This window comes from Pristiophorus japonicus, chromosome 6, assembly GCF_044704955.1.
Source record: "Pristiophorus japonicus isolate sPriJap1 chromosome 6, sPriJap1.hap1, whole genome shotgun sequence".
NCBI lineage: Eukaryota > Metazoa > Chordata > Chondrichthyes > Pristiophoridae > Pristiophorus > Pristiophorus japonicus.
This window is the reverse complement of record NC_091982.1, coordinates 230,828,763-230,900,851: the sequence shown is the minus strand read 5'-3', so window position 1 is coordinate 230,900,851 and position 72,089 is coordinate 230,828,763. Positions and strand designations below refer to the sequence as shown.

Genomic DNA, 72,089 nt, shown 5'->3' with positions numbered 1-72,089 from the left:
TTGTGCATCTAGTGTGTGCCTATCAGACCTAGGAGTGTCACATTTGAAAAGCATCGCACCTCAAACTATCACCCTTGAATGTAAAAGTCACACTTGAGTCTGAGTCTGATCAACAACAACAGCATCTTCTATTTATATAGCGCCTTTAACGTGGTGCAACATCCCAAGGCGCTTCATAGGAGTATTATGAGATTAAAAATTTGACACCGAGCCACATAAGTAGAAATTAGCACAGATGACCAAAAGCTTGGTCAGAAAGGTAGGTTTTAAGGAGCGTCTTGAAGGAGGAAAGATAGGTAGAGAAGTGGAGAGGTTTAGGGAGGGAGTTCCAGAGCTTGGGGCCCAGGAAACAGAAGGCACGGCCACCAATAGTTGAGCGATTATCGTCAGGGATGCTCAAGAGGGATGAATTAGAGGATTGGATCAAATAGGACATTCCTAAAATGACAGCGATTCACAATGAACAGATATGGACGCTGCCAATGAACCAGTAGCTTTGGAAAAAAATGAGAAGGAAATCCATTCATTTCCTGCTTGTTTCCTGTGACCTGGAGTTTGGATTTTATAAGCCGTTGCACTATCCTCTGCAGCAGCAATTAGCCTTTAACTGACCCCTAGGTGCATCTATTTGCAACAATAAGACTTTGGGGTGGATTTTCAATGTGTCGCCCAGGGGTAAAACTCGCATTGAGGAGTGATTGTCTCCCATAGAAACTGCCCGGTTTCCATTTCCAATGGTTTTAATGAACATCCGGGGGTTTCTATGACAGCTGCCATTCCATCAGTATTACACCTGGGCAGCAAGCTGAAAACGTGAGCGTTTGGTGTGCTGAAAGAGATGGGCCCAGGTAAATACAAGTCCACTCGGCAACAGAACAATACATTGTGTATTCCACAGTAAAAGTCTTTGTCATTGTTTGCACTCCAAATCACCATGAAGACCATTTGTGGAGACCTGCTAGCTGTATCTGAGCTTTGCCTTATGATTACGTGGTAGTTCAAAAGTGAAATTAAAATCATAAATCACAGTATTTATTACTTTTATTAACAATAATCGTTGCATGTTTAATTTATACCATATGAGAGATTGGCCACACTGTTTAATTACTGGTGAGGTGACATTGCACAATGCAATACTAGAGCCCCTGCCTTTAATGTATTTGTATGAAATTTGTTTGTACACTAATTTAATAGAATCATAGGCTGCGATATCGCCAACCGCGGTGAGTCCGGGGCGGCGGGGGTCTTTAGCGCGGTTTCGATCTGCTCTTGGCTCCAAGTGATTTTACGTTGATGGGGCTTGTTAAGCCCGCCCAGCGAGCTTAACAAGCCAATTAAAAGGAAGTGGGTCTGATAACATAATTTGATGACATGTCATCAGTCGGTTTCCTTAAAGGGACCACGCGCAAAATGATTTTGATAGTTGTGCTGTCAGTGTTCTGCAGCATTGAGGTGCTACAAACACTGACAAACACTGCACAATGGTACACGGCTGTACCCAGACTCTCCCATCACTCCCTCCATGTGTTTAATTAGCCTGGCTTCACATTGCAGAGGAGGGCACAAGCAGGGATGTGGTCAGGAGGACCAGGCTGCAGTGGCGCAAACCTTTCAATGATCTCAGTAGATTATGAAACATGACTGCAAAGCCACACTCAACCTCCATCCTGCTGTGCCACTCATCACATCCCCATCACTCTGCCTTCCCTACCCTACTCCTGTACATCCTCACTCACACCAACTTACCTTGCATCTCCACCCATCCCTCTCTCTCTATCTATATTATCAGTTCCCCATCTCACTAGCCACCCCTCATACTCATCCTCATCCTTGTCCAATCATATCAACTAACAACACACAAAGATCGGCACTTGTGTGTTTTATGCAATGTTTATGTAAAGTTTCTGTTAATGTCTTGTCAAACATTGAAATCTTTATTTTCAACACTTTACCTTTTTGAACAGATTTGTGTGCACCTTTGGAAGTGGCTTAGTGAGTTGTAGTGAATGGTGAGATATGATGGTACCTCCCGCAATGGTGGTGAGTGTGAAAGGAATGGGTTGGACATTACAGGGATGCTTTATGGTGTTGGTGTGGGGAGGTGCCGACACAAAATTGTGCCCTGTACACCCAAGTCCAAGTCCAATATATCAAGAAAAGCACTGGTCCCAGTACCGGCCCCTGGGGAACACCACTGTATACCTTCTCCAGTCCAAAAAACAACATTCACCACTACTCTGTCTCCTGTCATTTCGTCAATTCCTTACCCATGCTGCCACTGTCCCTTTTATTCCATGGCCTTCAACTTTGCTGGCAAGCCTATTATGTGGCACTTTATCATATGCTTTTTGGACGTCCATGTACACCACGTCAACCACATTGACTTGATCGACCCTCTCTGTTACTTCATCAAAAAACTCGATCAAGTCAGTTGAACATGATTTGCCTTTAAAAAAATCTCTGCTGGCTTTCCGTAATTAATCCACACTTGTCCAAGTGACTGTTAATTTTGTCCCTGATTATCGTTTTTAAAAGCTTCCCCACTACCGAGGTTAAACTGACCGGCCTGTAGTTGCTGGGTTTATCCTTACACCCTTTTTTGAATAAGAATGTAACATTTGCATTTCTCCAGTCCTCTGGCACCAGCCCTGTATCCAAAGAGGATATAAAGATTATGGCCAGTACCTTCGCGATTTCCATCTTAAATTCCCTCAGCATCCGAGGATGCATCCCATCTGATCCTGGTGACTTATCTACTTTAAGTACAGCCGGCCTTTCTAATATGGCACTAATAGCGGCACTAATCCATTCAAAATAAATTGGTCAGCACTCTTATCAAAATACGGGATAGAGATACTAGGTATAAGCACTTAAAACATTCATGCACTAATATTGCAACTTCAGCCCAGAACAGTCTATGGGCTGGATTATCCATTCCTTCGCACGTCGGGTTTTGCCCTGGGAGCGGTGTGAAAGACAGCGGTGAGGTTTCCAGCGCCCTACCGCAATCCTCCGGAAGAGCAGCGCCCGGTGTGCAACACCCCTGGTTGCGACACCAGCGCGAGTTTCGAGTCTTGCCCGACCGGTCCGCCCGGAGACGCGCCCGCAATAACCACATGGGAAATCAGAGCAGTCCCACACGCTCTTTCCGCTGCCTGCGCTTGATTTCTGCATGCTCTCGGCGATGAGACTTGAGGTGCTCAGTGCCCTCCCGGATGTACTTTCTCCACTTAGGGCGGTCTTTGGCCAAGGTCTCCCAGGTGTTGGGGGGATGTCGTACTTTATCAGGGAGGCTTTGAGGGTGTCCCTGTAACGTTTCCGCTGCCCGCCTTTGGCTCATTTGCCGTGAAGGAGCTCCGAGTAGAGCACTTGCTTTGGGAGTCTCGTGTCTGGCATGTGAACTATATGGCCTGCCAGCGGAGCTGATCGAGTGTGGTCAGTGTTTCAATGCTGGGGATGTTGGCCTGGTCGAGGACGCTAACGTTGGTGCGCCTGTCCTCCCAGAGGATTTGTCGGATCTTGCAGAGACTTCGTTGGTGATATATCTCCAGCGACTTGAGTTGTCTACTGTACATGGTCCATGCCTCTGAGCCAAGCAGGAGGGCGGGTATTACTACAGCTCTGTAGACCATGAGCTTGGTGATAGGTTTGAGGGCCTGGTCTTCGAATACTCTTTTCCTCAGGCTGCCAAAGGCTGCACTGGTGCACTGGCAGCGGTGTTGAATCTCCGCATCAATGTCTGCTGTTGTTGATAAGAGGCTCTTGAGGTATGTGAAATGGTCCACATTGTTGAGGGCCTTGCCGTGGATCTTGATGACTGGGGGGCACTGCTGTGCGCGAGGACGGGATGGTGGAGGACCTTTGACTTATGTATGTTTAGCGTAAGGCCTATGCTTTCGTATGCCTCAGTAAATACGTCGATTATATTCTGGAGTCCAGCCTCAGAATGTGCGCAGACCCAGGCATTGTCCCAAGGCACTTACCAGAAGCATTATCAAACAAAATTTGGCACCGAGCCAAGGAAGGAGATATTAGGATAGATGACCAAATGCTTGGTCAAAGAGGTTTTAAGGAGCTTCTTAAATGATAAATGAGAGATAGAGAGGCGTAGAGATTTAGGGAAGGAATTCCAGAGCTTGGGGTCGAGGCAGCTGAAGTCGCAGGGATGTGCAGAAGTGGAGGACGCAGAGATCCCAGGGGGTTGTGGGGCTGGAGGAGGTTACAGAGATAGGGAGGGCCAAGGCCATGGCAGGATTTGAACACAAGAATGAGAATTTTAAAATTCAGACTGATTGTGAGGCATCTTTTATTTTTATTTAACTTTTCGGAGGAGGAGCGGCAGTTCGAGCAGCGCGAGTCCGGGGCGCATGGTGAGGCCTATAAGAGGCCCAACATCGGAGGAGGAGCGGCAGTTCGAGCAGCGCGAGTCCGGGGTGCATGGTGAGGCCTATAAGAGGCCCAACGTCGGAGGAGGAGCGGCAGTTCGAGCAGCGCGATTCCGGGGTGCGTGGTGAGGCCTATAAGAGGCGTGGCTTGTGCAGCTCCAGCCAGAAGAAAAAGCAAAAAAGAAGTAGGAAGAAATCAAAAGGTGACGTCACAGTCAAAGGAGTAAGTAATTGGCTGGTGATTGGTGAGTAGCTTTTCTTTTTCTTTTTTATATCAGTAAGTAACCTGTTAACATTGTCAATTTAAGTTAATCTAAGGGTTAAGTCATGTCAGGAGAGCTCAATCACATGCTCCTCCTGTACTATGTGGGAACTCAGGGACACTTCCGGTGTCCCTGACGACTACGTGTGCGGGAAGTGTATCCGCTTCCAGCTCCTGACGGACTGCGTTGCGGATTTGGAGCTGAGGGTGGATTCACTCTGGAGCATCCACGATTTTGAGAATGACGTGAGTAGCACGTGTAGCGAGTTGGTCTTACCGCAGGTGAAGCGTCCACAGCCAGCTAGGGAATGGAAGACCAGCAGGAAGAGCAGTGCAAGGAAGGTAGTGCAGGGGTCCCCTGCTGTCATCCCCCTGCAAAACAGATACACCGCTTTGAGTACTGTTGAGGGGGATGACTCATCAGGGGAGGGCAGCAGCAGCCAAGTTCATGGCACCGTGGCTGGCTCTGTTGCACAGGAGGGCAGGAAATAGAGTGGGAGAGTGATAGTGATAGGGGATTCAATTCTAAGGGGAATTGATAAGCGTTTCTGCGGCCGCAACCGAGACTCCAGGATGGTATGTTGCCTCCCTGGTGCAAGGGTCAAGGATGTCTCGGAGCGGGTGCAGGACATTCTGAAAAGGGAGGGAGAACAGCAGTTGTCGTGGTGCACATTGGTACCAACGACATAGGTAAAAAATGGGATGCGGTCCGACGAGACGAATTTAAGGAGCTAGGAGCTAAATTAAAAAGTAGGACCTCAAAAGTAGTAATCTCGGGATTGCTACCAGTGCCACGTACTAGTCAGAGTAGGAATAGCAGGATAGCACAGATGAATATGTGGCTTGAGCAGTGGTGCAGCAGGGAGGGATTCAAATTCCTGGGGCATTGGAACCGATTCTGGGGGAGGTGGGACCAGTAAAAAGCGGACGGTCTGCACCTGGGCAGGACCGGAACCAATGTCCTCGGGGGAGTGTTTGCTACTGCTGTTGGGGAGGAGTTAAACTAATATGGCAGGGGGATGGGAACCAATGCAGGGAGACAGAGGGAAACAAAATGGAGACAGAAGCAAAAGACAGAAAGGAGATGAGTAAAAGTGGAGGGCAGAGAAACGCAAGGCAAAAAACAAAAAGGGCCAATGTACAGCAAAATTCTAAAGGGTCAAAGTGTAATAAAAAGGCAAGCATGACATCTCAGTGCCTCAATGCGAGGAGTATTCGGAACCCAGGAGAGAGCTCTGAGCTAGTTAGAGTGGGTGAGAGCGCAGATGAACAGGACCTCAAGAAAGAATGCAAAAGGCAGGAGGCAACAGAACAGAGTAGCGCTGGGGTAAGTGTAAACCACAAGGTGATAGGAAGGGACAATATGTATGAATATAAAGGGGCTGCAGGAGGGGTCAAAACTAAAAATCATGGTTTAAAAACTAGTATTAAAACACTCTACCTAAATGCACGCAGCATTCGAAATAAAGTAAATGAGTTGATGGCACAAATCATTACAAATGGGTATGATTTGGTGGCCATTACAGAAACGTGGTTGCAGGGTGGTCAAGACTGGGAATTAAACAAACAGGGGTATCTGACAATTCGGAAGGATAGACAAGGGGGGAAAGGAGGTGGGGTAGCTCTGTTTATAAAGGATGATATCAGGGCAGTTGTGAGAGACGATATTGGCTCTAATGATCAAAATGTTGAATCATTGTGGGTGGAGATTAGAGATAGTAAGGGGAAAAAGTCACTGGTGGGCGTAGTTTATCGGCCCCCAAATAATAACTTCACGGTGGGGCGGACAATAATCAAGGGAATAATAGAGGCATGTGAAAAAGGAACGTCAGTAATCATGGGGGATTTTAACCTACATATCGATTGGTCAAATCAAATCGCACGGGATAGCCTGGAGGAGGAATGCACAGAATGCATACGGGATTGTTTCTTAGAACAGTATGTTATAGAACCTACAAGGGAGCAAGCTATCTTCGATCTGCTCCTGTGTAATGAGACAGGAATAATAAATGATCTCCGAGTAAAAGATCCTCTCGGAATGAGTGATCACAGTATGGTTGAATTTGTAATACAGATTGAGGGTGAGGAAGTTGTGTCAGAAACGAGCGTACTATGCTCAAACAAAGGGGACTACAGTGGGATGAGGGCAGAGTTAGCTAAAGTAGACTGGGAACACAGACTAAACGGTGGCACAATTGAGGAACAGTGGAGAACTTTTAAGAAGCTCTTTCATAGTGCTCAACAAAAATATATTCCAGTGAAAAAGAAGGGCGGTAAGAGAAGGGATAACCAGCCGTGGATAACCAAGGAAATAAAGGAGAGTATCAAATTAAAAATCAATGCGTATAAGGTGGCCAAGGTTAGTGGGAAACTAGAATATTGGGAAAATTTTAAACGACAGCAAAGAATGACCAAGAAAGCAATAAAGAAAGGAAAGATAGATTACCAAAGTAAACTTGCGCAAAACATAAAAACAGATAGTAAAAGCTTTTACCGATATATAAAACGGAAGAGAGTGATTAAGTAAATGTTGGTCCCTTAGAAGATGAGAAGGGGGATTTAATAATGGGAAATGTGGAAATGGCTGAGACCTTAAACAATTATTTTGCTTCGGTCTTCACAGTGGAAGACACAAAAACCATGCCAAAAATTGCTGGTCACGGGAATGTGGTAAGGCAGGACCTTGAGACAATCACTATCACTTGGGAGGTAGTTCTGGACAGGCTAATGGGACTCAAGATAGACAAGTCCCCTGGTCCTGATGAAATGTATCCCAGGGTATTAAAAGAGATGGCGGAAGTTGTAGCTGATGCAGTCGTTATAATCTACCAAAATTCTTTGGACTCTGGGGAGGTACCAGCGGATTGGAAAGCAGCTAATGTAACGCCTCTGTTTAAAAAAGGGGGCAGACAAAAGGCAGATAACTAAAGGCTGGTTAGTTTAACATCTGTAGTGGGGAAAATGCTTGAAGCTATCATTAAGGAAGAAATAGCGGGACATCTAGATAGGAATAGTGCAATCAAGCAGACGCAACATGGATTCATGAAGGGGAAATCATGTTTAACTAATTTACTGGAATTCTTTGAGGATATAACGAGCATGGTAGATAGAGGTGTACCGATGGATGTGGTGTATTTAGATTTCCAAAAGGCATTCGATAAGTTGCCACACAAAAGGTTACTGCAGACAATAAAGGTACGCAGAGGAAGAGGAAATGTATTAGCATGGATAGAGAATTGGCTGGCTAACAGAAAGCAGAGAATCGGGATAAATGGCTCCTTTTCGGGTTGGCAATCGATGGTTAGTAGTGTGCCACAGGGATCGGTGCTGGGACCACAACTGTTTACAATACACTTCGATGACCTGGAAGAGGGGACAGAGTGTAGTGTAACAACATTTGCAGATGACACAAAGATTAGTGGAAAAGCGGATTGTGTAGAGGACACAGGGAGGCTGCAAAGAGATTTAGATAGGTTAAGCGAATGGGCTAAGGTTTGGCAGATGGAATACAATGTCGGAAAATGTGAGGTCATCCACCTTGGGAAAAAACACAGTAAAAGGGAATATTATTTGAATGGGGAGAAATTACAACATGCTACGGTGTAGAGGGACCTGGGGGTCCTTGTGCATGAAACTCTTTTGAGTCCTTGTGCATGAATCCCAAAAAGTTAGTTTGCAGGTGCAGCAGGTAATCAGGAAGGCGAATCGAATGTTGGCCTTCATTGCGAGAGGGATGGAGTACAAAAGCAAGGAGGTCCTGCTGCAACTGTATAGGGTATTGGTGAGGTCGCACCTGGAGTACTGCGTGCAGTTTTGGTCACCTTACTTAAGGAAGGATATTCTAGCCTTGGAGGGGGTACAGAGACGATTCACTAGGCTGATTCCGGAGATGAGGGGGTTACCTTATGATGATAGATTGAGTAGACTGGGTCTTTACTCGTTGGAGTTCAGAAGGATGAGGGGTGATCTTATAGAAACATTTAAAATAATGAAAGGGATGGACAAGATCGAGGCAAAGAGGTTATTTCAACTGGTCGGGGAGACTAGAACTAGGGGACACAGCCTCAAAATACGAGGGAGCCAATTTAAAACCGAGTTGAGAAGGAATTTCTTCTCCCAGAGGGTTGTGAATCTGCGGAATTCTCTGCCCAAGGAAGCAGTTGAGGCTAGCTCATAGAATGTATTCAAATCACAGATAGATAGATTTTTAACCAATAAGGGAATTAAGGGTTATGGCGAGCGGGCGGGTAAGTGGAGCTGAGTCCACGGCCAGATCAGCCATGATCTTTTTGAATGGCGGAGCAGGCTCGAGGGGCTAGATGGCCTACTCCTGTTCCAAATTCTTATGTTTTTATGTTCTGATGTTCATTATTTAATAAGCTTTCCTTAATCTGCGATCATCTCTATTCATCACAATTCATTCCAAGAGAATGTTAGTGTTTCAAATCATCAGAATGAATCGATTTTTTATTTTATACACTGAGAGTACCGACAATATGCTATGGAGCGCATTTTGAACAGGATTTAAAAAAAATGTTTTTCTGCTTGTCAAAAAATGGATAGAAACATAGAAACATAGGAAATAGGTGCAGGAGTAGGCCATTCGGCAATACGAGCCTGCACCACCATTCAATAAGATCATGGCTGATCATCACCTCAGTACCCCTTTCCTGCTTTCTCTCCATACCCCTTGATCCCTTTAACCGTAAGGGCCACATCTGAATATATCTATCGAACTGGCTTCAACAACTCTCTGCAGTAGAGAATTCCACAGGTTCACAACTCTCTGAGTGAAGAAGTTTCTCCTCATTTCGGTCCTAAACAGCTTACCCCTTATTCTTAGACTGTGTCTCCTGGTTCTGGACTTCCCCATCATCAAGAACATTCTTCCTGCATCTAACCTGTCCAGTCCCGTCAGTATTTTACATATTTCTAAACTCCAGTGAATACAGGCCCAGTCGATTCAGTCTCTCCTCATATGTCAGTCCTGCCATCCCGGGAATCAGTCTGGTGAACCTTCGCTGCACTCCTTCAATAGCAAGAACGTCCTTCCTCAGATTAGGAGACCAAAACTGAACACAATATTCCAGGTGCGGTCTCACCAAGGCCCTGTACAACTGCAGTAAGACCTCCCTGCTCCTATACTCAAATCCCCTAGCTATGAAGGCCAAAATGCCAATTGCCTTCTTCACCGCTTGCTGTACCTGTATGCCAACTTTCAACGACTGATGTACCATGGCACCTAGGTCTCGTTGCACCTCCCCTTTTCCTAATCTGCTGCCATTCAGATAATATTCTGCATTTGTGTTTGTGCCCCCAAAGTGGATAACTCACATTTATCCACATTATACTGCATCTGCCATGCATTTGCCCACTCACCTAACCTGTCCAATTCACCCTGCTACCTCTTAGCATTCTCCTCGCAGCTCACACCACCATCCAGCTTAGTGTCATCTGCAAACTTGGAGATATTACACACAATTCCTTCAGCTAAATCATTGATGTATATTGAAAATAGCTGGGGTCCCAGCACTGAGCCCTATGGCACTCCATTAGTCACTGCCTGCCATTCAGAAAAGGACCCGTTTATCGCGACTCTCTGCTTCCTGTCTGTCAACCAGTTCTCTATCCATGTCAATACATTACCCCCAGTACTATGTGCTTTAATTTTGCACACCAGTCTCTTGTGTGGGACCTTGTCAAAAGCCTTTTGAAAGTCCAAATACAACACATCCACTGGTTCTCCCTTGTCCACTCTACTAGTTACATGCTCAAAAAATTCTCGAAGATTTGTCAAGCATAATTTCCCTTTCATAAATCCATGCTGACTTGGACAGATCCTGCCACTGCTTTCCAAATTTGCTGTTATTTCATCTTTAATATGTGATTCCAACATTTTCCCCACCACTGCACTGATGTCAAGCTAAATGGCCTATAATTCCCTGTTTTTTCTCTCCCTCCTTTCTTAAAAAGTGGGGTTACATTAGCTACCCTCCAGTCATTAGGAACTGGTCCAGAGTCGATAGACTGCTGGAAAATGATCACCAATGCATCCACTATTTCGAGGGCCACTTCCTTAAGTACTCTGGGATGCAGACTATCAGGACCTGGGGATTTATCGGCCTTCAATCCCATCAATTTCCCAAACAAAATTTCCTGAGTAAAAAGGATTTCCTTCAGTTCAGCCTTCTCCCTAGACCCTCTGTCCCCTAGTACTTCTGGAAGGTTATTTGTGTCTTCCTTCGTGAAGACAGAACTAAAGTATTTGTTCAGTTGGTCTGCCATTTCTTTGTTCCCCATTATAAATTCGCCTGATTCTGACTGCAAGGGACCTAAGTTTGTCTTCACTAATCTTTTTCTCTTCACATATCTATAGAAACTTTTGCAGTCAGTTTTTATGTTTCCTGCAAGCTTCCTCTCATATTCTATTTTCCCCCTCCTGTTTGGACAAATAAATTGCTGGGAGGTATTGGGCTAGAATTTCATGTAAAACTAACGGTGAGGCTACCGGCGCTCACCGGTATCTATGTGCAAATCAGACAGCAGCTTCACAAGAGCGCAAAGCTGCAGGTAAGCGTGAAACTTGGGAAGTTACTATTGGCGATGCGCCGTTTCACCGTCAGCTGCACGAAAATAGCTTCTCGCCCTCTGGCTCCCCTTTCAAATGTATTGAATGGCGTGAAGTTCCTGTATGAACTAAATTTGCTACAGAAAGTTAGGAGTTATCCAATCCAGTCTGAGGGCCGGATTTTCTGATCATTTGCGCTCGGAGTTTCTCCCAGGGAGTGACGTGAAAGGCAGCGCTGAGGTCTCCAGCGCCACACTGCGATCCTCCGGTCGGGATTTGCGGCGGCGCGGAGCAGCATCATCGGGAAGAGCTGTGCCAGGTGTGCAATAGGCTGGATGGAAACCTCCACAATGCCAACAAGGTGTGAATTGCCTTGCATTCATCCTTTGTTGCGGACTCTGAATCATCTGGGACACCTGAGGCCTGCTGGCAATTGCAGACTCGTGGTTTCTGCCCTGTACATTTCTGCTCGCTAACACAGTTCCAATTAATTTATGAACATTGCTTGCACTTGTGTGCTGAGAGATTTGTTTGGTGTTATCACTGGTGGACATAAACGCCTGTGCTATCGCAATGGCCTTGCTCCTGAACCAGTGTACACAGCTCCTCATACGACTTATTTGTGGGTTTCACCGGAGCCAGAAGATTCTTCATGAGGCTGTAGGTCGGTGCCCCGCAGACCGTGAGGAGGACCGCTCTCCTTTTTGTAGCGCTTCCTTCTCCGTCCAGCTCGTTGGCTACAAAGTACTGGTCTAGCCATTTGACATAGGCTTCCCAGTCCTCACGAGCCGAGAACTTCTCCAGCATGCCCACAGTTTGCTGCATCTTTGCGTTGGATTCGTATACTCGTTGCCAGTTATTGTGTTCCTAACACAGTGACGTTAAAGTAACAGTGACCTCAGTCTTTTTTAAGACACTCCAGAGTGAGGAACAGGCCTTAGGAGCAGGCTTATATACAGTGCTCCCAAGGGATGCTGGGATCCCTTGGGACTTCAGGGGATGAGCTCCCTAGAGCCGGAACATGGGAGTGCATGCTTTACAGATACACAACACTATCCTTTTGTGTTTCATGCACAAGTACCCCCAGGTCCCGCTGTACTGCGGCACTTTGCAAGCTTTCTTCATTTAAATAATTACTTGCTCTTTGATTTTTTTTGCCATATCTATTTTTTATGCTCTACCTATTTACATTTTGCCACTTTCTGAACAAGAGGAGTTCGTCTTTCGGCCATAATAACGTATGTTCAATGGAAATTTGTGAAAGTAAACAGATTTCCTCAGAAGTTTATCACGGAACAGTATAGTGGGTTAAAGCTGTACTCTCTTGGGGCTATAAATTGCACAGTGCCCTGTTTGGAGCAATAACTTTCACGGGAGTACGAAAGTATCGCCGGGCGGTACACATTTGATTCTGCCAGGAACTTCTGTTTTCGCGCTCCAGGAGTGGAGAATTAAATCAAGTTCTACCACTTCCCTGTGAGCGCTAAACAGAGTGACAGGTAGCGGCAGAGCACTGAGCAATGTCCCGTGCAGCACCGATAGTTTTACAGGCTCCTTTCCCCCCATAAAGGGAAGGGCCAATGCTGTGGTCATTGAAGCCTAAGGCTGTGTCTGTTCATCGACACCACCTGCGATACGCACATAGCAGCCCCAAGCTGGGCTGAGCAATCGTGGGTTCCAAAGATATCAAAATGCAACACACTAGGGACAGAATTACATTTCGGCCTACCTGATCACCACATTTCGGCCTACCTGAGGAGCAGGGAGGTCTTACTGCAGTTGTACAGGGCCTTGGTCACACCTGAATTCTAGTCTCCTAGTCTGAGGAAGGACATTCTTTCTATTGAGGGAGTGCAGCGAAGGTTCATCAGACTGATTCCTGGGATGGCAGGACTGACATATGAAGAAAGACTGGATCGACTAGGCTTATATTCACTGGAATTTAGAAGAATGAGAGGGGATCTCATAGAAACATATAAGATTCTGACGGGACTGGACAGGTTAGATGCGGGAAGAATGTTCCCGATGTTGGGGAAGTCCAGAACCAGGGGACACAATCTTAGGATAAGGGGCAGGCCATTTAGGACTGAGATGAGGAGAAACTCCTTCACTCAGAGAATTGTTAACCTGTGGAATTCCTTGCCACAGAGAGTTGTTGATGCCAATTCATTGGATATATTTAAGAGGGAGCTAGATATGGCCCTTACGGCTAAGGGGTTCAAGGAGTATGGAGAGAAAGCAGGAAAAGGGTACTAAAGGAATGATCAGCCATGATCTTATTGAATGGTGGTGCAGGCTCGAAGGGCCGAATGGCCTACTCCTGCACCTATTTTCTATGTTTCTATGTTTCTATGCCTTTAATTAGCATGCCCCAAGCGGCTGACCGAGATGACAACACCTCCTGCAGTTGCCATTACTAACGCCCGGCGATGCTGCAGAGAGCGGGAGCAAATTTTACATCCGGGATGACAACGGGGCGCTGTGCGCCAGATGACATCACGATCTCCGTGGCGCAAGACATCGAGGCAATAAGTTTTAGTGACAGTGCAAACCCACCAGGGACATTCGCGGGTGTCGGTGATTTTGCCGTGCCCAGTCGGTAAACCTGTAGTGCCGCAATACCGCCCCCCAGAGGTGCTAACTGGAGGCTCAAAGGAGGCCAATTTCTCCCCCTTGGTAACTTATGTCATATGCAGCAAACTTATGCTAGGACAGTTGAGAAGAAATTGAACTGTGTAAATTGCTGAGAAAAGAAAGAAAAAACCTTGCTTGTTTAACTGCTTGTTAACATTTGTTCCTGTTGGCATTATGTTGGTTGTTTCTTTTTTGCATGGAAACAGTAATTGTGTTCCTCAACTTAGAAACAGTTTGAAGTAAGTAACCATCTTCTCTTGTCAGATCTGACTTTTAATTTTAAGCAGAAAAAGCTGCAGAAGTCTCGAGGGCTACATTATCCAATGCAAGGCGATCAATATATTATCAATTGCAATCCAACCCCTGTAATCATATAGTGACCCTCACAGTCAGTCATGACTGTGCACTCAAATCTCATCTGGTTCTTAGGAGCTGCAGCTTTTTATAAAATACTTAAGATGCTGGACATCTGATTTTCTGAAGCATATCAGATGCCTCTTCTCATATTAACGGGCACTTGGCACGCAATGTGTCCCAATGTGTCTGACAAGCCCAAAGGGGGTGAGAAGACCCTGTGCAAGATGTGCACTAGATCCCAACTTTGATGCAGGTGGTAGCCCCATAAGATGGCTGGAACCCCCAAGTGCTTGTTTGGAATGGAAGTGGCCAAGGTCACAATATCAGGTGCAAAGATTTAATAAGAAGCAAATATTTGGGCATTCTTGTCTGCATAGACTCCTTTGCCTCTTGCCTCTTGTCCTATGTCTGGTGCCTCTACCCCCATGTCAGACAGTTGCCCAGCACACAGCAGGCAGGCAGCAACTTTTTACTGGCTACTGCTGTCTGGATTGCATTCTTGGTGATCATTAGTGACACGTATGGATTGCCAGGAAATTCTGGAATTGAAATGACCTCCCGCTATCCAGGTGTACAGGTGCAGCAAGGCTGGTGCTGCCAGCACTGAGAGTGGGGAGCGTTATCAGCTCCATAATGTTACGAGACTCCCTAAGCAAATGCTTTATGCGGAGCTCCTTCATGGTAAACGAGCCAAAGGTGGGCAGCGGAAACATTACAAGGACACCCTCAAAGTCTCCCTGGTAAAGTGTGACATCACCACTGACACCTGGGAGACCCTGGCCGAAGACCGCCCAAGGTGGAGACAGTGTATCCGGGAGGGCGTTGAGCTCTTCAAGTCTCAACGCAAAGAGCGTGAAGAGGTCAAGCGCAGGCAGCAGAAGGAGCACGCGGCAAACCAGCCCCACCCAACCCTTCCCTCGATGAATGTCTGTCCCACCTGTAACAGGGTCTGTGGCTCTTGCATTGGACTGTGCAACCATCAGAGAACTCGCTTTGGGAGTGGAAGCAAGTCTTCCTCGATTCCGAGGGACTCTCTATGATTATGCATGTCAGATAATTTCATCGCTTACCACACCTCAACTAGCAACTCAACTGGAATCACAAGTGCCCCAACCTGTTCAATGTGTCAAATATGGTTTTGCTGCCCAAATAATGAGAAGTGCACTTGGATTGTGAATAAAGTATCCACACACTCCAAAGAAGTTTTAGGATATAAGGATTTATTCTACTTTAACTGCTTAGCAGCCATTCGATTGAGCAGCATAAACACATTTGTTACGTCCAACAGCTTCAAGTTCTTCTTTTGATTGCAAGTAATAGTCTATATCAGCTCCAACTGGGAATTTAATGGGTCACATACCAGCATTGTTTCCTGTGTGTACTTTCTGACCACAGGGACCAAGTGAGGAAAGATATAGTAGAAGAGCAGGGAGTGAAGATAGTTGAACGTTGCCAGCTGCATTTTGATTTCCTCATCGAACGGTTGTCCTGATTCCGGTTCAGAAATACCGCCGATGAAACAATTCATTTGTATGTAGTTCGGGACCTAGAATGTCAGGACCCTCATTGAAATACCTGTGAACTCATCCCTTTTTAGTGTGGAAGCAGATCATCCTCGATAGGAGAGACCGCCTAATACGACTATAACTGTTTGAGAAATGTGAAAATGAGTACATGCCAATTGGCCGTTTTCTGCCTGGTAAAATTCACGAGGCAAATATCTGACAGGAAGACATCTAGGTGTGATTGACAAGTCATAGGCACAAACAGAAACTGGGGAATTTTAAACATTATTCTAAAGGAAAAGAATAGAGGCTTGAGGGTTAAGTAATTATTCTTCAAAGTACTTAGCCCGGAGTTAACTTCTCCCTCAATAGGGAAACCATATCAAACACTTTATGCATTCATTCTAGTTTCAAAGTCCAGCTGTATAGCTCAAAGCTAGGTCAAAGTCAGGCAGTACATGAAGAGAATTATCCCTTCACCGTGCCAGTTATAGGAGAATACTGCACATATATTCACAAGATATAAAACACAATTAAATGTCAGAGCTGCATTGTATAGATAGTTTTGTAGCCTTACCAGTCTTACTCCACCATCAATATCCTAGGAGTCACCATTGACCAGAAACTTAACTGGACCAGCCACATAAATACTGTGGCAACAAGAGCGGTTCAGAGGCTGGGTATTCTGCGGCAAGTGTCTCACCTCCTGACTCCCCAAAGCCTTTCCAACATCTACAAGGCACAAGTCAGGAGTGTGATGGAATACGTTCCACTTGCCTGGATGAATTCAGCTCCAACAACACTCAAGAAGCTCGACACCATCCAGGACAAAGCAGCCACTTGATTGGCTCTGTTGTGTATGCAAGCACTCTCTTAGTGACTCTACAAGGCAGGATATGCACTTGAACTATACAGACTGTAGTCCTTTATTACAGCTCCTAGAGTGAGGACACCAAGAGGTGACCCTTTTATACTTGATTACCTGCAGTGTACAGGTGACCCTTAGGTCTCCAGCAGCAGCACCCTCTGGTGTACAGGTATGGTATATACAGGGTGAAGGTACATTCAGGTCTAGTGTTATAGTACATCAGTACATCATTGGCATGCATATATAATAACACTCCCCCCCCAAGCCTTTCCCAAGTCTTTATTGCCATGACATGGGGAGGTGATCAGTAGTGGGCTGTGGGAGGTTGTGGTGAGGGTTGTGTGGGTGCTGAGTGTAATCCCTGTGCTTGTGGCTGCCCTCATCCATTTGCCCCCCTTCACACACAGACCATGTGGGTGTCACTGTTGGAGGGTTCCTCAGTGGTGGAGCCAGTGCAATGGGTAAGGTACATACACTGTAGAATGGGTAAGTGGTGGCATTTGGTAGTGGGCAGGGCCACAGGGCTGTGTGGGCTCCTTGTTCTCCATTTGTGGTGGAAGTCTGGTCATCCCAGGGTCCGCTGGGAAAGCTGGAGGGTACTGGTCTCTCGCTCTCGGTGCTGGCCCTGGTGACCAGGGGGGGGTAGGACCGATCTGGGGCAGGTTGCCAGTTGTGGTGGCTGTGCTGCCCATTGACCGCTGTCCCTGCAGTGGGCCTGCTCGCACTGGGTGTGTGTGAGCCCTTCCTGGGGCATCACATTGGTCCCGAAAGCGCAGGCTACATGGCCAGGTAGCCCACTGGGCCTGGGTGTCTCCCACAGAGGGTTTTCTCAGGCATTGTCATTATACCTGTAGAACCCAATGTCATTTATCATCCTACCTTTAGCATACATGACATATTGGCTCCGATCTCTACTTGTCGACTCGACATTGTTATCTCTCTTTACACTTTTACATTTTGCACTTACAACGCTTTCTTGTGTATCGGTATCTCTGTACAGGGTTACAGTTATCACATTAGCATTTCTGGCATCACTTTTCAACAGTACAAATTCGTTACTTACATCACTTTTAGAAGCATTCGTTACATTTCTCCCATTAGTTTTGCTGGTATCACCATTTAACATTACATTTGTATACCTGTATTCATTTACTGCACTGTTATCTTTAATGTCACTGGCATCGCTGTGCCTAGAGTGAAACTATCCCTTTAATTGTCTTGGGTTGCTGGTCTCCTTTAAGAGGGCCTTGCAATCATTACCCCAATCCGGTTCGCCGCACGGTAACACGTGTTGCTCCCTCAACACTGCCCCTTGTGGTTTGATCGCGGCCATCTTGATTCCAGGTTCTTCGCCTCGTGGTGCGGCTGCCATCTTCTCTCTCTCCGTGAGGTAGGCTGCGGTGATCCTTTTCTCCTCAGGTTCTGCCACGGATGCTGGGAATCTACCTTCTGCACCGATCTTCTTCCCCCGGAGTCCTGCCACGGCCCGGAAGGTGAGGTCTGGTCGTTCGGGTTGGATCATCTCGCTGAGGTGTTGTGTCGTCGCCACGCAGTCGAGCTGGACAGTAGGATTTCTAGGTGCTGCGATGGGTCCAAGTTTGGGGCCACATGGGATATCGATCGCTGGGGCCCGGAGGCCATCGTCGCTCCGACCGATTTGGACTTGCTTCATCCATCTTCTTCCCAGCAGCATTGGACCATCACCGGCAACGATCCACAGGGGGAGCTTGTACATCGCGCTGCCATGGGACACCTGGAAGTCCACGCTGCCAACGACTGGGATGGTGCCTTTTGTGTAGGTGAGCAGCTTTGCCTGGATTGGGGAGAGTTTTGGTCGTTTGGTGGGATTGTCCCAGAGTTTCTCAAAGGCCGTCTGATTCATCAACGATTGGCTCGCCCCTGTGTCGATCTCCATCGAGACTGGAACCCTGTTGATTTCTACTTCCATCTTCCACGGGGAACTCTTGGTGGAGCAGGTATACATTCCGTACACCTCATCCAGGGGCTGAGCAGCTTTGTCTTCGTCAGTGTTGGAGCCCAGGTGATCGGCCGATCCTTCAGCGACGCAGTGAGTAAAATTTCTTCTACACATTCTAAGAAGGTGACCTTTCGCGTTGCAGCCTTTGCAGGTATAGTCTTTGTATCGGCACTGGTGGGCCCTGTGGTTTCCTCCACAATGCCAGCACGGGGCTAGCCGGTTTGCCCCATGTGGCGGACTCAGGATTGTGGGACTCGGGCAGCATTCTTGCCTCTGAAAGTCGCCATTCTGTTCACTGTACTTGTCGGGTTAGAGTCCTGGGTGTGGGGCATCATTCGTTTGGAATCGCAAACCGAAATCATGAAAGCCTTCTGCAGGGTGACCGTAGTGTCCGCAGAGAGCAGTTTATGGAGGAGGCCCTCGTGGCCGATTCCAATACCAAAGATGTCCCTTAGTGCTTCGGTGAGGTGGTCGCCAAAATCACACGGTGCAGCCAACCTTCTTAGATCTGCAGCATATTTAGCAATTTCTTGGCCTTCGGGCCGCCAGTGAGTGTAAAACCAGTGCCTGGCTGTGAGGATGCTCTCTTTGGGCTTAAGTTATTCTTGTATTAAAGTTACGAGCTCCACACAGGTCTTGGTTGTCATCTTCGCTGGGGCTAGCAGGTCCCTGACGAGGCCATGGATAGTGGGCCCACAACTGCTGAGCAGGATGGCCCTGCGCTTGTTCACCAGCGAGGTCGGTAAGTCCCCAGCCAGGTCGTTGGCGATGAAAAAGTGTTCTAGCCTTTCCACAAAGGCATCCCAATCTTCCCCATCAGCGAATTGTTGGAAGTTGCTTAGATTAGACATGTTGTGCGTGGAAATTCGTAATCTCATCGCCAGTTGTTGTGTATGCAAGCACTCTCTTAATGATTCCACAAGGCAGGGCATGGCACTTGAACTGTATTGACTATAGTCCTTTATTGCAGCTCCTAGAGTGAGGACACTTAGGGAAATAAATTCCACACCGAGTCCGAGAACAGTGAGGGAAACGTCACAGTTTATTCGTACAGAGCGCTCTGGGAGAAGTGGGGAAACTCCGCAGCTTCGCCACACCTTCTCTCCGAGCGAAGTTTCCAAGTTACAATTATACCTTTGGGGGAGGTCCCGCTCCCTTACACCATTGTCCAATTATCTAACATTTTTGTAACGTCTTACCCTATATGGTAATGCTATGACAATCTATCTTTACATTGTGGTAAGTCAAAGGTTAACTAGCATACGCACACACAAGTGAGGTTATTTTCCTCACATCAGCAGAAAAACAAGGAACTATCTTGCTATTATTAGTACAAGCGATATACATCTGTTTGCCTTTCCAACCGCCCATTGTCTTACTTCCCCTAACTCCATGACTCAGGGTCACCGGACTTTGGAGACTACACATGCCTTCTGCTTAAGTATACATTTCTTACTTGACCACTCTCCCTGTCCCATAATTCATCAGAGAAAGACAGGGGAGCTGGCTATACATTATAAAAGTTACAAAGGTTATAGGTTAAGGAATTTCTCTCCAACAGTCCCTCCTTTTGATCTTTTCCCATCTCATGCGGATAAGAACAATCCAATCCTATATTCGGACTGTCTCGTCGTCTTGTGCCAGGATTCTTGGGCGAGCCTGGAGTTGGTGGTACTGCTGAAAATGGAGGAGCAGCTTCTGATATGTTGCGGGTGGAAGTTGGGTTGTTGTATCGTTGATGCGGGTCCTGGCAGCTATGGGTATCGCGGTACACAACTTGGACATACATATCTTAATCATCATTACCGCGAGGTACAAGGCCAGGCATATGCCCACAATCAAAATCAGCCCCTGTACAATACTTTGTCCCAACTTAGACATCCATCCCCCCAGCCAGCCAACTGCACCATCCGGGGTGGTTAGTTTCCTCACTTCTCTCCTTATCTGGTCGGCTAGGTTGGTTATATTCTCCAAATTATTGGGTATATAAGTGCAACATTCGGCCCCAATCAATGCGCAAGTGCCTCCGTTCTGGGCCAATACGTAATCTAGGGCCATTCGGTTCTGAAGTACGGTAGAACGTATGGCTACTATTTCAGCTGTTATGCTCTCCATCGCCTCGGCAGTGTCGTTAGCTATTTGTTCCAGAACCCTCTCTACGTTTCTTAGTTCATCCATGGTGCGCCCTATCCCGTATGGGAACATCACAACTCCAAAGAGTCTTTCTACCGGGGTAATCGCTCGTCTTCGTTGACCTGGTTACGCACCTCTGCCAGGGTACGTACCTGTCTGACAAAGGGGACCACATATCCCAAATAACAGGACCCTGTCCATCACCTGGGTAACCAGGGATATGCCCTATGCCCTCACACAAAATACGTGCCGTTATACGCTGCCATTTCATATATTGTGTCAGGGTCCCAAGACTGGGCCCACGGACCTCCACCTGTTTTATTCGGAAGGCGTGAGAGGATAGTGACCCGTGCGCCTGTTGTGATATTGAGGTTGTGTGGGCAATCGCTGTACCCTATGACACGTCCCCTTCCGCTGGTGTCGTTTCGGGTTAAACATATAGTCCAGGTTGGTCTCCCGATCCCCGAGATATTGGTCAGGACTAGGTATGGGAGTTTCCTTTTATGGTCATAGGGTGGTTGGTACCATCCCTGGAATGTTTGACTAATGGGGTACCCAGCACTCTCCCACTCGGTGACATCCCCGTGGTTGTCCACACGGTAGCGGTATGATGGTCCTCCTCCCATCCGTGATCCCTTTCTTGACCCGCCTTTCATCCTTCGTTCTTGCATTGGCCCCCCTCCTCCCGTGCCATTCTGGCTCAGAAGCCACTTGACAGTCTCAGTTAGGGTCAGGGGAATGGGGCGCAAAGGAATTCCCCCTTTTGGAATGTATAGGGATATGTGAGCACACCCAGCAACGAGAAAAGTTCCCATTTCGCGCATAAACATATGACATATACAGAAAGGTGTTTACATGGAGTTCTCGCTTCCGTCTCACTTCTCACGCGCTGCACTTGACGTACACCAAGGCTATTATACAGACTGCGGCACACAGTTTCATCTTACCACTCTATATTAACAAATAGTCAAAGGCAAAATGGCCGTATATGTTGCTTGTAGTGTCTCTATTGGCCTGTGGGCGAATCAAAGAATAGTGGATACTACAGGCATTAGTTTTTCGGCTCGAAAACCTTAAGCTGGGTCCAGTGTTTCCACTGCCCCCGTCCTCTCATGTCGACGCAGGCACATGTATCTCCGCAAATCATAACCTCATACGGTCCTATCCATTTTGGTGCAAAGCCAGGCTTCCCAGGGATGACCTTTACCATTACGCAGGTCCCTGCCTGGGGCACATCTGGGAGGGCGGTGGATTCTAATTTCTTGTCCTGTCAGAGCTGCTTATCCCTGACCTGCGATCTCATCTCCTTAAGACTGTTGCTCATTTCCAGGACGTACCTCCTGATCCTATCCCTTAAGGGTCCCACATCAGTCACTCCTGTGACGATCCCTTCTGGGAGTTGCATTGCTCTACCCGTCATTAGCTCATAGGAGGTCAGTTTAGTTATCTTGTTTGGGATCGCTCTTAATTTCATTAGAATGAGGGGCAACACGTCAACCCAGGTCCTCCCGGTTTCTCGGATTGCCTTTGCAATTGCCACCTTGAGGGTTCGAGTCATTCGTTTTACCATCCCCGAGCTCTGGCTTTATCACCCCTCCCGTGAAGTGGGTGCCCTGATCCGAATCCATTTGCACCGGCACCCCCCATCTGGGGATGATCTCCTCGGCCAGTATCCTGGCCACTGTAGTGGCCGTACAATTTCGTGTGGGGAACGCTTCCACCCACCGAGTGAATTGGTCAATTACCACCAAGCAGTATCTTTTCCCCCGCGAGTCCGGCAGTAGCCCGGTGAAATCTATCTGTATATTTTCCCATGGCCCCCTTGGTCTCGGTTGATGGGCCATCTGTATCCTAACCGGCTTACCAGGGTTATGTTGTGCACATGTTATACAGTGCTGACAGTGTTTGGCTATATCCCGGCCCATTCCAGGCCACCACCATTCGCACGTGAGTAGCTCCGTCATGGACCCTCTGCCCAGATGTGCCACACCGTGGTGTAGGTCCAACAAAGTGTGCTTAATACAATTTGGGGTTATGACCTTCCCCTCTTTCCTCCACACTGAGTCTTTATCCGGGGCGCCTCCCATTGCCTTCCACTCTTCCCGCTCCTCGGGGGAGCTATCCGCGTGAAGTTGGACTATGTCCACCTTCTCATACGACACACTACCCACTCCCTCAGTTCTCTCCTCTAAATCTTGTTCCAGCGCCCTTTGTGCGGCAGCATCCGCTGCCTGATTACCCTCTTGTTCCAGGGATCTGACCTTCTGATGGGCCCGAACCTTTATTACGGCTGCCTGTAACGGCTCATCCGTTGCTTTTAATAACTCCTGGACCCTCCCCTGGTGCTGGATTGGTTCCCCTCCTGTTGTGATGAACCCCCTTCTTCCCCAGGCTACCATGTAGACGTGAACTACTCCGAATGCGTATTGGCTGTCGGTGTATATATTAACTATCTTCCCCTTAGCTAACTTCAGGGCCTCCGTGAGGGCCACGATTTCAGCAACCTGCGCCGAAAGTCCCCCCTCTAGCCGTCCCGATGCGATGGTCTGCAGCCTGTCGTCTATTACCGCCCACCCCGGTCTGGGCGTCCCCTCCACGTACTTTCGAGACCCGTCCACGTAGAGGGTCATCTGTGCTCCCACCAGGGGTTCATCCGCGAAGCAGCCCTCGGCGGCCTCATCCTCTGCCTCGTTACATTCATGTGGTTCCCCATCCGCAAGGAGGCCCTCCGCCAGGTTTCCTCCCATATCCCTTATGATCACTACGGATTGATCTACCGGCAGCAGGACCGCCTCCCACCGTGCTCTGCGCATATTGGAAACCAATTTCAACCAAGGTGTGTCTCGTGTGCAGGACAATACCCCCAGTCATCACGGTGGGTTCACTGACTTTCACTGCCCATGCGGCACAATCGAGGGCGGCCACGCATTTTGATAGTCCGCCTACTACGGGTGACTGTTGTGTGGAATAATACGCCACCGGCCGCTTCTGGTCCCCATGCTGTTGCGCGACTACTGCCGCATAAAACCCTCCTTCGTTTTCACAATAAATGTGGAAGGGCTTCCCCATGTCAGGCAGTCTCAGTCCTGGGGCAGAGGTCAGGGCTTGTTTGAGTCACCCATGGGTGCGTCGGCGGGCTTTCCGCCTTTTACCAATCTTTGGATTGGCTCGACTATTTCGGCGAACTCTGGGACGAAATTCCTACTATGGTTAAACAGTCCTAATACCTTCCTGACTCCTCGCACTGAGATTGGTCGGGGCATTGTCTGGATCGCCACCTTCCGATCACTAGGCATGGTCCTGATTCCTTGAGATATTTCCTGTCCCAGGTACATCACAGTCTCCTGGCCGATCTGAGCCTTCTTGGGGTTTACTTTAAACCCTCCATTGCTCAGAGCTTCCAGGACTGCAATAAGTGCTGCCTGGTGGCCTCCCGAGTCCTCAGACGCTCTCAATAGGTCATCCACATACTGCAATACTGTGCTACGATAGGGAATCAAGTCTATGGTCTCCAGCACCGAGTCTATGACCCGGTGAAAGATTGCTGGACTATTGTGAAATCCCTGCGGCACTTGGGTCCAGGTATAATGTCTCCCACCCACCATAAAGTCCAGTTTCTCCTGTGACTCCTGGTCCAGGGGAAGGGACCAGAATCCATTTGCAATGTCCAGCACCGTGAATATCCTATGCCGTGGGCTCAGGCCATTCAAAATGGTAGCCGGGCTAGCCACTATGGGATGCAATTTAGGGGTAACTTTGTTCAGGGCAGTGTAATCAATAGTGAGACGGTAGGACCTGTCAGATTTTACGACCGGCCATACCGGAGAGTTTGTGGTACTCTTCGTTTCCTGGAGTATCCCTTTGCTGACGAGCTCGGACACGATTCTTAATACGGCTTCCGCCGCTTCCGGCTTTATTGGGTACTGTCAGTGCGCCTGATGCTCAGGTCCCGCAATATGGATTGGTGTCATATTTACCCATCCCGTGTCCTGTTTTGTTTTTGCCCAGACCTCTCCTAATGCCTCACATATTATCCCATATATCCCCAGCTCCTGTTTCCAATTTCGGACCCTTAGGGCGGCGCTACCTATCGTTGCATGTTTTGTAAGGCGATGGATGAGTTATTTTTTCGTCCGTCAGCCTCTGGCCAAATTCTTTTATTGTTTCCGGCGTCTACCAGCAATCTAAATTCCCTCATCAGGTCTATTCCCAGGATAGTTCCCTCATTATTTTTACATATCCAAAACTGGGCTAACAAGAGTTTATTCTCCAGTTCCACCACCTGCATCTCGCTTTTGAACGCCGGAACTTGTTCCCCCCCGCCAGTCCCACTATGTAAATCTTATGCCGAGTCAGGGGTAGGGGTAGGTTTGTGATTGAGACGGCGGCTCCGGTGTCCACTAGCATTTCACATGGCCGGCCCCCTACTAGTGCAGACACAAACATCCGCTCGTCTCCTCGCCCACGGGCCAGGGGCCGCCGCCCGTGGGCGCGTCCCCTTGGTCTTTACGTAGTCTAGGAACTGGTTCTATTCCTCGGCTCCTACTTTATCGCGCAAGGTGTTTCCAGATATTCCCGCGCCCTTTCCTTTCTTCCAACAATTCTCCTCTACATGGCCTTTCTTATTGCAATGTGTACATAATTTGGCAGAGCGGCAGTCTCGTGCCATGTGACCCATCCTTCCACATTGGAAACATGCCCCACCCCCCTTGGAGGTGGTCCCTGCTGCCCTCACCTGCTCCTGTTTCACCACTGTGGGCTTGTCCTCATGATCCTGAGCATCCACCGAACATGCCCAGCGGACAACCTCATCGTATACATTGTGGGTCATTACTCCCAACTTTATTACCACTTGGTGTTTAGCGGACAACCCGTCTTTGTACATCTGAACGAAGGGCGGATCGGTCAGTTGCGGGTCGGCCTGTCCGGACGACTCCTTATCGGCTTCGAATAATCGTTCCCCGAATTCACTACTCCCCTCACCCTTCCTTTGCTTACATGTCATGATTTTTCCCCAATTAACCTGAGGATTGCCCAGGGCTGTTTGGAGCGCTGTTTTAAAGAGGAGGAACGCAGCGACCTGCTGGGCCCGAGTCGCGAGTAGTGTCACCGCCGTTGCCCATCCTCCGTCTGACATTCCAGCGCCCTGTAGATTCCTCCACTTGTCTCGTGGACAACTGGCGCGTACCATGGCGTGAATGTCTCGGGGCTGTAGGTCGTGTAGGTCCCATAACATGTCTAATTTTGCCCAATAAGCCTCGTTGTTCGACCTGCGCTTCAAGGGTCCCAATTTGGTCATGACTATTTGTTTTTCAGCCGGGCTAAATGGCCAAAATTTAGAGGTAGGGGCTACCGCCGTCCCCCGTCCCCCCCGTTTCAGAGGGGCGGCTTTCGCCTCCTTGGTGTCTGAGTCGTCCCCTGCCGGTGGAGCAGTTGGACTAACTTCTTCTTCCTCCTGATACCCGGGTGGCCCTTCTCCTCTGATTTTGCCCGCTGTTACGTTAAATCCCCAAAACCGGGGAGGATTGTACATTTCCAATTGTTTTTCCAACTCCCGTATTCGCTTATTTTTTTCTGTCAGTTTAGCGCTTAATTCTACACATTCTGTCATTTTATTCTCCACCGCATCAGTCAATTTGACCAACTGGTGTACCAACAAAACAGCACCTTTCTTCATTTTCTTTTGCTTCTGTGTTTCCCACCACTCCCATTATTCGTGTACCTTCTTTGCCGGGTCCCAACCCTCCTTTTGCATTCTATCTATCAATCCCTTTTGGTCGACTAGGTACAGTCTGGTCAGGGAACCCGGGGGGCCCCACTCCGTTTCCTTACCGGACATCGCAGTCTTTCCCGTTGCGGTCTTATTACTGTCAGCGGTCCGTTCAGGACTTGCAGTCCCTATCGTCAGAAGTGTTTCAACACACTTGCGATTCGTTAAAAATGGCGCCTCCGCGACCCACTACGATCTTTTCCAGCTGCACCCGCAACTTACTACAACCACATTAATTGTTCTACACATGACCCCCAATGTCCCGACCTGTGTGACACAAAGTCGCAAGCAGATTAGTCCCTACTTCACTCACTGTTCCACTTTTCCGTCGCCACTTTGTCCTCTCTATGTTCCCTTCGACCTTAATCCTTGGCCTTCACGTGGGGCATTCGCCCTCTTAATTCCGGCTCAAGTTAGGTGACTGAGATAGTTTGTGACAATCGAGTTGGCGGGGAACATTCGTTTCTTTCACACATCACTCATACCACGCTATCTTAGACTCTAACCCGCCGCTCAACTGTGTTTTTTCTCACCGTTCACGGACGATTTGTTCTTTGATGAATCAGGGCTCAGGAGTCGCCCTTTCCCGGGGCTCAATTGACTGGACGGTCAAACCTTGACTACTCATCCCTCTCCACCGGCTAGGCGACCCGAAGCGACCGTATTCACTCTGCTCGCAGCGCCAAATCTGTTAGGGAAATAAATTCCACACCGAGTCCGAGAACAGTGAGAGAAATGTCACAGTTTATTCGTACAGAGCGCTCTGGGAGAAGTGGGGAAACTCCGCAGCTTCGCCACACCTTCTCTCCGAGCGAAGTTTCCATGTTACAATTATACCTTTGGGGGCGGTCCCGCTCCCTTACACCATTGTCCAATTATCTAACATTTTTGTAACATCTTACCCTATATGGTAATGCTATGACAATCTATCTTTACATTGTGGTAAGTCAAAGGTTAACCAGCATACGCACACACAAGTGGGGTTATTTTCCTCGCATCAGCAGAAAATCAAGGAACTATCTTCCTGTTATTAGTACAAGTGATATACATCTGTTTGCCTTTCCAACCGCTCATTGTCTTACTTCCCCTATCTCCATGACTCAGGGTCACCGGACTTTGGAGACTACAGATGCCTTCTGCTTAAGTATACATTTCTTATTTGACCACTCTCCCTGTCCCATAATTCATCAGAGAAAGACAGGGGAGCTGGCTACACATTATAAAAGTTACAAAGGTTATAGGTTAAGAAATTTCTCTCCAACAGCAAGACACCAAGAGGTGAGCTCCCTTTTATACTGGGTTACCTGCAATGTACAGGTGACCCTTAGGTCTCCAGCAGCAGCACCCTCTGGTGTACAGGTATTGTATATACAGGGTGAAGGTACATTCAAGTCTGGTGTTACAGTACAACATTAACATGTATACATAACAGGCGCCCCATTCACCACCTTCAACATTCATCCCTCCATCCCCGACGTACCGTGACTGCAGTGTGTACCATCCACAAGATGAACTGCAGCAACTCGTCAAGGCTTCTTCAGCAGCACCTCCCAAACCCGCAACCAGAAGGACATCTAGAAGGACAAGGGCAGCAGGCGCATGGGGACACCACCACCTCCACGTTCCCCTCCAAGTCACACACCATCCTGACATAGCAGTATATTGCCATTCCTTTATCGTCACTGGGTTAGGATGCTGAAACTCGTTCCCTAACAGCACTGTGGGAGCACCTTCATCACACGGACTGCAGCGATTCAAGAAGGTGGCTCACCACCACCTTCTAAAGGGGCAATTAGGGATGGGCAATAAATGCCGGCCTTGCCAGCGACGCCCACATCCCAGGAATGAATTTTTTTTAATTCAGGAGATCTTTAATGATAGAACCAGACTGGTAAAGAGCTTTAAGAACAGAGCAGGGTTCGATCTTGACATTGTGCGAGAGTGTAAAATAGGTGATAGTGAATCTACAGCCTGTTTCACATTTCTCCTGATTTTTATATCCATTGAAGACTGTTCCCATTGACAGAAGAGTCGAGAACCAGAGGACACAGATTTAAGGTGAATGGCAGAAGAACCAAAGGCGACATGAGGAAAAACTTTTTACGCAATGAGTGGTTAGTGTTGTGTATCTATAAAGAATGCACTTCCATGTTCCGCCACCAGGGAGCGCATCCCCTGAAGTCCCAAGGGATCGCAGCATCCCTTGAGAGCACTGCATATAAACTGACCTCTAAGACCTGTTCCTCACTCTGGAGTGTCTTAATAAAGACTGAGGTCACTGTTACTTTAACATCCCTGTGTGCAGCCTCATCTGTGTTAGGAACACAATAACTGGCGAAGAATATGCGAATCCAACACAAAGATGCAGCAAACTGTGGGCAACCTGGAGAAGTTCTCGGAGGGTGAGGACTGGGAAGCCTATGTCGAACGGCTAGACCAGTACTTTGTAGCCAATGAGCTGGATGAAGAAGGAAGCGCTGCAAAAAGGAGAGCGGTCCTCCTCACAGTCTGCGGGGCACCGACCTACAGCCTCATGAAGAATCTTCTGGCTCTGGTGAAACCCACAAAAAAGTCATATGAGGAGCTGTTACACTGGTTCAGGAGCATCTTAACCCGAGGGAGAACGTGCTGATGGCGAGGTATCGGTTCTACACATGCCAGCAATCTGAAGGTCAGGAAGTGGCGAGCTACATTGCCGAGCTAAGGCGACTTGCAGGACAATGTGAGTTTCATGGCTACCTGGAGCAAATGCTCAGAGACTTTTCTGTACTGGGCATTGGCCACGAGACCATCCGACGAAAACTTTTGACTGTAGAGACACCGACCCTCAGTAAGGCCATTGCGATAGCACAGGTGTTTATGTCCACCAGTGATAACACCAAACAAATCTCTCAGCACACAAGTGGTAGCAATGTTCATAAATTAACTGGAACTGTTTTTGCGAGCAGAAATGTACAGGGCAGAAACCACGAGTCTGCAACTGCCAGCAGGCCTCAAATGACCCAGATGACTCAGAGTCTCCAACAAAGGATAAATGCAGGGCAATTCACACCTTGTTGGCGTTGTGGGAGCTTCCATTCAGCCTATTCATACCGCTTCAAAGGATATGTTTGCAGGAGCAATGGGGCACCTCCAACGAGCTTACAGACGGGCTGCAAGCTCTGCAAAACCTGCTAACCACCACGTGGCAGAGGAAGATCGGTCCATGGTGGAACAAATCAATTTTGAGCCTCAGAGAGAGGAGGCAGATGCTGAAGCACATGAGGTACACACATTTTCGATGAAATGTCCACCTATACTGCTAAATGTAAAATTGAATGGCTTACCCGTAGCCATGGAACTGGACACTGGCTCGAGCAAATCCATCATGAGTAAAAAGGAGCTGGATGGGCAAAATCCGTTGGAACTGGGATGATATCCGAGCGCTATCACATATCGATGAGGCCTCATGTACCCAGGTTCTTAACAAATTTCCTTCCCTTTTTGAGCCAGGCATTGGAAACTTTTCCAGGGCGAAGATGCGGATCCACTTGGTCCTGGAAGCACGATCCATCCACCACAAGGCGCGAGCGGTACCTCACATGATGAGGGAGAGAGTGGAAATCGAGCTGGACAGGCTGCAACGCGAGGGCATCATCTCCCCAGTGGAATTCAGCGAGTGGGCCAGCCCGATTGTTCCAGTACTCAAAAGTAATGGCACCATCAGGATTTGCGGCGATTATAAAGTAACTATTAATCGTTTCTCACTACAGGACCAATACCCGCTACCTAAGGCGACGCTGGCAGGAGGTAAGACGTTCACCAAGCTCGACCTGACTTCGGCCTACATGACGCAGGAGCTGGAGGATCTTCGAAGGGCCTCACCTGCATCAACACGCACAAGGGACTGTTCATCTACAACAGATGCCCATTTGGAATTCGGTCGGCTGCAGCGATCTTCCAAAGAAACATGGAGAGCCTACTCAAGTCGATACCGCACATGGTGGTTTTTCAGGACAATATATTGGTCACGGGTCGGGACACCGTCGGGCACCTACAAAACCTGGAGGAGGTCCTCCAGCGACTGGATCGCGTAGGGCTGCGGCTGAAGAGGTCGAAATGTAACTTCATGGCAACAGAAGTGGAGTTTTTGGGGAGAAAGATCGCAGCGGATTGCATTCGGCCCACAGATGCCAAGGCAGAGGCTATCAGGAACGTGCCCAGGCCATAGAACATCACGGAGCTGCTGTCATTCCTGGGACTCCTCAACTATTTTGGTAACTTTCTACTGGGATTAAGCACCCTCTTAGAGCCCCTACATGTGATATTGCGTAAAAGTGAGAACTGCATATGGGAAAAAAAACAAGTAATTGCTTTTGAGAAAGCCAGAAACATTTTATGCTCCAGCAAGCTGCTTGTATTGTATAACCCGTGGAAAAGACTCGTGCTAGCATGTGATGCGTCGTCGCAAGGAGTCTGGTGTGTATTACAATAAGCTAACGTTGCGGGGAAGTTGCAACCTGTCACCTATGCCTCCAGGAGCTTGTCTAAGGCCGAGACAGCCTACAGCATGATTGAGAAAGAGGCATTAGCATGTGTGTTCGGGGTAAAGAAAATGCATCAGTACCTGTTTGGCCTCAAATTTGAGCTGGAAACCGATCACAAGCCCCTCATATCCCTGTTCGCTGAAAACAAGGGGATAAATACTAATGCCTCAGCCCGCATACAAAGGTGGGCACTCATGCTATCAGCGTATAACTATACCATCCGCCACAGGCCAGGCACCGAGAACTGTGCGGATGCTCTCAGTCGGCTACCATTGCTCACCATGGGGGTGGAAATGGCGCAGCCTGCAAACTTGTTGATAGTGGTGCAGCCCACAGACTTGTTGATGGTCATGGACGCGTTTGGAAATGATAAATCACCTGTCACGGCCTGCCAGTTCAGGACTTGGACCAGCCAAGATCCTCTGCTGTCCCTAGTAAAAAACTGTGTACTGCATGGGAGCTGGGCCAGCACCCCTGTTGAAATGCAAGAGCTAATCCAGCTAATCCAGCGGCGAAAGGACGAACTGTCCATTCAGGCAGACTGCCTGTTGTGGGGTAACTGCGTAGTGCTACCCAAAAAGGGCAGGGAGATGTTCATCTCGGATCTCCACAGCACACACCCGGGTGTAGTAATGATGAAAGCGTTAGCCAGATCCCATGTGTGGTGGCCTGGTATCGACTCTGACTTAAAGACCTGTGTACGGCAATGCAGCGTGTGTGCTCAGTTGAGCAATGCGCCCAGAGAGGCACCACTAAGTTTGTGGTCTGGCCCTCCAGACCATGGTCGAGGGTCCATGTCGACTATGCGGGCCCATTTCTCGGTAAAATGTTCCTGATGGTGGTGGATGCTTTTTCAAAATGGATTGAATGTGAAATAATGTCGCGAGCACCGCCACCATTGAAAGCCTGAGGGCTATGTTTGCCAACCACGGCCTACCTGACATACTGGTCAGTGACAATGGGCCATGTTTCACCAGTGCCGAATTTAAAGAATTCATGACCCGCAATGAGATCAAACATGTCACCTCGGCCCTGTTTAAACCAGCCTCCAATGGACAGGCAGAGCGGGCAGTACAGACAATCAAACAGCGCCTCAAACTAGTCACAGAAGACTCACTCCAAACCCGCCTGTCCCGAGTACTGCTCAGCTACCGCACGAGACACCATTCGCTCACAGGGGTGCCCCTGGCTGAGCTACTAATGAAAAGGACACTTAAAGCCAGACTCTCGCTGGTTCACCAGAACCTGCATGATCAGGTAGAGGGCAGGCGGCAGCAACAAAATGTAAACGATGGTCGCGCCACTGTGTCATGGGAAATTGATCTGAATGACCCTGTGTATGTGCTAAACTGTGGACATGGTGCCAAGTGGATCGCGGGTACAATGATAGCTAAAGAAGGGAGTAGGGTGTTTGTAGTCAAACTGGACAATGGACAAATTTGCAGAAAACACCTGGACCAAACGAGGCTGCCCTGAACAACCCACAGCAGACACCACCTTTTTCGAGCCCATAACACATACCCAAAGGATCAACGACACCACCCCGGACCAGGAAATCGAATCCATCACGCCCAACAGCCCACCAAGGCCAGACTCACCCAGCAGCCCTGCAGGGCAAACAACACGCCAGCCCAGCGAGGGCACAGCCGACACACCAGAACAGACATTTGTACCGAGGCGGTCCACCAGGGAGAAAAAGGCTCCCGACCGCCTCACCTTGTAAACAGTTTTCACTTTGACTTTTCTGGGAAGTGATGTTGTGTATCTGTAAAGCATGCACTCCCATGTTCCGCCACCAGGGAGCGCATCCCCTGAAGTTCCGAGGGATCCCAGCATCCCTTGGGAGCACTGTATATAAGCCGGCCCCTGAGGCCTGTTTCTCACTCTGGAGTGTCTTAATAAGGATGAGGTCATTGTTACTTTAACCTCCCTGTGTGCAGTCTCATCTGTAATAGGAACACAATAGTTAGGATCTGGAATGCACTGTCTGAGAGGGTAGTGGAGGCAGACTCAATCACGGCTTTCAAAAGGGAGTTGGATAAGTACCTGAAAGAAAAAGAGTTGTAGGGCTCTGGGAAAGGGCGGGGGAATGGGAGTAGCCAAGGTACTTTTGCAAAGAGCTGGCACGGGCTTGACAGGCCGAATGGTCTTCTTACATGCTGTAACCATTCTATGAGTCTATGATCCTGTCGAAATTGGGAAATCGCTCTCACCCATTGTTACACAAAGTTAAACTCTACCTCAGCAACTTTATTGTAAGACCATCAGAGCCTACAACAGCTTGCATTTATGTAGCAGTTTTAAAGTAGTAAAACTCCCCAGGGCGCGTCACAGTAGCACAATTAGACGTGAACAATTGCTGTACCATACTGCACTATTCTGCAATGTTCTGTGCTGCACTATCCTGTAATTGTAACACTGTCCTGTTCTATGTTGTGCTGTGCTATACTTTGCGGCAGTGTTGCCCTGCGTTCCTTTATGTTTTGCTGCTGTTGGTTGACCTGTTTAAAAATACTAGAATAAATCAGCGGCACATTTTGATGTAATCAATGCAAACATCCCGATGTGCCACTGGGGACAGATGACGTTCTATTTTACTGCTTCTAGCTTCCAGAACCCAAGGAATCCAGATTAACCGATCACTCTTTGAAGCTTTCGAGGTGGTTGAGACTGTAATCCAAGACTTCAGCATGAAAGAAGTGAGTCTTTCAAAGAGGTTTGGCATGGACAAAATAAGAATGCAGGGCATATCCTGGTATGGACCCTGTGGTTACATTAAATTGAGACACTGTAGCATAAACATTTGGTATAGTTTCTTTATTTAATATAACCACATGCTTTGTGCCAGAGTATGCACTGCACTCTCCTTGGGGTAGTTAGCCAGATGGTATCACTTAAGCTTGATCCCCGCAATCAGGAAAAAGAGAAGTACCTTGGTAACAGAATGGAGGAAATTAATGATGCCCTTACTAAAACCTGTCCCCTGGGTAGTGTTACCCATTTCCCAAGGTCACTGACACTGCACAGACATCAGACAGTATCCAAATTAAAGTTTATGCTCTCAATATTACCCTGTGGTGGTTCTCCTCAGTTCCTATCTCAGTTCTTCTGCTTCTTCATCTTCTTCTTCCTCCCCTTCATCTTCTTCTGCCACCATGTCAAGGATTTAATGTAATTCCAAAAGATGACCCCATGGGACCTCACAGACCAAGCTTATGTATTGCTTGGTAAGTTTATTATGCAGATGCTACCTAGACAAGTTTATTTTTAAATGCACACATAGACAATTTCTTTATGTTTTGCAATAAACTGTATTTTCCTTCCAGTTTTATTGTATTCTCTATTCATTTTATGAAGGGAGGGCAAGAAATTTAGATTAAAGAAATAAAGAGCTGTCATGGCTAACACAATGGTGGAGTATGCTTTTTTTAAAAAGTATTTGTCCTGGGATGTGGGCGTCACTGGAAAAGCCAGCATTTATTGCCTATCCCTAATTGCCCTTGAGAAGGTGGTGGTGAGCCGCCTTCTTGAACCGCTGCAATCCGTAGAGTGAAGGTACTCCCACAGTGCTGTTAGGGAGGGAGTTCCAGGATTTTGACTCAGCGACGATGAAGGAATGACGACATATTTCCAAGTCAGGATGGTGTGTGATTTAGAGGGGAATGTGGAGGTGATGGTGCTCCCATGCACCTGCTGCCCTTGTCCTGCTAGGCGGTAGAGGTCGCGGGTTTGGGAGGTGCTGTTCAAGAAGCCTTGGCGAGTTGCTGCAGTGCATCTTGTAGATAGTACACACAGTGCGTACATTGCGCCGGTTGTGGAGGGAGTGAATGTTCACGGCAGTGGATGGCATATCAATCCAGCGGGGTGCTTTGTTCTGGACCCACCCACTGTCTCACCCTCTGTCCGTCCCCCACCCCACCCAGATTTCCTTCCCCTATCCTGAAATTTAGGAGTGGGAGCATTAATTGATTTTTCTCTATTCTAACCCTGAGGGTCTGTAGCCAATTAAAGAGGCAACACAGACACTCCGCCTCTGATCAGCTAATTCTATACATCATCATCATCATATGCAGTCCCTCGAAACGAGGATGACTTGCTTCGATGCCAAAAAAAGGATGAGTTCACAGGTGTTTCAATGAAGGACCTAATATTCCAGATCCTGAACTACATGCTGAAGGGTGGAAGGTGTCTGTGCGTGGATTTTCTTAACGTGTGGTGGCCGTCGCACACCAGCCACCACACAGGCTTGATAGAGCTAGGCCTTGGTCCAGTGGCAAAGGTTAACCAAGACAACCGGAGACCTGCTCTTTTGCATGGACCTAGTGCACCCACATATTGCAGTGTGGGCTGGCCCGTGCTGCCCCTGGGCCCCTGGCCCTGAACTCGTGCCTCTCCTGGGCACCGATCACATCCCTCCACCATCTCTCGCCTCTCCTGCTGTACCTGCCCATGCTCCAATCACCGACCTGGACCTTGATGATGTCACTCTTCGCTGCCGTCGCCCTCCTGCACCAGCTCGCGCTGCTCCCTGAAGCGGCCTCCATGCTGCCCCCAGGCTGCCGCTCGCATCTCCTTTTATGGCCCTGACCTGCCAATACAGACAGGAGATCAAAGCTGGCACCTTCCTAGCCTATATGGGGGTGAAATTGGTCTTGGGGGCTTAGTGCAAAATGAACGTTAGTGAATTGGCAGTTCTTTTATACTCCACCCAATTATCTTTTCCATGGATTAATTCACCCCCGATATTCGGTGGTGCGTGTGTGGTTTTACTTTAGTAAGGTGAAATAGGATGTTTTCCTCATTCTGTATGATGAATTTGTTGAAGTAGCGCCTTGTTCCATCTCAGTACAGCTCCAAAATTGAAATTAAAAAGCTGATAATCCACAGCTCTTCCTCCAACATCCTTTCTGATTATACCCAGAGTGCTGCAATGATGAAACACCTTTAGGCAAAATTTGAAAGTAATTACTGAACATCTGCTTGTAAACCTTGTCCTTGATGGATAGCCTCCTCTGATGATTTTTTAAAAATATGTAATTTTATGTGTAAGTTGGCTACTCTGTATCTAATTTATTTTTTAAATATATTTCCTCTCAATAGGGATCTGCAGTAATTGAGCCTGTAGGTTAAGGGCCCTATTCAGTAATTCTTAGTAATCGTCAACGAATCAATTTGGCATTGCAATCATTGTGCTAACTATCACTAAGCGACTAGACTTGGATCTTTTGCTGGGAATGTGATCCTTTTACATATACTGGTCCACAAGAGCCTCCTCCCACCTTACTTCATCGAACCCTATCAGCATAGCCTTCTGTCCCTTTCTCCCGCATATGCTTATCTAACGTCCCCTTAAATGCATCGATACTCTTCGCCTCAAGCAATCCCTGTGTAGCGAGTTCCACTTCTAACCACTCCCTGGGTAAAGAAGTTTCTCCCGAATTCCATATTGAACTATCTTATATTTATGGCCCCTAGTTTTACCCTGAACTGGGTATTAAAGTACATATTAATAATAGAACAATGGTTCTGGAAGCATTTCTTAGCATGTGCTACACTTACTCTGCTGAAATAAAGATGCAATTTGTAAAACTGCTGATTTCAAAATGTTGCGGGCTCAAGTCCCACTCCAGAGTCTTGAGCAGAAACTCTAAGCTGACACTCCAGTCCAATACTGGGAGAGCGCTGCACTGTCGGTGGAGCTGTCTTTCAGATGAAATGTTAAAACAAGGTCCCTTCAGGTGGATGTAAAAGATTACATGGCGCTATTTCGAAGGAAAGTAGGGGAGCTCTCCCCAATCTACTGGCCAATATTTGTCCTTCAACCAACATCACTAAAACAGATTGACTGGTCATTATCACATTGCTGTTTGTGGCTGCTTGTTGTGCGCAAATCGGCTGCCACGCATTTCCTACATAACCACAGTAACTATACATCAAAAAAGTACTTCATTGGCTGTGCAGAGCTTTGGCACATCCTGAGGGCATAAAAGGTGATATATAAATGCAAGTCTTTCTTTGTGTTTTTCTATTGTTGCTGAGCACAAAGCATGGAATTGCAAATCTGCAGGTCAGAGGTTAACTGTATTCCGTCCAATTGCTACCAAGCACCAGGACAAGGTTTTTTTTTGGTCATGCCTGTATCTGGTCACCCTACGGCAAAATTGACCAAGAAATGGGTCCGAAGGCCAATCAGTCCATCCAAACAAGGACTCCATCAAAGTAATTGGTGTAACCTGAACATAAGGTGGAATGCCTTGTCAAACCTGTGCAGGCCACCCCACCAGAGGAAAGCTAGTTGTGCAGGTTGAGCTGGAGTGGCACGAAATCATGTACTCACAAGCATAAGGTGAGTTTTGAGGAATAACTTTTACATGTGGCATCTCGCTCCCCCAAACTCTCTTCTCCAAAAAGCTGTTGAGGCTGGGGAGGTTAATAAAAAATTTCTAAACTGAAATTCACAGATTTTTGTTCGGGGTTATGGAACGAAGGTGGGTAGATAGAGTTAGGATGCAGATCAGCCATGATCTAATTGAATGGCAAAACAGGCTTGAGGGGAAGAATGGCCAACTCCTGTACCTATGTTCATGTCTGAATGCCCATCAGTTGACATAAGTTGCTCTCGTTGCAGAGTATGATCAAAGAGACACTTGCATGCAGTTGACTGGGACCGTAACATTCGGAAGCTTTGAGTTTAAGTAGAATACTTCTTTAGCTCTCATTGATACTCAAACATCTATATATCTGAGAAGGTAGTCTGTTGCATGTGGAGCGCCAGATGACATAAACTGTTTCTGCCACTGATTCCCTGAATACTGGTTTCATCTTTCTGTGGGACAGTAAGCACATAATTTCTGGCCAGTGCCAAACTCACGAAAGACAAGTCGGGGTGTATGCTGATGTGGCTAGCACCTCCTTACAACGTAGGTATCATCTCGACCTGCAAGGTTGCTCTTGGAATGGAACACGCTTTGTCAAGTAGCATAAGGAATAAAACAACCAACAGGCACTGCTTGGGGAGCATTGTTTGCACGGGTAAATAACAATAGCTTGGTGTTCCTGTAATTTGATTCTTCTGAAAGCAGTGATTCGCAGGTCAATAAAGTTTCATGCTGGGGATGTGCCTCAATTTAAGTAGTTACAGGGATACGTCAAGCTCAATTTTTGTCATACGTTCACGGATATTGATCATAATCAATTAAAATAACCTAATGTTTCCAATTTGTCTGATGTAGATGTGCTGATCTGATATGTTTTGCCGAGTATATCAAGATTGAATAGTGACAACAGCTGTTGTAAAATAGTCCTGCTAAGTGTGTAGGTGATTTTAAGCAGGTCTGCATGCACTTTTGCAGGGTATATACTCAACATAGTTTGCACAGTCTATAATATTTCACCGCAACTCCTGAAGACAAGTGTTATTGTTAAGGAATTGATGTAAATTACTAACCGAAAACTTTCTCAAATATTTTCAAGTAATTAGTCTTTTTACTAAAATTACAATGTTTAACATTTTAAATGTTAACGGTTCACTTTTAATTTAATTGTATATTTTCTATTTTTCAGTCTTGTTTTGAACAAACTCTTCCATTGGTGATATCATAGGCTGAATACTAGACAGATATTTGTTAAGCTTACAATATCTTGTAGGTCATTAAAGGGGAAACTAACGCGGTTTTGTTTATGTTATTTTTAAGGTATAAACTTTTGAAGAGTTTCATCATGTTCAATGTATCTGATTATCTCAGTGCTTGATTTTTGGTGCAAAATACTATGCTCCAGTGTCAAAACTCTAATCTAAGAATGTAAGAATGTATAGACTGAGGAACAGCTCCAGCACATTAACTGTGCCACTGCTAATGCACCTTGTATAATTTTCAGTGTCACGGATTCTCCTATGTAAGTTATTTAATCTCTCGCCCCTCCAAAATTTTACCCCGAAGAAAAACATGGCAAGCTTCCAGCAGAGCAATCCACTAATATTCAACTCTCATCCGTTGCATTCCACAGATGATGTTCCTATGGTCAGAACAAGACTGGATATATTGAGTAGTTTTTCATCTACACCGACCTATAAGCTTTGGTTCTATTCCTATCCAGACATCCATCCAGCTCCATTTAATCACGAGCACCATAGGACTGTGTTACGAGGAATGACTGGAGAAGTTTGAAAGGAGTAAGTGAAAGGTAATCTCATTGAGGTATATCAGATAGCAAATGACATAGAGAGGTAGATCCGGAACACTGTTTCAAATCAAACTCTGACAGTAAGACAAAGGGACACAAGATCAAACGAGTAAAAGGAAAATGTTGCGATTGATAGCAGGACATTTGGGGCCGAAGTTGCCTCTTTCCTTAAGGCCTGTTAACACCGGAAATCAGCGGCCACGTTGCAGAGTGCAATGGTCGCTGACTTTTCATGTAATGGCCGCCATTATCAAAATTCCGCTCCTGTGGAAACCCGGTGGTGACCCACTCCCCCCTTACCCCTTACCGTTCCGCTGCTGTCGATCCATGCTAAGAGTGTCATCACAGTGCGCACCGCCGATGTACCCACCCCACCCCCACAACGGCAAAATTCCGCCAGAAAATCTTCCTTCCGCCGGGCGGTGCCAAAATCTGCTTTTTCCCGGCGGTGCAGTGAGGCTGAGGCCTTCTGCAGCGGTGGCGCGGCTCCAGTTAAAGGGGAGGACGCACTGCCGCTGCCGCCATGTTTTTTTTTGTCGGCCGACTGCCTTTTTGGGCCGACAATTATGCCCTCGGGTTCAGCCGGACCGCCAACAAGCAGCCTGGCACACCCTCTTGGGTGCCAGGCCGCTGGCCATGCCAAAATGCTCCCTGGTGGCCCAGTGGACTGAAGTTTTGAACTTGTGCAGGCTCTCTCCTTTAAGTGAAGGGGAGAGCCGTGGTGACATGGCACTGTGATGATGTCATCGTGGCGGTAACTACACTCCCCCTCAACTTCTGCCCCTCTAGTGCACTCACCGCCCTACTCCCGCCCCAGTTATGAGCAAATTCTGGCCCATCTGAAAAAAACAAAAAGCAGAATTTTACTCAAGAGGCCACCTCAACTACCGCATTGGTGAAAACACTCAAAGCGGGTTACGTGCACCCCGTTTCGGGCGGAGGCCCCTTTAAGTGATCGACACATGGAATGAACTTCCCAGTAGAGTTGTGTAAATTTAAGCCCTTTTCAGAAGCAGTTGGTGTTTGGATGTAGGCACTGCAGAGTCTTGGTGGATGAACTAGAATGGATCGAATGGCCCTCTTCATCATGTGATCTTGTGAATTGTGTTATTAACATATAATTAACTGTATTTGTGCCTGTTCCATATATTTACTACTTCATGGGAAAAGCACTTCTTTCAACACGCAGATTAGTTTGAGGACTCTTATTTGTGAATTTATGCCACTGTAGATTTTTTTTAAATATTCTCGAGATATGGTCATCGCTGGCAAAGCCAACATTTATTGCCTGTTCCTAGCTGCCCCGGAGAAGGTGGTGGTGAGCCACCTTCTTGAATCGCTGCAGTCCGTGTGGTATAGGTGCTCCCGACAATGCTGTTAGGTAGGGAGTTCCAGGATTTTAAATAATCTGCTTGCATCAACTTTATCTATGCCTGTCATCATCTTAAAGATCTAACTTATGTCATGTTTCAATTTTCTTTTCTTCAACGACAATAGGCAGAATTGTGTCATACATTAGTGTTTTGAATCCCAACAAGGATCCTGCCATTCTTCTCTGAATGATTTTCATCTATCAATGTCGTATTTAAGGTAAAGTCCCTCAGCTTGTATAAAACAGTCTTTAATTCTCTGCTACATTCCCACTCTGACCTCTCCATCCTCGGCCTCCTACACTGTTTCAATGCAGGTCAACGTAAGCTCAAGGAACGGCACCTCATCTTTTGTTTAGGCACTTTACAGCCTTCTGGACTCAACATCAAGTTCAACAATTTCAGATCATAACCTCTGGCCATCTTTGGCTCCCTTCCCTCCTGCCCCCGCCCTCCTGAACTTATGTAATGTTTTTCTTTCTGTCTCCAATGGCGGCTGGTCATTATCTCGCCCATTCACACCCTATCCAGACTAACCTTTTTCTAACTCCGGCCATTACCATCTCAAGTCGGCCCATCATCCCTTTTGTCTCTCTAATCTCTCCTGCCTTCCACCCTATCACAGACCTTCCCTTTTGTTCTTTCTTCCCCTCCCCATTTCAGTGCTCCTGAAGAATCTGTTCTTTTTGAACATTCGCCAGTTCTGACGAAGGATCATCGACCCGAAACGTTAACTCTGTTTCTCTCCACAGATGCTGCCTGACCCGCTGAGATTTCCAGCATTCTCTGTTTTTATTTCAGATTCCAGCATCTGCAGTATTTTGCTTTTATAAAATATTCTAAATATGACTTCCTCAATAACTTAGTAAGGGGGTCAAATTATCCTTCGCACACAGGCAGAGCAATAAACAGAAGTGCATACTTCTCCTTATTGATACAATGGAGGGGAAGCACAGAAGGTCTAAACTAGCACTTATAGATTGGTATAAGGCTACAATAAAGTTCTCCCTATAGAATGATGGGCAAGCCACTGATGCCCAGAGGGTGAGGTGATCCTGCGAGGCCAACGCACAGGAGGTCAACGTGGGGTCATGTACAAGGAAGGGCTGGAAGGATGCCCTGGAGAAGTCACCAGATTTGAAGAATGGTTCCCAAAAAAATGAGAATAAGTGCAAATAAAAGAAGCTTGGAGGAATCTATAGAGAAGATTTCCCACTCCATTGCTCCTGGCATACTCTGGAAACACATATTCGGCAATTGGGTGTAAAACTGCCCTGTCTGCCCCATGACTGGAGTCGGGGGCAAAATTTAAATAGGCAGAGACTCGGTGAATCTGGAAAATGAGGTAAATCTCTATTCATTGAGAATTATAGTCAGATTTCTGTACAACAGTCACAGTACATTATAGTGGCGGATTTTCGAGAGGTTTGCGACCGAGTTTTTGCCGCGATTCGACCATCCGCGGCGAAAACACGGGCGCAAAACCCGGGCGGATCCTCAGGTGCCTGTTTGCGGCGATGTTTTCAAGTACCGCCGGGGAGAGGTGCGCCGATGTGCAACGGCGCGGATTGCATTTGCGTCGTACTTTTGGCTCTCTCCCGACCCGTACGCCGTGCCCAGAACAGTGACAGGGTCAAACCTGTCGGGGCAGCCCTGCCAGCAGCGGTAAGTATGAAAACCTGCAAAAAAGGTAAGTTCAAATTTTTATTTTTTAATTTTATTTTAGTGATTCGATACATAAGTGTCTTGTAAATGTTTTTGGAATGTTTTATGGAATCTTTTTCCCCCTTCCAAAGGCCTCTCTCGCACGCTCCCGGCCCCAGACTAAATTTGGCGAAACTCACGTTTTTGCACTGCGAATCCTCGTGCAACGCTCCTCTTACCGATGCACCCAGAAAACCCAAAAGTTCAGCCTAAAAATGGTAGTGCAGTGAAAACAGTAAGTTTAACGTATCGTTACCGTTTTCGCCGAAAAAAATCGGAAAGCTGAAAATCCGGCCCATATTGTGTGCCATCATCATCGGGATCAGAGTGAGAAAATGGGCTTATTATAATTCAAGATCATAATGCAAGCAGGTTTCACTTTATTAAGCTGTTATGGCCTTAAGATTTTTTGCTGTTATTTTTTTACTCTAGTTAAAACCTTCCAAAAGTTTTGTAGCAAAATTTATAACCATTCTCACAATGCAGTTAGGTACTTATACAGAAAGCAGCATATTTATTGTGCTGTCATTCTAGGCAAAAGGGAACAATCATTTTAAAATATCCAGAGTGATGCGAGGAGCATTAATCAAGTGGTGGTAATTTGAACACTGGCTATGTTTTCAGGCTATCTCAAGTTCTATTAATAACAAGGCCAACGGTATCAGTCTCGAGCATAACCACCAATCAATGACTAAATAACACAGTGTTATGGGACTGAAGAACAACTATCCCCTGGTGATGTCAGATCACCAGACAAGATAGCCTGCAAGTGTTGAATTTAATAGCTTTATAGTTCCTCACAATACTTGAAACTCAATGTGCCTTTTATCTTCTAAATGTTACTTAATACATTAGCAGTAATCTCCATGCTAACAGATTAGTCTGAGATTATTTTTATGTTTAATTCTGACTATATTTTCTAAAATGTGTTTTATTCACCGTATTCCCATTGTCCTTTTCAACACGTACCACAGAAAGTTGTTGAGGCCAGTTCATTGGATATATTCAAGAGGGAGTTAGATGTCGCCCTTACGGCTAAAGGGATCAAGGGATATGGAGAGAAAGCAGGAAAGTGGTACTGAGGTTGCATGATCAGCCATGATCATATTGAATGGTGGTGCAGGCTCAAAGGGCTGAATGGCGTGCTCCTGCACCTATTTTCTATGTTTCATTGGGCTCAAGTTTCGGACCTCCGCTAGAACGGCGCACATCAGAGACACCCGCCTAATTTATAGAACAAAAATTGCGCCGAATACTTACCTCGCGATTCTCCGATATCTGTAGGCTCATTTCTAGCTCGGCGCAGCGCAGCAGGTGCTGCTGGGGGTGGAGCTACAGCCCTGGATCAAAAACAGTGCCGGCAGCTGCAGGCATGTACAGTCGAGGCTGCGCGTATGCGCAGTAGCACCCGGCCCTCCCAGCGAGTCCTGTCTCTGGGGGGACGACCCTATCCCTGGCCGAAGGGACGTCGCCCCATCCTCAGCCGAGTGGCCTGACACATCTTACCTCCTCGGTGGGGCCCACCCGCCCGGCCTCTCGCTGGGGGCAGGCCTCGCCCGAAGAGTCGGCGGTGGTGGCCGGCATCTGCTGCGTGCGGGCCCCCGCCCGAAGTCCTCGACGGGGCTCATTCAGCTTCTTCTCTTCCCCCTCCCTGTTCATCTTCCTCCACTCCCCCCTCCATCTTCCACCCCTCCCCCCCATTCAACTTCCCCCCCCTCGTCCATCTTCCCCCCCTCCTCCTCCCCGTTCATCTTCCCCCCTTCCCCCCATTTATCTCCCCCCCATTCATCTCCCCCTCCCCCGTTCATCTTCCCCCCTCCTCCCATTCATCTTCCCCCTCCCCCCATTCATCTCCCACCTCTGTTCATCTTCCCCCTCCCCCGTTCATCTTCCCCCCTCCTCCCCGTTCATCTTCCCCACTCCCCCCCATTCATTTTTCCCCCTCCCCCCGTTCATCTTCCCCACTCCCCCCATTCATTTTCCCCCCTCCCCCCTGTTCATCTTCTCTTCCCCACCTCTCTTCTCTTCCCCCCCCTCTCTTCTCTTCCCCCCCCCCCCTCTCTTCTCTTCCCCCCGGTGCTGCAATAGGTGAGTAGAAATAATTTTTTGTTTATTGAGTGATTTTTTATTATTTTTTATATTTTAAAATTTTTTTTGATTGATTTATTGGTTGATTTATTGATTTATTTATCATTTATTATTGATGATGGCTCTTTTTTTGTAAAAGTGAAGGGTTTACTAAACCCCCTCCCCTCCCCGCACCCATCTCTTGTTCCCTACGCCTGATTTATAAGTGTTGGGAAGGTTTTTCTGAGCGTACAAAAATCTACACTTACTCCATTCTAAGTTAGTTTGGAATAAGTTTTCGCTGCCTAAACTTGCAAAACACGCATAAGTAGCTGGACACGCCCCCTTTTGAAAAATAATATCTGTTCTACAATGAAACTATTCTAACTCACGAAAACTGGAGCAAACTAAATGCTGAGAATTGCAATTTCTAAGATGCTCCATTCTAAACTAGTTGCTACAAAAAAATAGGAGCAACTCAGGCTGAAACGTGACCCCTATGTTTCTATTCCTTAGCTGAAAGGGACTCGCTCCAAGATTTTAGTCATGAGGTGAAGGTGAAAAGCTGGCCAGGGTCGATCTAAAGTGACTTATTTCTCATCAGCAGGCCAGGGCCATTGGAGGGAGCAGTGTGCGGCTACCACTGCAGGGAGCAAACAACTGCGGAGCCAGGTCACTGAGTGCAGTGCGGGCAGGCACAGCAGGAGGGGCGAAGGAGCGGCAAGGGTTTGCAGAGGAAAGTGACCAGGGTCCAGGAGAGGCGTGAATTCTGGACTCAGAAGAGGTGAGGGCCCAGGGGCAGCACAGGCCAGCCCACACTGCGATATGTTGTGCACTAGGTCCGTGCAGCTGAGCTGGTCTCCAGTCGTCTTGGTTAATCCCTGCCACTGGACCAAGACCTAGCTCTGTCAAGCTGGTGTGCAAAGGCCAAAAATCTATGCACAGGCATCTTCTATCCTTCAGGATGTAGTTCAGGATCTGAAATATTAGGTCCTTCATTGAAATACCTGTGAACTCATCCCTTTTTGATGTGGAAGCAAGTCATCCTCGCGTCGAGGGACTGCCTATGATAATGATGATGATGGGTGTTTTTAGTGGTTCGGCCAGTGTGCAAAATTTCACTTAAGATTTAAAATTCTAACTCACGCAAAGTCCTTCAAATGGGCACAAAGCAGAATTATCTTATTAATACCGGGGATGCGGACTTCAGTTATGTGAAGAGGCTACAGAAGTTGGGATTGTTCTCCTTCGAGCAGAGAAGATTAAAGGGAGATTTGATGGACGTATTCAAAATTATAAGGGGATTTTGATAGAGTAACTAGGGAGAAAGTTTCCACTGGCTGGGGGCGGTCAGTAACCAGAGGACACATTATGATAATTGCTAAACGGAACAGAGGTGAGATGAGAAGAATTTTTTTTAACAGTGGTGGTGGAAGCAGATTCAGTAATAACGTTCAAAGGGGAATGGAATATATACTTGAAAGGGAACAAAGTCATAGGGAAAGAGGGGGTGAAATGGGACTAATTGGATAGCTCTTACTCGGAGCCAACACAGGCACGATAGGCCTTCCGTGCTGTGTGATACTATGGGGCCAAAATTCGGGATCTGGATAAGGCCCGTTTCCACCATTTTGCGGCGGCCATGCAGTGGGATTGAGTGGCTGCTGCATTGCAGTCCATTGGCCGCCACAATCCAAATTAATCTCAGGGATTTTTCGGGTGGTCCCCACTTCCGCCCCGCTGCTGCCGACCACCCCAAGCGCGTCATCGAAGCACGCGCCGCCTCTCTCCGGCACCTACATCCCACTCCGCGCAAAATTTACCTCAAAAAATCCACGAACTACCGCGCAGTGCCCCTGACAGCTTTTTCTGTCAGCCACCTTGTTTTTTTGTGTGTGAGCCACGACAGCGCAGCGGCCCTTCAAGGGGAGGGCGCACTGCCACAGCCGCCATGTTTTTTTTGCCACTCTCTTGGGTGCCAGGCTGCTGGCCTGGCCAAAACCCTCGCTGGTGGCCCACTGCCGAACCTAAAGAAACGCGATTTCTCTCCTATTTAACTGAAGGGAGAACCGTGGTTACACACACATGCACTGATGTCACCACCGCTGAATGACAGCAACAGAGACTCCACTCCGTACCCACTCCCGCCCCTCACCAGCATTTACTGCTGCACTTCCACCCCCATTATGACTGACTTCTGGTCTGATCCAAAAAAAAGCAGCAAAGAGGAGAAAATCGATCGAAAGCCCGCCTCATCGCACCCGATGGTAAAAACATCCAAAAAAAGGTAGGCGCACCAGTTTTCTGGCAGGCCTGAATTTTGGTCCCTATGATTCTAATATGTTCAGATATAAGGGATAATTATACAAAACTATACTGTACTGCTCCCCGATTGTCAGGAGCACATACCAGGGGTTCATTCCCCATGGTTTCCTGTCCACATGGAAGTGTACGTTTGAATTCCTGGTCGGTACTCCGGTTGGAAAGACTCTCTTACAGGAGTATAGTTTCATAAAATGGCCCTAAATTACAATCCTGCACCCCTTATGAAACATGCATACACACACACACCCAGGCACACAAAGCTTTTTATTTAGCTTTTTCTTTCCCTTTAATCACCTCAAACATTTGCCTCGACCAAGAGAGCTAACAGAAGGCATGCTCCCAGTCTTCCACCAATGCAACTGGATCCCTTGTCACATGGAGGCTTAAGGGTAGCACAGTGTGGTGATTCACTTGGATTTTCCATCCCACCTTGTGTAGAAACTCCCAGCAATAGCCCAGACCAGATCAAAAAATTCATGTTTTAACATATAAAATTTTAATTTTCATATAGTACATAGTGCTTTTGACACGAAGGGGAAAAAATTGCCCCGCGAGTTCGGTAACATTCCAGGACTGGGACTTTTATTGCCCGGCCCGGAGGTCCCGCCCCCAACACGGAATTGGGCTTTACGCCTCTCAAAGTTGTGGAGGGCTGTTTCCGATGCTCCGCTTCCTTTGAGGGGCGTTCCCGGGGCCCTATCGCGGCGCTGAGTCCAGCGCTACACGGATGCTCCGCATGGTGCTAACACGCTACACGCCTCTTGCCTTCACTTTGCAGGGCTCTATGGTGGCTGCCACTGGGCCATCAGGGACGCGTGAGACTGGGCCGGCAGCCCGTCACCCAAGTCTGAGTGCCAGGCCCGGACCACGCTGGGGCCGCCATGGTCGGACCAACACGAGAGTCGGCCAACCAAGAAAGATGGCGGCCCAGGGCGCTGCTAGCCACTCCTTTAAACAGCATCCCGGGAGCAGATGTCCGCCAACCTCACGGGCAATTTCCCCCGTGGGCTGGTGAGGAGTTGGCGTGCACGGCAGTGTTGTCATCGCCTGTTGTGCAGCGGCACGGGGCCCTAAATGTGGAGCGAGGCACTCTCGCGACTGCGCTTCCCAAACTCCGCGGCAATTTCCCGGGAGATGGCAGCGCCCCCCTTCCCTAGGCGGAAACTGCCTTGCGCCCCTCTAGCGCCCCCAGAGGTGCTAATGGGGTTATAAAAAGGGGCAATTTCACCCCAAAACTCTTCTATCTTAGTTTGGTTCTAGTTCTTTTAGTAGTCTTACAGTGAAGACGTAGGTCTCGTCTACATAGAAGGGTGTCTCTGTAAAATTGGAACGTGCCTCTATTATTTATTTTGTCAATGAACCCTATGTACTAATTATTTTCAAACCCGATGTTTAAGTGTTGTTAAATATGAATCTACAGTTAATAAACAATGATTATTACATGACTTTATCGCCTTTATCTTGTTTGATAATTGGCAAGGAAGGTTTAATTCATTCACCCAGTACCTTGTGCATATCATGAAGAGAGATTGGTGGTGTAAATGTTATATAACCTAAACTGGTTGAGGTAAGACAATTCAGTGAGCCTAATTTCAGCCCCAGTTGATTCTTTGACGAGGAGTTACGGTGAGGAGTTAAGGATTCGTCTGATGCCTTAATCCAGGTTTTCTTACATATCACACTGCCTGCCTTACACTGGGGCAAGGGGAAAACACCTCGAGCTATTTCCATTTCTAGAACCCTTTTTGCATCTGTAGTATCTCTCTTAACCTGCGTTAGCATAGTCCAGGACACCTCCCAAACTTCAGTCCTTACATAGAAACATAGAAAATAGGTGCAGGAGTAGGCCATTCAGCCCTTCACCACCGGTTAATAAGATCATGGCTGATCATTCAGTACCCCTTTTCTGCTTTCTCTCCATACCCCTTAATCCCTTTAGCCGTACGGGCCATATCTAACTCCCTCTTGAAGATATCTAATGATCTGGCCTCAACAAATCTCTGCGGTAGAGAATTCCACAGGTTCACCACTCTCTGAGTGAAGAAGTTTCTCCTCATCTCGGTCCTAAATGGCTTACCCCTTATCCTTAGACTGTGACCCCTGGTTCTGGACTCCCCCAACATCGGGAATATTCTTCCTGTATCTAACCTGTCCAGTCCCATCAGAATTTTATATGTTTCTATGAGATCCCCTCTCATTCTTCTAAACTCCAGTGAATACAGGCCCAGTCGATCCAGTCTCTCTTCATATGTCAGCCCTGCCATCCCGGGAATCAGTCTGGTGAATCTTCGCTGCACTCCCTCAATAGCAAGAATGTCCTTCCTCAGATTAGGAGATCAAAACTGAACACAATATTCCAGGTGAGGCCTCACCAAGGACTTGTACAACTGCAGTAAGACCTCTCTGCTCCTATACTCAAATCCCCTAGCTCTGAAGGCCAGCATGCCATTTGCCTTCTTCACCGCCTGCTGCACTTGCATGCCAACCTTCAATGATTGATGTACCATGACACCCAGGTCTCGTTGCACCTACCCTTTCCTAATCTGCCGCCATTCAGATAATATTCTGCCTTCATGTTTTTGCCACCAAAGTGGATAACCTCACATTTATCCACATTATACTGCATCTGCCATACATTTGCCCACTCACCTAACCTGTCCAAGTCACCCTACAGTCTCTTAGCGTCCTCCTCACAGTTCACACTGCCACCCAGCTTAGTGTCATCTATAAACTTGGGGATAATATTATCAATTCCTTGATCTAAATCATTGATGTATATTGTAAATAGCTGGGGTCCCAGCACTGAGTCCTGCGGCATCCCATCCTTATTTTACCCTTAGGCTTTGTATATTTTTTTTAATTTCCGTTTTAGATACCCTATTGTTCCATTTCTATAGTTTACATTTATGATTCTTATCCTGTATTTGACGTTATTGCTTGGGTTTTCTGCTTGAGCATTTTTATGGGTAGGCAGGTGAGCACAGAAGCAGGAGACCTCGAACCTTCTGCTGTAACTCTCAGTTAATTCGTCCATCAGTTCTTTGAGGTTTGACTTTCTAAAATCAAATATTTTTGTCCTGATCATTATTGATGTCAACTGCCAGCTAATTTTAAACTTCATAGACTCATCAGAATTGATGTTCTGAAAGATCACCCACCAGGCACACATTTCAGGAAATGCCTGTGATTTTACGTCCATTAAATGTTAAGCTATGAACGCAGTTTCATTGAATTATGCCTGGTGTTGTTCTAGTGAATATTTGCAGTCATTTTCCATGGATTAAATATCTTTCCTACAATGGGGTGCCCAGACTGCATGCAATATTCCAACTGTGACCTAACCAATGTCTTGGGCAGATTCAACATCACATCTTTCCTTTTATAGTCAATGTCCCATTGTACAAAATCAAAAAGGGCCACGTTTCAACATAATTCTAAAAGGACAAAGAGTGTTAACAAAACAAGCCTGAAGGCTCTGAGTTTCAATGCGAGGAGCATTCTTAATAAGGTGGATGAATTGACTGCACAGATAGCTGTTAATGGATATGATTTAATTGGGATTACGGAGACATGGCTCCACGGTGACCAAGGCTGGGAACTCAACATCCAGGGGTATTCAATATTCAGGAAAGATAGACAGAAAGGAAAAGGAGGTGGGGTAGTGTTGCTGGTTAAAGAGGAAATTAACACAATAGTAAGGAAGGACATTAGCTTGGATGATATGGAATCTGTATGGGTAGAGCTGCGGAGCACCAAAAGGCAGAAAACGCTAGTGGGAGTTGTGTACAGACCTCCAAACAGTAATAGTGAGGTTGGGGAGAGCATCAAACAAGGAATTAAGGATGCGTGCAATAAAGATGCAGCAGTTACCATGGGTGACTTTAATCAACATATTGATTGGGCTAACCAAACTGGTAGCAATACTGTGGAGGAGGAATTCTCTACTACAGGAAGTTGTTGATCATGCAACTTCAGTACCCCTTTCCTGCTTTCTCTCCATACCCCTTGATTACCCAGTTCGTTAGATATATTCAAGAGGGAGTTAGATGTGGCCCTTACGGTTAACGGGATCAAGGGGTATGGAGAGAAAGCAGGAAAGGGGTACTGAAGTTGCATGATCAGCGATGATCTTATTGAATGGTGGTGCAGGCTCGAAGGGCCGAATGGCCTACTCCTGTATCTATTTTCTATGTTTTCTTTGTACAAAGTGTAGAATTCCAATTGGCTTTTCTCACTACATTCCCAATTTAAAGATTAATGCATTTGCCCGGATGTCGCTATTTCTCCCCTCTCTGGGGATAGTGTAAAATGGGCGGTATCAGATCAGCTGCCCATTATACACCTCTCCCCATTTTCATTTCTATTTCCTTCAGGGCGAAATGGCAATCAAAAGCTGGCTTCATTTGTCAAAGGTATGAATATGTCACTTCTTTAAGCTTTTAAAGAACGTCATCTTCTCCAAATCCCCACTGAGTTCCTGTCGTAAACTGAGCATTGTTTTAAGTTTACATCTTTTTAAATCCAAACACGTAGTAGTCGTAGATATTTAAGGGCTGATTCAGCGATCCTGACAAAAAAATAAAGCTGTGCCCCCCTGAACCATCGTGCAATTGGAGAGGGGAGCTGTCCTTGATGACTTCGGCAAGCTCAGTTCATTGCACAGATACAACACCTCAAATCCGGCAACCTCGGGACCGACACCGTGCCAGTTTTCAGATTTGTCCAGATTTCGGACAAGAAACCCTATGAGCCGAAAATTCCACGAGGTGCGCATGGACCCGGCGAGGCCTCGCAAAAGCTGATTTTCGGGGCGCCATGCGCATGTGCCGAAAACCAGCTTTCCCCATTTGTCAAGATTTCTCCGAAGAGGATCCTCCGCATTCCCGAAGCCGATAACTAGTCTGGCCTGCCGGTTTTTGGACAATAATTCCGGATTCTGGACTACTAAATATCAAATGGGATTTTCTCAAAAATGTCCAGTTTTTGGACAATTCCAATTTTCGGTCGGTCAGATTTGAGACGGTATACCTGTAATAATTTGATTAAGATCTCTGTGCGTGCTCCATGACAGTAGGAAGCACAATGGGACGAGGATGCTCGATTTGAACCTACTTATTTGCTTGACTATGTTGAAGAGCCGATATGGACAGCCAGCAAGGGAGAGTTGGGCAGGAATGTTCCCTTCAATGAATACAGAGCCGAGCTTCTGCTGAAAGAGGGACAGGAGAGCAACCTAGCCATGTTTGGGACTGAGACAAATATGTGCAGCAGGCACAGCAGGAGGTGCCCGATAGAGTGAATCCTGTCATCCGTGTCCACAAGTCACAGGAGCAGATGCGGCAGAAATTTTCACACTTGAGGAAGAGTGCCAAGGTAAGACTGCCCACAGTTTCGCACCTGAAATTAAGCCTACTCCTAAAGTGTGCATGCCACAAACACTGTGCCCCAAGCAGCATCTGCGAGAAGCATAGGAGGCACTAACACAGCCTCTCACATCTTTCACACCTGTCCATATGCTTCAGGTTGAACTTTGTGGCTGGCACTTAAAAATGCTTCTCATGTCACACATCACTGTGGCAGGTTGTGCTACCATGTCAAAGTGCCACCTGAAACTACTTGCATGCTGTTTAGCCATCCATTTGCACAAGGTCGGGATGTAGAATAGGCACTGGGGCACGAGCATTCTAAATGTGAAAGCTGTGTGTTTTATCGGTCTTTAAAGGAGACTGCTGCACAGAAACCCAGAGACGCCAGTGGACTGTTGGCAATCCTGCGTGCCTCCGAATAATTAACCAGCATGAGGAGCGGACACTTCAAATGAAAACATTAGTGCTGGAGTCAGGCAGCATCTGTGAGGAGAGAAACAGAGTTAACTTTTCAGGCCGATGCCCCTCAAATTATGCAAGCTGAGGCAATTGAAAGCCTGGGCCAGGGAGTGTTTAATGGCTTGGCGAAAGCCCAAAAAGATAAATGTCCTCTTTTTGTTGTGCTTCTTACTTGTGGCACAAGAACATAAGAAATAGGAACAGGGGTAGGCTCAAGCCTGCTCCGCCATTCAATAAGATCATGGCTGATCTGATCATGGACTCAGCTCCACTTCCCCGCCCGCTCCCCATAACCCATTATCCCCTTATAGCTCAAAGATCTGTCTATCTCCGCCTTAACTACATTCAATGACCCATCCTCCACAGCTCTCTGGGGCAGAAAATTCCAGATTTACAACTCTCTGAGAGAAGAAATTCCTCCTCATCTCAGTTTTAAATGGGCGGCCCTTTATTTTAAGATTATACCCCCTAGTTTTAGTTCCCCCTACCAGTGGAAATATCCTCGCTGCATCCAACTTGTCGAGCCCTCTCAATATCTTATATGTTTCGATAAGATCACCTCTCATTCTTCTGAATTCCAATGAGTATAATCCCAACTTCATAAGTCAACCCCCTCATTTCCGGAATCAACCTAGTGAACTTTCACTGAACAGCCTCCAATGCAAGTATATCCTTCCTTAAATACAGCGACCAAAACTGCACGCAGTACTCCAGGTGTGGCCTCACCAAAACCCTGTACAGTTGTATCAGGACTTCTCTGCTTTTATACTCTATCCCCCTTGCAATAAAGGCCAAGATTCCATTTGCCTTCCTGATTACTTGCTGTACCTGCATACTAACTTTTTGTGTTTCATGCACAAGGACCCCCAGGTCCCTCTGTACTGCAGCACTTTGCAATTTTTCTCCATTTAAATTATAATTTGCTTTTCTATTTTTTCTGCCAAAGTGGATAACCTCATATTTTCCTACATTATACTCCATTTGCCAAATTTTTGCCCACTCACTTAGCTTAGCATTGCAGATTTTTTTATGTCCCACCCATATTTGTATCATCAGCAAACTTAGCTACATTACATTCGATCCCTTCATCCACGTCGTTAATCTAGATTGTAAATAGTTGGGGTCCCAGCACTGATCCCTGCGGCACCCCACTAGTCACTGTTTGCCAACTGGAAAATGACCCATTTACCCTGACTCTCTGTTTTCTGTTAGTTAGCCAATCCTCTATCCATGCTAATATATTACCCCCAACCCCGTGAACTTTTATCTTGTGTGTCATGTATTCAACCAACATTGTAACCCATGTATAATCTGACCCAAGTTGTACACTGTGAGAACAATGACCACTAGGTGGGAGACACTCCTAACCTGGACCTTCAGGTAAAAAGGGGAAGCTCCACCCACCTTCATCACTTGAGTGCTAAGGAATAAAGGACAGGTCACAGACTGACATTCTCTCAAGCATGGGCCTCGTGTGCATTTACACTGTATGGTAAGGACGTATCAATGGCGAGGAGAAACTGGGATTTAAACCACGCGAGCATGGCCACTAGCAGAACAGACAAGAGGTACTGTGTTAAGGAATGGTTCGGACAAAGATTCAACATTGTTAAAGCAGCACACAGTTCTCCAGGCAGACAAGGGCAGTCGGGCATGCCCCAACATGTAGCCGAACTCAGAGGGGGAGTTCGACAGAGACAATGGCAAGTTGAACGGCGATTCACGCCATTGCAAGGGACAATGCGGCCAGTAATGGGGCCATCAACACCTGTTAATGGCGCACTCAAGGACAATAACAGGGGCAGTCAGGGACGATCGACTGGCAAGGGACCTTTTGTTTCCAACAGCAGCTCATGTTGAATGCGTGGAGGCACACACTCAGCCGGAGTTTGCAGAGATGAGCAAAATATCTGCAGAAATTGCAGAAATGAACGCTGGGGGAAATCGCTGGAAGCTGAAGTTCAGCGAGTTCATGTGGAGCACGTATACAGTTCATACACCAGGACGCCACTGATAATGATGAAAGTGCTCCTCAATGGCATCCCAGTATCAATGGAGCTAGATACGGGGGCCAGCCAGTTCCTGATGGGTATCAAACAGTTCGAAGGCCAGGAGGCCAAAATTATCGCCGATTGACGCACAGCTATGGACTTACACAGTCGTGACCCACAAAGATTCGGAGAACAGGTTGCCACTCTGGATTGTCCCAGGGGACAGTCCCGCACTACTGGGGAGGAGTTGGCTTGCTGTCATGAACTGGAAATGGGGCAATGGCAATGCAATTTCCTCTGTGGAGCGAGTATCATGCTCACAGATCCTGGACAAATTTGACTCATTATTTCAACCCGGCATCAGCACTTCCATGGGGGCCAAGGTAGTGATTCACATAAACCCAGACGCCAGGCCAGTACACCACAAGGCCAGAGCGGTGCTGTATATGATGCGGGAAAAGATAGAACGCAAATTGGACTGTCTGCCGAGGGAAGGCCTCATCTCGCCAGTCAAATTCAGTGACTGGGCGAGCCCAATCGTGCCGGTGCTCAAGGCGGATGGGTCGGTCAGGATATGTGGTGATTACAAGGCCACCATCAATCAGGAGTCACTCCAAGACCAGTACCCGCTACCGAGAACTGAGGACCTCTTTGCGACGCTATCCGGTGGCAAACTGTTTTCAAAATTGGACCTGATCTCAGCTTACATGAACCAGGAGCTGGTGAGTGAGTCGAAGATGCTGACCACCATCACGACACACAAGGGGTTGTTTGAGTACAACAGATGTCCGTTCAGGATTCGCTTGGCTGCCGCGATCTTCCAACGAAATATGGAAAGCCTCCTCAAGTCGATTCCAGGGACAGTGGTTTTTCAGGACGACATCCTCATCACGGGTTACGATACTGAAGAACACCTCCACAACCTGGAGGAGGTGCTACGCAGACTGGACCGGGTAGGTCTGCGACTGAAAAAGGCGAAGTGCGTCTTCCTAGCTCCAGAGGTAGAATTCCTGGGGATGAGGGTAGCAGCAGACGGGATCAGCCCTACTGCGTCCAAGACCGAAGCGATCCAGAGAGCACCCAGACCCCGTAACATGACGGAGCTGCATTTGTTCCTGGGGCTCCTGAACTATTTTGGTAACTTTCTTCCCAAATTGAGCACGCTGCTCGAGCCGCTACACGTGCTCCTACGCAAAGGTCACGAATGGGTCTGGGGGGACAGCCAGGAAAGGGCTTTTAATAGAGCACGCAATTTGTTATGTTCCAACAATCTGTTAACGCTATATGACCCATGTAAGAAACTTGTGTTAACGTGCGATGCGTCATCCTATGGTGTCGGGTGTGTGTTGCAGCATGCCAAGGGTCAGTTACAGCCGGTAGCTTATGCCTCCAAGAGTCTGTCCTAGATAGAAAGAGGTTACGGGATGGTAGAAAAGGAGGCGCTCGCATGTGTATATGCGGTAAAGAAAATGCACCAGTACTTGTTTGGCAGGAAATTTGAGCTGGAGACAGATCACAAACCCCTAACGTCCCTTATGGCTGACAACAAGGCCATAAATGCAAACGCATCGGCCCGCATACAGAGGTGGGCACTCACGTTAGCCGCCTATGGCTATACAATTTGGCACAGACCGGGCACTGAAAACTGCACCGATGCACTCAGCAGGCTCCCACTAGCCACCACTGAGGGGGCTACCGAGCATGCTGCTGAGATGGTCATGGCTGTTGAAGCTTTCGGAAGTGAAGGCTCACCCGTGACAGCCCGTCAGATTAAAGTCTGGACAAATAGAGACCCGCTATTGTCTCTAGTCAAGAAATGTGTCCTGAATGGGGACTGGGCAGCCACGTACAGGGCATGCCCTGCAGAATTTAAACCATTTCACAGGCACAGGGATGAACTCTCGATTCAGGCCGACTGCCTACTGTGGGGAAACCGTGTAGTCATGCGCCAGATGGGCAGAGAGGTGTTCATCAGAAAACTCCACAATTAGCACCCGGGCATTGTCACGATGAAGGCAATTGCCAGGTCACACGTTTGGTGGCCAGGGATAGACGCAGATCTGGAATTGTGTTCGCAGTTGCAACACGTGTGCCCAGCTGGGCAATGCGCCCAGGGAAGCACCCCTTAGCCCCTGGCCATGGACCGCCAAGCCTTGGTCACGCATCCATGTGGACTACGCATGTCCTTTCATGGGAAAAATGTTTTTGGTTGTAGTAGACGCCTACTCCAAATGGATCGAGTGTGACATTTTAAATTCAAGCACTTCCTCTGCCACGGTTGAAAGTCTACGGGCAATGTTCGCCGCCCACAGTCTACCGGACATCTTGGTCAGCGACAATGGCCTGTGCTTCACAAACACTGAACTCCAGGACTTCATGGCAGGCAATGGAATTAACCATGTCGGAGCAGCACCGTTCAAGCCGGCCTCAAACAGCCAGGCAGAACGAGCAGTGCAGATAATCAAACAAGGGATGCTCAGAATCCAAGGGGGTTCCCTACAAAGACGCTTATCACGCCTCCTGTTGGCCTATAGATCCCGACCACATTCGCTCACAGGGGTTCCACCCGCAGAGCTGCTAATGAAAAGGATGCTCAAAACCCGGCTATCTCTTATACACCCCACCATGAAAGAAATTGTCGAGAGCAGGCGCCAGCCACAATATGACTACCATGACAGGAATGCGAGGGAGCGATGTATTGATGTAAATGATCCTGTTTTTATCCTCAACTACGCTGCAGGGCCCAAATGGCTTGCAGGCACTGTGATTGCCAAAGAGGAAAATAGGATTCTATTGGTTAAACTTACTAATGGACAAATCTGCTGCAAACACGTGGATCAAACAAAAAGGAGATTCGGCAACCCCATAGAAGAAGCAGAGGAAGGAAACGATGTAGAGTTCACTCCACCACAGATGACCGCACACCGGAACCAAAGGGAGGAGAGCCCAATCACTGTGGGCAGTCTGGATAGGCCTGAGGCACCGCAAACAGCAGACACTCAGGCCAGCGCCCAACAACCAGAGCCCCAACTCAGGCGCTCTACAAGAGAGCATAAACCATCAGAGAGACTCAACGTGTGATCCCAATAAGACTTTTGGGGGAAGGTGATGTCATGTATTCAACCAGCATTGTATCCCATGTATAATCTGACCTAAGTTGTACACTGTGAGAACAATGACCACTAGGTGGGAGACACTCCTAACCTGGACTTTCACATGTAAAAGGGGAAGCTCCACCCATCTTCAGTGCTAAGGAATAAAGGACAGGTCACAGACTGACCTTCTCTCAAGCATGGGCCTCGTGTGCATTTATACTGTATAGTAAGGACGTATCATTGTGCATTAATTTTTTATGTGGCACCTTATCGAATGCCTTCTGGAAATCCAAATATACCACATCCACTGGTTTTCCCCTTATTCACCCTGCGTGTTACATCCTAAAAGAACTCCAGCAAATTTGTCAAACATGATTTCCCTTTCATAAAAGCATGCTGACTCTGCTTGATTGAATTATGCTTTTCCAAATGTCCTGCTATTGCTTCCTTAATAATGGACTCTTGCATTTTCCCAAAGACAGATGTTCGGCTAACTGGTCTATAGTTTCCTGCTTTCTGTCTGCCTCCTTTTTTAAATAGGGCCGTGACATTGCGGTTTTCCAATCTGCTGGGACCTCCTCAGAATCCAGTGAATTTTGGTAGATTACAACCAATGCATCCACCATCTCTGCAGCCACTATTTTTAGGACCCTAGGATGCAAGATCCAGGGGACTTGTCTGCCTTTCATCCCATTATTTTATCAAGTACTACTTCTTTAGTGATAGTGATTGTATTAAGTTCCTCCCTCCCTATAGCCCCTTGATTATCCACTATTGGGATGCTTTTTGTGTCTTCTACCATGAAGACTGATACAAAATATATGTTCAAAGTCTCTGCCATTTCCCTGTTCTTCATTATTAATTCTCCAGTCTCATCTTCTAGAGGACCAACATTTACTTTAGCCACTCTTTTCCTTTTTATATACCTGTAGAAACTTTTACTATCTTTTTTTATATTTCATGCTGGTTACTTTCATAGTCTATCTTCCCTCTCTATCAATTTTTAGTCATTCTTTGCTGGCTTTTAAAAGTTTCCCAATCCTCTGGCCTCCCACTAGTCTTGGCCACATTGTATGCCCTTGTTTTTAATTTGATACCATTCCTTATTTCCTTAGTTAGCCACGGATGGTTATCCCTTCTCTTGCAGTCTTTCCTTCTCATTGGGATATATTTTTGTTGAGAGTTATGAAATATCTCCTTAAATGTCTGCCACTGCTCATCAACTGTCCCACTCTTGTATCTATTTTCCCAGTCCACTTTAGCCAATTCTGCCTTCATACCTTTGTAGTCTCCTTTATTTAAGTTGTGGCACTGTGGTTAAGATGTCTAACAAAGCCCCTGACTGTGCTGTGCCGTGCCTTCAAAAGTTTTGAAAATTCGCAAATCATTTAATTTGGCACCCTAAAATCAGACATTTTGGCCTACCCACTCTAGAGAAACATAAAAGAAGAACTTGTACTTTCATTGTGCCCATCGCATACTCAGGATGTCCCAAAGTGCTTTACAGCCAATTAGGTACTTTTAGAGTATAGTCAGTGTTATAATTTAAGCAAAAGTAGCATCCAACCTATGCACAGTAAGGCCTCACAATGAGAAAACGTACCAGTTACTTTATTTCTTGCAGTGTTTGAAAGACACCAAGAGAGTTTCCCTGCTCTTCTTAAAAAATGCAATCTTTTATGTCCACCTGAGAGGGAAAATTTGGTTTAATATCTCATCCAAAAGAAAGCACCTCGAACAGTGCAGCACTCCCTCAGTACTGCAGTGAAGTATTAGCTTGGATTATGTGCTTACATGTCTTTAGTGAAGCTAGACACAATGGCCTTCCAACTCAGAAGGAAGAATGCTCATCATCATAGGCAGTCCCTTGGAATCGAGGAAGACATGCTTCCACTCTTAAAATGAGTTCTTAGGTGGCTGAACAGTCCAATATGGGAATTACAGTCTCTGTCACAGGTGGGACAGACAGTGGTTGAGGGCAAGTGTGGGTGGGACAGATTTGCCGCACGCTCCTTCCGCTGCCTGCGCTTGATTTCTGCATGCTCTCGGCGATGAGACTCGAGGTGCTCAGCGCCCTCCCGGATGCTCTTCCTCCACTTAGGGCGGTCTTTGGCCAGGAACTCTCAGGTGTCGGTGGGGACGTTGCATTTAGTGGTATCACTGTGCCAAAGATAGCACTGAGTCTTCGAGGCGCACTCCTCGAACAATAACAACTTGCATTTATAAAGTGCCTTTAATGTGGAAAGATGCCCCAAGGAGCTTTGCAGAGGCATAATTAAAGCATTGAACACTGAGCCAAAGAAGGAGAGGGAGGTGGAAAGATGGAGAGGCTTAAGGAGGGAATGCCAAAGTGGGAGCCTCGATGGATGAAGATGGTCTTCCAAAGTTGGGCTAAGGGAGCGGGGGAGGGGGGGGGGATGTACTAGAGAACAGAATTAGAGCAATGGAGCATTTGGAGGAGGTTGGGTGTCCTAGGGCTGGAAAAGTTAACAGATAAGGAGAGGACTTAAACTCGAGGATAAGAATGTTACATTTGCGACAATGGTGGTCAGTGCGGAGAGGGGGTGATGGGCAAGTGGGACTTGGCGCAGGATAGTATACGGGCAGCAGAGCTTTGGATGAGCGGATGTTTATAGAGGTGGAGGATGGAACGTTGTTCAGAAGAGTATTGGAATAGTCGAGTCCAATTTCAATGGAAATGAAAATCAGGAGAGATGTAAAACGGGCTGCTGATTCACTATCAACGATTTGACACTATCGCACAAAGCTAAAATGACCCCCATTGTGTGGTCAATTGCTTGACTGGCACTCCATCCACCACCTTAAACACTCACACCCTCCACCACCAGTGCACCGTGGCTGCAGTGTGTACCAGCTACAAGATGCACTGCAGCAACTCGCCAAGGCTTCTTCAATAGAACCTCCCAAACCCGCGACCTCTACCACCTAGAAGGACAAGGGCAGCAGGTACTTGGGAACACCACCACCTCCAAGTTCCCCTCCAAATCACACACCATCCTGATGTGGAAATATACTGCCATTCCTTCATAGTCGCTGGGTCAAAATCCCGGAACTCCCTCCCTAACATCACTGTGGGAGCACCTTTACCACGCGGACTGCAGCGATTCAAGAAGGCGGCTCACCACCTCCTTCTCAAGGGCAATTAGGGATGGGCAATAAATGCCGGCCTTGCCAGCGACACACACATCCCAGGAATGAATCATTTTTAAAAATTGCTTGAGGCGCACCCGAAGTCCTATCACTCTGTGGAGCGATGTGTTGAAAACTGCCATATCCATTGTGTGACCGCTGTCCTTCATTGAAGTTCTCTGTTTGTTCCCAATTGTTAGAAGAACACAATGTCATGCTTGCAATTGCTCACATGGCAAGTTCCTAGTGCATTATGCGGATTTAGCTCTGCCACAAGGATTGAAGACAATAGACTCAAAGAGAAAGCCAACCCAGACAGCTCTTCTTCGCCTCCTCACAGCTGGGGTTAGAATTGCAAACAAACCCCCTGTCCAGTGTATCAATCTAGGATAAGATGGAATCATCTCCTTTTTTTTGCCTTGTAAAAGTATTATTATGTACAGCACAAAATGTTCAATCTCTGGCACCTTGGAGCCAAACTTTGCGGTCGGAGGCTTCCCGCGGGCGGGTGGATGCCTCCGACCACAAAAATCATTGCGACTCTATCTGGTAGTCCCGGAGGAAGGAAGACTTCTGCTCTGAAGCCTCGATGCGCAGCTCAGTGCAGAGGCCCACGTATTCGAGGAGCGAATGAGCATCCTGGGATCATGTGGGCCGGACCAACCAATGAAAATGGCGTATCCCCATTCACAGTCAGTTCCGTTTGTACAGAAATCAGCATTTCTGTGAATGGTGATACTCCCAAAAACACAAACATTTTAAATAAATAAGAAAAACACTTCACATATTTAAAATTAATTGAAATTTAATTTAATGAAATGTTTTAGACAAAAATTTATTTATTTGAATTTTTTTACATGTTTTAAATAAACTTACCTTAGCAGATAGGGTTTTTAAATATAAAATTTATTGATAAAATGTTATTTTTCTATCTTTTAAAACTCTTACGCTTTTACCAGGCGTAAGAGTTCGAATGACATTCGCTGGGCAAATAGCCCAAATCTCCGCCCGCGAAGACCCTTCTCCCAGGGATGAGTGCGATCTGTCAAGACATTTTGACAGTTCACAAGTGCCGGATTTCGGTGCATACGCTTCGCGTGCCGTGAATCGGCACTTGCGGAGGCTTCTGCGGGTGCATGCGCACATCGTATGCATCCGGAGAGGCCGCGAGTTTTGCCCCCTTGAGTTGTTTGGGACTGAGTGCCAAGTTAGTGCAGAAATCCAGAAACAAAATCTTGGCAATCCAGTTCCAACTGTGTATTGTTTAATTTATATATTATGAATATATACTTATTTGGAGAAAAAAATAGTTTAAGTGAAGTGCAGTCTATGAATGAATTGTCACAATCAACAGATGGCATAGGTGTGTAGATTACATAGGTGGGCAGTCAGTAATGACGTTTGTAATTAAAAACAATGGGCAAATGATGTTTCAGGATAAAAATTACAGGTTTATTCTCATCCCTCTTCTGATATGTGAACATGAAAATTACAGGGTTATTTTTAAAACACACACACAAGAGGAATGGTTAGTGTGCCTTGGAAATTGTAGATATGTCTTGGGTTGCTTTCCTCAGTGAACCCGAGTTAGATGGAACATTTCTTTAGCTTTAGTTGATATTTTCTGTGCATTTTTTGTCTTCCTGAACCTGAGGAATGTTAGTGATGGGAATGACACACATTCCCAGTTCAGAAACTCAGCAACAGCATAAAACGGTCCAAGGTCTGTGCTACTAATTTTGAGACTGCCTTTGATATTTTCTTGGGTTCAATGGCATTTGTCATTCCTGCATAGGAGCCTCAAGAGCTAGAACCTCCACTTTTGTGTTTATCGCCCAAAAATGGGCGTTATTTCCAGTGTGGGCGGTAAAAAAGGGTTTTCAGATCGCTGGCTTCTTGCCCATTCTCAAAACACTTAGTTTACATTTTAAAAATGGGCGTTACCGCGAGCGATATAAAATGGCCGGTCACGTTAAATTTTTCTGAACTTCTGCCATAAAGAGTGGCCGTCCGTAGCAACGGCATGGCAATGCTCGATTCCCACGATTCAGGAGGTCAAGGGTCATCATTACATGCGCAGAAGAGGAGAAAGAGAGAGATGGAGCTCAGAGGCACTGAAAGCGTGTGTGGCTGTGGTGTGTGCTTGTTTGGCTGTTGTGGGAGGAACGACAGAGATTCACCAGCAGCAAAAAGCCCACTAAGCACCAAGAACATAGTTGGCACCGAGTTTTTGTCCAACAAATAACATATAAAATGGAAGAGATGGAGGAGGCCCTGGAGCTGCTCGCCAGGAACACTGGTGGCAGAGGGTTCCCAGTGGTCCCAGAACGTGGCACTGCACCCCAAGGTGGGACACCCCCAATGCCAACCACGCATGAGAGCCAGCAGCAACATCTTGCTTATGGCTCGGAGCACGCTCCCACCTCGAGACCATGCTCTCCCACATCCGTCCAATCAGGGCTTCGGCCCTCACCCCGCCCCATCAATGAAGCATCGCCTGAGGACCTCCTTGGCAAGGCGGCCTGGAGTCAGGAGGGGAAGGGGTAGAGGTGGGGAGGAGAAGCGGGGGGGGGGGTGGGGGGAAAGGGTTGGTTTGTACAGAAATACTGATGAGGTCAGGCTAATGTTCGGTTTAAATGGTTTTTATTTAACAAAACCTTGTAGCACATTGGCACAGATAGCTGCACCATTACACGCTGGTGATTCCTTAACATCAAAGGGTATAATGACACTTAACTTCAATCAACTTAAACTTTAACTGTCACCAAGGTGATGCCCACCATTGATGTATGACCTAAACATCCAGCAGTGTGTCAGCCTTCTAAATAACATCAACGTTCTTTCAGGCAAAGCGATCATTCATGAGCTCCTGACGTAAGGCTCTTGCAGCATCATGCCACCATGGACCCTTTCATGCGGTCTACAGGGGGGCGGGTGCAAGGCTTCAGCATCAGCTTGATTGTCTGGCCTGATGTCAGCATCCGCCTCATCGTCCTCCTCTTCCTCTCTCTGGTGAGGTGGACTGTCATACTCATCAGGCAATTCTTGTCCCCTCCCGATAGCCAAGTTGTATAGCATGTAGCACATCACCACAAATTGAGCTATCTGCTCAGGGTGGTATTGGAGCTCGCCTCCTGAGTGGTCCAGGCATCTAAAGCACTGCTTCCACGATATTGCGAGTTGCTCTGTGGCTCTCGTCGTATTGCCTCTCATTGTATCGCCTCTCGGTCTCAGTATGGGTGTCACGCAGGGGGCATCATCAGCTTGGTGGCAAGGCCATATCCTTTGTCCCCAAGAATCCAGCATTGACCTTATGGCTCATTGTTAAACAAGCCAAATACAGTGCACTCACGCAGGATGCTGCCCGGAAATTGAGCATTCACTGCCAGTATAATTTGCTTTTGGTCGACAACCAGTTGGACATTCAGGAAGTGGAATCTCTTGCGGTTCTTGAAAACCTCAGCATCCTGAAAAGGTGCCCGCATTGCGATGTGCGTACAGTCTAATGCTCCCTGCACCTTGAGGAAGTTTGCAATTCTGGAGAATCCTAGAGCCCTCTCACTCTGTGCCTCCCTGGTCATAGGGAAGCTGATCAAGTCCCTCCTGCATGCGTACAGGGCTTCAATGACCTTCTAATGACCGGATATAAAAGGGGTCAGAGGGTCTAGTAAGGAGGAGGAACTGAGGGAAATCTTTATTAGTCGGGAAATTGTGTTGGGGAAATTGATGGGATTGAAGGTCGATAAATCCCCAGGGCCTGATGGACTGCATCCCAGAGTACTTAAGGAGGTGGCCTTGGAAATAGCGGATGCATTGACAGTCATTTTCCAACATTCCATTGACTCTGGATCAGTTCCTATGGAGTGGAGGGTAGCCAATGTAACCCCACTTTTTAAAAAAGGAGGGAGAGAGAAAACAGGGAATTATAGACCGGTCAGTCTGACCTCAGTAGTGGGTAAAATGATGGAATCAATTATTAAGGATGTCATAGCAGTGCATCTGGAAAATGGTGACATGATAGGTCCAAGTCAGCATGGATTTGTGAAAGGGAAATCATGCTTGACAAATCTTCTGGAATTTTTTGAGGATGTTTCCAGTAAAGTGGACAAAGGAGAACCAGTTGATGTGGTATATTTGGACTTTCAGAAGGCTTTCGACAAGGTCCCACACAAGAGATTAATGTGCAAAGTTAAAGCACATGGGATTGGGGGTAGTGTGCTGACGTGGATTGAGAACTGGTTGTCAGACAGGAAGCAAAGAGTAGGAGTAAACGGGTACTTTTCAGAATGGCAGGCAGTGACTAGTGGGGTGCCGCAAGGTTCTGTGCTGGGGCCCCAGCTGTTTACATTGTACATTAATGATTTAGACGAGGGGATTAAATGCAGTATCTCCAAATTTGCGGATGACACTAAGTTGGGTGGCAGTGTGAGCTGCGAGGAGGATGCTATTAGGCTGCAGAGTGACTTGGATAGGTTAGGTGAGTGGGCAAATGCATGGCAGATGAAGTATAATGTGGATAAATGTGGTAAAAACAGAGAGACAGACTATTATCTGAATGGTGACAGATTAGGAAAAGGGAAGGTGCAACGAGACCTGGGTGTCATGGTACATCAGTCATTGAAGGTTAGCAAGCAGGTACAGCAGGCGGTTAAGAAAGCAAATGGCATGTTGGCCTTCATAGCGAGGGGATTTGAATACAGGGGCAGGGAGGTGTTGCTACAGTTGTACAGGGCCTTGGTGAGGCCACACCTGGAGTATTGTGTACAGTTTTGGTCTCCTAACTTGAGGAAGGACATTCTTGCTATTGAGGGAGTGCAGCGAAGATTCACCAGACTGATTCCCGGGATGGCGGGACTGACCTATCAAGAAAGACTGGATCAACTGGGCTTGTATTCACTGGAGTTCAGAAGAATGAGAGGGGACCTCATAGAAACATTTAAAATTCTGACGGGTTTAGACAGGTTAGATGCAGGAAGAATGTTCCCAATGTTGGGGAAGTCCAGAACCAGAGGTCACAGTCTAAGGATAAGGGGTAAGCCATTTAGGACCGAGATGAGGAGAAACTTCTTCACCCAGAGAGTGGTGAACCTGTGGAATTCTCTACCACAGAAAGTAGTTGAGGTCAATTCACTAAATATATTCAAAAGGGAGTTAGATGAAGTCCTTACTACTCAGGGGATCAAGGGTTATGGTGAGAAAGCAGGAAGGGGGTACTGAAGTTTCATGTTCAGCCATGAACTCATTGAATGGCGGTGCAGGCTTGAAGGGCTGAATGGCCTGCTCCTGCACCTATTTTTTATGTTCTATGTTCTATGTTCTAATGCAGCAATGTGTGGCATGCTGAGAAAGTCCGCAAATGTCGCCGCTGTGGCCTGAAAAGAACCCGAGGTGTAGAATGACAGTGCCACGGTGACTTTGACCTCGATGGACAGTGCAGTTCTGATGGTGCTGGCAGACTGCAGACCTGCCCTTATCAGCTGGCATAACTCAGTGATAACCTCTTTGTGGAAGCGCAGTCTCCGAAGGCAGGTGGTGTCGGGCAAGTCGAGGTAAGAATGCTTCTCCTTGTACTTGCGGGGGGTGTAACGTCTGGACCTCCTCATCTGTCTGTCATGTCTTACATTGGGCTCATAATGCAGTGCAGCATTCCTTCGGCGATGTCGAGTCTGCTGCATGTAAGTGGACACCAAGAGAGGGTGAGAAAGGACAGGCCCCATTGCAGTAGCTCTCTGTTTTCCACCGATTACTCACAAACAAGGAATGTCCCGATGAACACACCTCTTCAATTCCAATTGGTCACAGTGTGGTCAAGATGTTTTTGCAGATGTTCACATCAACTCCAACGACCTGCAGAGTACATCCGCATTCCACCGAGGTTGAAGCACAGCAGCCTGTTAAAGGACACGATATGTGATCTACAACATGGCATCCATAACGCTGTGATTCATCCCAGTTAGTTCCACTTTTTGTGGGCGGTTTTTTGAGTGAGTGATATTGTGGGCGATATGTGTGCGAGATGGTGAAATTGAAGCTTGACGATCTCCATGGCCACGAGTTTGAGTAAATATGCTCTTTATGACAAAAAAAACCAGACGTTAATATTGAATCTTGGCATTAAATCCATGCCGAAAGTAATACTGGGCGATATTATGGGCGTTGATTTCGCCCATTCTGCTGATTCCGCCCCCAAAAAATGGGCGGGCGGTAAACATATAAAATTCTGACAGGACTGGACAGGTTAGATGCAGGAAGAATGTTCCCGATGTTGGGGAAGTCCAGAACCAGGGGACACAGTCTAAGGATAAGGGGTAGGCCATTTAGGATTGAGATGAGGAGAAACTTCTTCACTCAGAGAGTTGTTAACCTGTGGAATTCCCTACCGCAGAGAGTTGTTAATGCTAGTTCATTGGATATATTTAAGAGGGAGTTAGATATGGCCCTTACGGCTAAAGGGATCAAGGAGTATGTAGAGAAAGCAGGAAAGGAGTACTGAGGTGAATGATCAGCCATGATCTTATTGAATGGTGGTGCAGGCTCGAAGGGCTGAAGGGCCTACTCCTGCACCTATTTTCTATGTTTCTATGTTTCTATGTTGCACACTCCCCTCTTCTAACAACTTGTGAGTTTATTAAAATGGAAGTGTTAAAATGTGTAAATTATTTGTCCACTCCAACCGGGATTTCGCCAACAGAGGCGAGCTCGATGCGGGCGACATTGGTGCAGCGTGGGAAACCCTCTCCAAAGTGCAGCCCGCCCTCTCCCTTCAATCCTCCATGGCTGAGGCTGGTTAAGCCCGCCCTGTGGTCTCCCGGCCAATTAGCTGGAAGTGGGTCTGATGACATCATCTGATGATGTGTCATCAGCCGGTTTCCTTAAAGGGACCATTCCCAACATTTGTTGACAGTTGTGCTGTCAGTGTTCTGCAGCATTGAGGTGCGGCAAACACTGACAAACACCTCACAGAGGGGCACGGTTGCACCCAGGCGCTCCCATCACTCCCTCCAGATGCTTATGAAGGGAGTCACAGCACGCAGGGAGGTTCTCTTCCTTCCCATGGGCAGAAGAGACCTTCCCAGGACACCAACGCAGCCAGGTTGCACATTGCAGAGGGCACAAGCAGGGATGTTGTCAGGAGGACCAGGCTGCAGTGGCGCAAACCTTTCAAATGATCTCAGTAGATTACGAAATGTTACTGCAAAGCCACACTCAACCTCATCCTGCTGTGCCACTTATCACATCCCCATCACTCTGCCTTCCCTACCCTATCCCTGCACATCCTCACTCACACCAACTTGCCTTGCATCTCCACCCATCCCTCTCTCTGTCTATCTACATTATCACTTCCCCATCTCACTAGCCACCCATAAGAACATAAGAACATAAGAATTAGGAACAGGAGTAGGCCATCTAGCCCCTCGAGCCTGCTCCGCCATTCAACAAGATCATGACTGATCTGGCCGTGGACTCAGCTCCACTTATCCGCCCGCTCACCGTAACCCTTAATTCCCTTATTGATTAAAAATCTATCTATCCGTGACTTGAATACATTCAATGAGCTAGCCTCAACTGCTTCCTTAGGCAGAGAATTCCACAGATTCACAACTCTCTGGGAGAAGAAATTCCTTCTCAACTCAGTTTTAATTTTGCTCCCCCGTATTTTGAGGCTGTGCCCCCTAGTTCTAGTCTCCCCGACCAGTGGAAACAACCTCTCCACCTCTATCTTGTCTATCCCTTTCATTATTTTAAATGTTTCTATAAGATCACTCCTCACACTTCTGAACTCCAACGAGTAAAGACCCAGTCTACTCAATCTATCATCATACGGTAACCCCCTCATCTCCGGAATCAGCCTAGTGAAGCTAGTATATCCTTCCTTAAGTAAGGTGACCAAAACTGCACGCAGTACTCCAGGTGCGGCCTCACCAATACCCTATGCAGTTGCAGCAGGACCTCCCTGCTTTTGCACTCCATCCCTCTCGCAATGAAGGCCAACATTCCATTCGCCCTCCTGATTACCTGCTGCACCTGCAAACTAACTTTTTGGGATCCAAAAGAGTTTCATGCACAAGGACCCCCAGGTCCCTCTGCACTGCAGCATGTTGTAATTTCTCCACATTCAAATAATATTCCCCTCACACTCACTCTCATCCTTGTCCAATCATACCAACTAACAACACACAAGGCTAGGCACTTGGGTCGTTCAACCAATGTTCATGTATAGTTAATGTTGATGTGTTCTTGGACAGATTGGTGTGCACCTTTGGAAGTGGCTTCGTGAGTTGTAGTGAATGGTGAGAAATAAGGGTACCCCTGCAATGGTGATGGGTGTGAAAGGAATGGGTTAGACATTGCAGGGATGCTTCATGGAGCTGGTGTGGGGAGGTGACAACCTGGTGCATCATGTGGCAGTCAGGGTGTACAGTGTCAAGTGAAGTAAATGTGGCCATGGTGAGGCCATTACTGGCCTCTCGGGCAGCAATGTGGTCGGGTGCTGATGCCCTGTGTCCTGTGCAGCATCAGGTGATTGCAGAGAAGGTTGGTGTTGTTGGTGGTGATGCTGGTGTGTTTAGTGATGTTGGTGTTGGGGCTGATCATGATGGGATTCTGAGGACAACGGTGAGATTTTTTTTCAAGGGCACCAATGCTGCTGCAATAATGGCAGGTAAGGTTGATGACAGAAGTGCCCTGTGAATGCTGAGAGAAGTTGTTCTAAGGAAGTGACAGCGAATAGAGAGTTCACTGCAAACACTTCCAAAATGCATACAGCTCAAAAGTCTCTTGCAAAACCTGAAGTCTTCAGCTTCTGACATTGGAAAGTGAACAGCTGTGAAATGGTAACTTTTATACCACTTCTTCAGCTATCAACTAGCCAAAGCGATCGAGAGTCACTGAGAACCTGACCCTACCTGGTGTGAAACCCGATGGACGGCTAACCTGTCAAAAGGTTAGGAAAATTGTAAGTGCCTGCTTTTAAGCCTTGTAACTCGCATTCAAGTAACTTTTAATGATGTTAATTACCTGTCCTGCCGCTTGCTGTCGGGTCGGCGATCCAAACGCTGACCTGACGGGTCAGAAACTCACAGGGAGGCGGGTTCAGAGCGGGATACTGACCCGCTGTCAATCACGGCCATTTTGACAGCGGGCCCGCTTCCAAACCCACCCTCACGGGGCTGGGAAGATTCCGACCGGATGGTGGGCAGTTACCTTTGGGTTGTCAATGTCAAGTGCAATCTCGGTGTGAAAATTTCAGTCACACGCCATATGGTTGGGGTATATGAACAGATTTGAAAATGTGCACATGCATCACCGCAACAAAATGTAATAGAATTTACTCCAACCTTTTTCCTGCTCCACCTGGCTAATAGACCCTGTAGAATTAGTACAAACTTGCTTTCCAAAATAGCTGTAACTACACAAGAGTATTGGAGAATGTAGTTTGCAATGGTTTGCTGTTATTTTTACAACACAGATTTATAATGCTTTCCATGGCTGGAAAAAAAATTAACATCTTGCAATATGTAATATGACCAATTTGACTGCCAAGTTTCCAGGATCCAGTGATAAGACCCAAATTTCGGCTCGAGTTGCTCCTATTTTTTTGGAGCAACTAGTTTAGTATGGAGTATCTGAGAAATCGCAATTCTCGGCATTTAGTTTGCTCCAGTTTTAGTTAGTTAGAAGAGTTTTGTTTTAGTAGGTTTTTTTTCAAAAGGGGGCGTTACCAGCCACTTACGCCTGTTTTGCAAGTTTAGGCAGCGAAAAGTTACTCCAAACTAACTTAGAACGGAGTAAGTGTCGATTTTTGTATGCTCAGAAAAACCTTGCCTGCACTTTATAAATGAAGCGCAGGTGGTGAGAGATGGGAGGTGGTGGGGGAAGGGAAGTTAGAGGGAAGTTAGGGGATTTTACAAAGCATTAAACACTTCACTTTTACCAATAAATGATAAATAAATCAATACATCAATCAATGAATCAATAGATCAATCAATCAAAAAAAATTAAAAATTTAAAAATTTAAAAATCAAAAAATCAATCAATAAATAAAAAATTAAAAGTTTCTACCCACCTATTGCAGCACCGGAGCCCTCCAACAGCCTGCCGAAGAGCTGCTCGGGTGGGCTCCGCCACCGAGGAGGTGTTTGGGCGGGGCCCGCAACCGACGAGGTGCTGGTCGGGCAGGCCCCGCCGCCGAGTCGGTAACGGCAGTGGCGACGAGGCGAGACGAGGGACGGTGAGGCAGGCAGGCCACTCGGTCCGGGATAGAGGTGGCGAACAGCGCTATGTCCCTTCGGCCAGGGATAGGATCACCCGGAGACAGGACGCGCTGGGATGGCCAGGAGCTACTGTGCATGCACGCAGACTCCACTGCGCACGCGCTCAGCTGCCAGCACTCTTTTTGGCCCAGGGCTAGAGCTCCGCCCCCAGCTGCTTGTGTTGCTCTGCGTTGACTGTGAAACAGGCCTGCTGGACTCAGAGAATCGCGAGGTAAGTTTCAGGCGCTTTTTTTATTCTAAAAAATAGGCGGGCCTCTCAGAGTGCATTGTTCTGGGAGGACATCCAAAACTTGGGCCCATAGTGTTTTAGATTTTAACTGATTCTAGACTGGAACACATCCTCGTAAAGGAAGTAATTGTATGATATTCGCTGATGGGTAAGAGTTGAATAATATTCTTCAGAAATTATGGTCACTTTTATGTTACACTTACTCATTTTATTTCAAGAGTGAGCCTTCAAATGCAAGCTTGGTTTATTGGTAGCAGTCTTGCCCTGAAGCTAGGCAGTTGCAAGTTCAAAGCCCCATTTTCGGTTTGAGCATTTGAAATGTTTCTGATAGATGTGATAAAGTGCTATATAAATGCAAGTAGGAATTCTTCTTCCTTATGTCTTGAAGATCTAGTTGGCGATTCTTCTCCAGACCAGGAATTTCCTGGGAGAGGATTTTTGACCTCATGAAGTAATGGCTACGACACACTCAATCAGGAGCTTCACTAGTGTGTGTGCGTGTGTGGGACTGTGTCCGTGTGTGTACATATAGGTTATAACCCACACATGCACGTGAGTTTGGCTCAGTTGGTCAAACTTTCCCTAGTTTAAAGGCTGCAGCTTTAAGCATCACTCCAGAACTTAATAGCATCATCTCTATAACAGTGCCAGTTCCTTCTTCACTCACCTATTGGTGCGTTCAGCGACAACCCAGGGAAATTTTGCATCATTTTCCTGGCACATTCTGGTCTCTGCAATATTTCCGTCGATTATAAAAACGCTCCAGACTATCAGGCAGGGTCACATCGGAATGCAAATGCCAATGATGCTTTATTATATTTGGATCTTCGATGTAGACTCTTACTCCCGTGGTGAGTTGGAGAGGCTCGGGAGGTGCGTCGGAAAGGCC

General features: G+C 47.2%; 1 long non-coding RNA gene across 1 annotated transcript; it reads right to left on the bottom strand.

The window, feature by feature from the left end:
- Positions 1-19,598: 19,598 nt before the first annotated feature.
- Positions 19,599-71,026, bottom strand: LOC139265400 (uncharacterized). Its single transcript, XR_011593552.1, has 3 exons — positions 70,764-71,026; positions 26,994-27,148; positions 19,599-21,704 (listed from the first exon to the last, which is right to left on the bottom strand). It is a non-coding gene; the product is annotated as an uncharacterized lncRNA (long non-coding RNA).
- Between the last annotated feature and the right edge of the window lie 1,063 nt (positions 71,027-72,089).